This window comes from Triticum urartu, chromosome 4A (genome assembly GCF_056163025.1).
Source record: "Triticum urartu cultivar PI428250 chromosome 4A, HENAU_Tu73, whole genome shotgun sequence".
In the NCBI taxonomy this organism is placed as follows: Eukaryota; Viridiplantae; Streptophyta; class Magnoliopsida; order Poales; family Poaceae; genus Triticum; species Triticum urartu.
In genome coordinates, this window is record NC_141876.1 from 591149699 (window position 1) to 591221787 (window position 72089).

At 44.0% G+C, this 72089-nt stretch overlaps 3 protein-coding genes across 3 annotated transcripts; 2 read left to right on the top strand and 1 right to left on the bottom strand.

Annotated features, from left to right (window-relative positions):
- The first annotated feature begins 20236 nt into the window (after window positions 1-20236).
- Window positions 20237-27525, top strand: LOC125553042 (Galactose oxidase/kelch repeat superfamily protein). Its single transcript, XM_048716791.2, has 16 exons — window positions 20237-20427; window positions 20522-20619; window positions 20748-20886; window positions 20973-21001; window positions 21129-21225; window positions 21309-21364; window positions 21484-21591; window positions 22272-22328; window positions 23076-23167; window positions 23788-23872; window positions 24413-24565; window positions 25811-25905; window positions 26031-26213; window positions 26298-26401; window positions 26945-27014; window positions 27120-27525. The coding sequence occupies exons 1-16, from the start codon at window positions 20342-20344 to the stop codon at window positions 27177-27179; spliced, it is 1512 nt and encodes a 503-aa protein (XP_048572748.1). The 5' UTR covers window positions 20237-20341; the 3' UTR covers window positions 27180-27525.
- A 1762-nt stretch (window positions 27526-29287) lies between these two features.
- On the top strand, window positions 29288-32254 carry LOC125553041 (ferredoxin-3, chloroplastic). Its single transcript, XM_048716790.2, has 2 exons — window positions 29288-29448; window positions 31525-32254. Exon 2 carries the CDS (start codon window positions 31533-31535, stop codon window positions 31992-31994), a length of 462 nt encoding a protein of 153 aa, XP_048572747.2. The 5' UTR covers window positions 29288-29448; window positions 31525-31532; the 3' UTR covers window positions 31995-32254.
- Window positions 32255-33796: 1542 nt separating this feature from the next.
- Window positions 33797-37454, bottom strand: LOC125553040 (actin-3). The gene is made up of 5 exons (XM_048716788.2): window positions 37226-37454; window positions 35632-35695; window positions 35155-35548; window positions 34446-35059; window positions 33797-34230 (listed from the first exon to the last, which is right to left on the bottom strand). Exons 2-5 carry the CDS (start codon window positions 35689-35691, stop codon window positions 34165-34167), a joined length of 1134 nt encoding a protein of 377 aa, XP_048572745.1. The 5' UTR covers window positions 35692-35695; window positions 37226-37454; the 3' UTR covers window positions 33797-34164.
- Window positions 37455-72089: the final 34635 nt, after the last annotated feature.

A 72089-nucleotide genomic window follows, 5' to 3' on the forward strand; every position in this document is an offset into this window, starting at 1 on the left:
TTTCATCGAATCCGATCCGACTAAAGTAGGAGAGACAGACACCCGCTAGCCACCTTATGCAACTAGTGCATGTCAGTCGGTGGAACCTGTCTCACGTAAGAGTATGCGTAAGGTCGGTCCGGGCCGCTTCATCCCACGATGCCGCCGAATCAAGATAAGACTAGTAACGGCAAGCATATTGAACAAAATCAACGCCCACAACTACTTTGTGTTCTACTCGTGCAAGAGAACTACGCATAGACCTAGCTCATGATGCCACTGTCGGGGAACGTTGCAGAAAACAAAAATTTTCCTACGGTTTCACCAAGATCCATCTAGGAGTTCATCTAGCAACGAGTGATTAGATGCATCTACGTACCTTGTAGATCGCGAGCGGAAGCGTTCAAAGAACGGGGATGATGTAGTCGAACACGACGTGATTCAAATCACCGATGATCTTAGCACCGAACGGACGGTGCCTCCGCGTTCAACACACGTACAGAACGGATGACGTCTCCTCCTTTCTTGATCCAGCAAGGGGGGAAGAGAGGTTGATGAAGATCCAGCAACACGACGGCGTGGTGATGGATGCAGGGCGTCACAGTAGCAGGGCTTCGCCTATACTGCGAGAGAGAGACGTAACGGGGAGAGAGGAAGCACCAAAGGCTGAGGTATGAAATCCCTCCTCTCCCCCACTATATATAGGAGGGCCAAGGGGGGGTGGTGCGCAGCCTAGGAGATCCAATCTCCTAGGTGCGGCTGCCAAGGGGAGGTTTCCCTCCCCCCAAGGCACCTCGAGGTGCCTTCCACCACTTGGACTCCTCCGTGGTGAAACCCTAGGCGCATGGGCCTATAGGGGGTGGCGCCCCAGCCCACTATGGGCTGGGTTCCCTCCTATTTCAGCCCATGGGGCCCTCCGGGATAGGTGGCCCCACCCGGTGGGCCCCCGGGACTCCTCCGGTGGTCCCGGTACAATACCGATAACCCCGAAACTTGTCCCGATGGCCGAAACAGCACTTCCTATATATAATTCTTTACCTCCGGACCATTCCGGAACTCCTCGTGACGTCCGGGATCTCATCCGGGACTCCGAACAACATTCGGGTTACTGCATACACATATCTTCATAACCCTAGCGTCACCGAACCTTAAGTGTGTAGACCCTACGGGTTAGGGAGACAAGCAGACATGACTGAGATGACTCTCCAGTCAATAACCAACAGCGGGATCTGGATACCCATGATGGCTCCCACATGCTCCACGATGATCTCATCGGATGAACCACGATGTCGAGGATTAATCAACCCCGTATACAATTCCCTTTGTCAATCGGTATGTTACTTGCCCGAGACTCGATCGTCGGTATTCCAATACCTTGTTCAGTCTCGTTACCGGCAAGTCACTTTACTCGTACCGTAATGCATGATCCCGTGATCAACCACTTGGTCACCTTGAGCTCATAATGATGATGCATTACCGAGTGGGCCCAGTGATACCTCTCCGTTATCCAGAGTGACAAATCCCAGTCTCGATCCGTGTCAACCCAACAGACACTTTCGGAGATACCTGTAATGCACCTTTATAGTCACCCAGTTACGTTGTGACGTTTGATACACCCAAAGCACTCCTACGGTATCCGGGAGTTACACGATCTCATGGTCAAAGGAAAAGATACTTGACATTGGAAAAGCTCTAGCAAACGAACTACACGATCTTTGTACTATGCTTAGGATTGGGTCTTGTCCATCACATCATTCTCCTAATGATGTGGTCCCGTTATCAATGACATCCAATGTCCATAGCCAGGAAATCATGACTATCTGTTGATCAACGAGCTAGTCAACTAGAGGCTTACTAGGGACATATTATGGTCTATGTATTCACACGTGTATTATGATTTCCGGATAATACAGTTATAGCATGAATAAAGACAATTATCATGAACAAAGAAATATAATAATAATGCTTTTATTATTGCCTCTAGGGCATATTTCCAACAGAATGAACCTTGTCCTTGTCGCCAATGCGTGGGAACAGAGTGTTGCGGAAGATGCGATGCATGATATCCAGAAAGGAGTTCAACACCCAAGACGACTTCCCATTGGGGAGTACCTTCTCAACAAGAAAGGGCTGAAGCAGGTTCTTGTTGGCAGACTCAGAGTTGGCATGGGGACGGACACCAACTGGGGTGTGGAGCCCGTCATCAGGAATGTGCAGCAGATCCATGAACTCTTTCCATGTAGCAGACAACTGACGGCCATTGGTCATCCAAGTCATCCTCCGCTCCACCCCGGGATGAAAGTACACTGAGGCAAAGAACTGACAGATAAGCTCAGGGTCATAGTCAAGGTGAAAGGAGATCACCGGCTCAATAGCAAACTGCTCCACCAAGTCCAGAGCCTCTCCAAAATAGTCACGAAACTTGTCTTTCTGCAGGTGATGCATGTCTATCCACTTGACATCCACGTAGGTATTCTGCTTGTTCTTGATCACATCCAGATAGATAAGAGCATGTTGCTTGGTCCAGAACAACTCGGTGCCTCTGAGAACAGCCCGAGGACTCACATAGGGATTGATCTTCCGGCGCTCGACATACTCAGTGGTTGAAATCTCGTCCATGCCCTTAGCCGGTTCCTTGAGCTTGCTGGCAGTGGTCTTGACATTGCGCTTGGGGGCATTGGAGCCCTCTGGGGCTTCATCTTGAGGGTTGCGCAGACGCTTGGAGCCAGTGTCACGAGTGGGATTGGAACGGCGAGAGCCACCACCTGAGACACAGAACGCAAAAACACCCACAAAAGCCAAGAGAGATTAATGCAAAGACCACAACAAAACAAGTGAAACAGGTAGAAAGCACACATGATACATGCCTAGAGAGAGATTTGATCCCTACGGTAGTACTGCCAAGAGCTGCGGAGCTAAGAGAGTAGTACGACTCTTAGACGCGGTAGTACCGTGCAAGGTCACGGTAGTACCGCGTGTAGTAGCGGTAGTATGAGCTTAGCACCACGGCCGGCATGGTAGTACCGCGCCTGCGGAACGGTAGTACCGCACCTGACGGGCGGTAGTACCGCGCAAGCGGTAGTACCGCACATCGGGCACGGTAGTACCGCACCGTGTCAGATCTGAAACGGTTCAAATCTAAGAAAGCCCGCGAAATCACGGCGGTACTACGGTTGGACAAAGCTACCACAAGATAGCATATCAAGTATGTTTCCTACGCATCACGACTCTCCTACATCCTACTCTTGCAAAGATTTGGCCTAAAATCTCAAGAACAACAAGTTTCTCCCCAAAAGCCTAGAAGCAAGAGAACAGCCAAGAAAAAGAGGGATTTGGGGAAAAACCTTGGTCCATGGCAAGAGGAAGTGGTGGGGAACGATCCCACCGGTCGGAATCCGAGGAGAGTGGCCGGAGACGGAGATCCGGCGAGGGCCTCCGGCGCCGTTCTTGAGAGGGAGAGACATGGAGAGAGAGAGACAATGAATGGGTATGGGGAGTTGGAAATCCCCTGCCCGAGTCATAACCTCCCCACGCGCCCTTGACGGCGCGGTAGTACCGTGCCCAGACACGGTAGTACCGCAAGGTGCGGTAGTACCGTGCCTCCCAAGCGGTAGTACCGCGCCCAGACGCGGTAGTACCGTGGGCTCAAGAGAATGCACGTTTCGAGCACGAAAAAGACAGGATCTTTGCACAAACTACTCCGAGCCAACACAACACCACAAGACCACGCAACACACAAAACCAGAAGGGCAAACGACAAACGAACCAAACACGAGACACCACCTCTCCAAAAGAGAGGACGGTGGCCGTAGCCACCTATGTTTGAGTCAATTGGTATGGCACCGTGAAGAATTATCCTTGGGTCCATGACCAAAACTCGTCTTTGAAGCACAAGCACCATCAAACATGGCTAATGTGAAAGACTCGATTGATTTATGCATAATGGGGGAGGGAGAGTTCATTGAGAGAACATCACTCCCCCTATGTTCATGCCTACATCTAAACAAGACAACAAGTTGCGTGCAGTAGGGTGTGCAAGGGTTCAAGCAACATTGCTCGAATCAATGATATTTAGCTCATGCCTTAACTCGCGAAATCTTGCTTCATCCAAGGGCTTCGTGAAGATATCTGCAAGGTTATCATGAGTGTTGACGTAGTTGATCTCGATCTCTCCTCGCCTAATGTGATCCCGGATGAAGTGATACCGGATCTCAATATGCTTCGTCTTGAAGTGTTGCACCGGGTTGAGAGAGATCTTGATGGTGAAGGAAATATGCCCTAGAGGCAATAATAAAGTTATTATTTATTTCCTTACATCATGATAAATGTTTATTATTCATGCTAGAATTGTATTAACCGGAAACATAATACATGTGTGAATACATAGACAAACTTAGTGTCACTAGTATGCCTCTACTTGACTAGCTCGTTAATCAAAGATGGTTATGTTTCCTAACCATGAACAAAGAGTTGTTATTTGATTAACGGGATCACATCATTAGGTGAATGATCTGATTGACATGACCCATTCCATTAGCTTAGCACCCGATCGTTTAGTATGTTGCTATTTCTTTCTTCATGACTTATACATGTTCCTATGACTATGAGATTATGCAACTCCCGTTTGCCGGAGGAACACTTTGTGTGCTACCAAACGTCACAACGTAAATGGGTGATTATAAAGGAGCTCTACAGGTGTCTCCAAAGGTAGATGTTGGGTTGGCGTATTTCGAGATTAGGATTTGTCACTCCGATTGTCGGAGAGGTATCTCTGGGCCCTCTCGGTAATGCACATCACATAAGCCTTGCAAGAATTGTAACTAATGAGTTAGTTGCGAGATGATGTATTACAAAACGAGTAAAGAGACTTGCCGGTAATGATATTGAACTAGGAATTGGATACCGACGATCGAATCTCGGGCAAGTAACATACCGATGACAAAGGGAACAACATATGTTGTTATGCAGTCTGACCGATAAAGATCTTCGTAGAATATGTAGGAGCCAATATGGGCATCCAGGTCCCGCTATTGGTTATTGACCGGAGATATGTCTCAGTCATGTCTACATTGTTCTCGAACTGTAGGGTCCGCACGCTTAACGTTACGATGACAGTTATTATGAGTTTATACATTTTGATGTACCGAAGTTAGTTCGGAGTCCCGGATGTGATCACGGACATGACGAGGAGTCTCGAAATGGTCGAGACATAAAGATTGATATATTGGACGACTATATTCGGACACCGGAAGGGTTCCGGAGAAGTTTCGGATAAAACCGGAGCACCGGGGGGTTACCGGAACCCCCCGGGGGGTTAATGGGCCTTATGGGCCTAATGTGGAGAAGAGGAAGGGGCTGCCAGGGCAGGCCGCGCGCCCCCTCTCCCCCTAGTCCGAATTGGACAAGGAGGGAGGGGCGGCGCCCCCCCTTTCCTATTCTCCCTCCACCTCTCCTAGTTGGACAAGGAACGGGAGGGGAGTCCTACTCCCGGTAGGAGTAGGACTCCTCCTGCGCGCTTCCATAGGGCCGGCCGCACCCCCCCTTGGATCCTTTATATACGGGGGCAGGGGGGCACCTCTAGACACACAAGTTGATCCACGTGATCGTTCCTTAGCCGTGTGCAGTGCCCCCGCCACCATATTCCACCTCGGTCATATCGTTGTAGTATTTAGGCGAAGCCCTGCGTCGGTAGAACATCATCATCGTCACCACGCTGTTGTGCTGACGGAACTCATCCCCGAAGCTTTGCTGGATCGGAGCCCGGGGAGCGTCATCGAGCTGTACGTGTGCTAAGAACTCGGAGGTGGCGGAGTAACGGTGCTTGGATCGGTCGGATCGGGAAGACGTATGACTACTTCCTCTACGTTGCGTCAATGCTTCCGCTGTTGATCTACAAGGGTACGTAGATCACACTCTCCCCTCTCGTTGCTATGCATCACCATGATCTTGCGTGTGCGTAGGAATTTTTTTGAAATTACTACGAAACCCAACAGTGGTATCAGAGCCTAGGTTTTATGGTTTGATGTTATATGCACGAGTAGAACACAAGTGAGTTCTGGGCGATATAAGTCATACTGCTTACCAGCATGTCATACTTTGGTTCGGCGGTATTGTTGGATGAAGCGACCCGGACCGACATTACGCGTACGCTTACGCGAGACTGGTTCTACCGCCGTGCTTTGCACACAGGTGGCTGGCGGGTGTCAGTTTCTCCAACTTTAGTTGAACCGAGTGTGGCTACGCCCGGTCCTTGCGAAGGTTAAAATAGCACCAACTTGACAAACTATCGTTGTGGTTTTGATGCGTAGGTAAGATTGGTTCTTGCTTAAGCCCGTAGCAGCCATGTAAAACTTGCAACAACAAAGTAGAGGACGTCTAACTTGTTTTTGCAGGGCATGTTGTGATGTGATATGGTCAAGACATGATGCTAAATATTATTGTATGAGATGATCATGTTTTGTAACTGAGTTATCGGCAACTGGCAGGAGCCATATGGTTGTCGCTTTATTGTATGCAATGCAATCGCGATGTAATGCTTTACTTTATCACTAAGCGGTAGCGATAGTCGTGGAAGCATACGATTGGCGAGACGACAACGATGCTACGATGGAGATCAAGGTGTCGGGCCGGTGACGATGGTGATCATGACGGTGCTTCGGAGATGGAGATCACAGGCACAAGATGATGATGGCCATATCATATCACTTATATTGATTGCATGTGATGTTTATCTTTTATGCATCTTATCTTGCTTTGATTAACGGTAGCATTATAAGATGATCTCTCACTAATTATCAAGAAGTGTTCTCCCTGAGTATGCACCGTTGCGAAAGTTCTTCGTGCTGAGACACCACGTGATGATCGGGTGTGATAGGCTCTACGTTCAAATACAACGGGTGCAAAACAGTTGCACACGCGGAATACTCAGGTTATACTTGACGAGCCAAGCATATACAGATATGGCCTCGGAACACGGAGACCGAAAGGTCGAGCGTGAATCATATAGTAGATATGATCAACATAGTGATGTTCACCAATGAAACTACTCCATCTCACGTGATGATCGGACATGGTTTAGTTGATTTAGATCACGTGATCACTTAGAGGATTAGAGGGATGTCTATCTAAGTGGGAGTTCTTAAGTAATTTGATTAATTGAACTTAAATTTATCATGAACTTAGTACCTGAGAGTATCTTGCTTGTTTATGTTTGGTTGTAGATAGATGGCTCGTGCTGTTGTTCCGTTGAATTTTAATGCGTTCCTTGAGAAAGCAAAGTTGAAAGATGATGGTAGCAATTACACGGACTGGGTCCGTAACTTGAGGATTATGCTCATTGCTGCACGAAGAATTACGTCCTGGAAGCACCGCTGGGTGCCAGGCCTGCTGCTGGAGCAACACCAGATGTTATGAACGTATGGCAGAGCAAAGCTGATGGCTACTCGATAGTTCAGTGTGCCATGCTTTACGGCTTAGAATCGGGACTTCAACGACGTTTTGAACGTCATGGAGCATATGAGATGTTCCAGGAGTTGAAGTTAATATTTCAAGCAAATGCCCGGATTGAGAGATATGAAGTCTCCAATAAGTTCTATAGCTGCAAGATGGAGGAGAACAGTTCTGTCAGTGAGCATATACTCAAAATGTCTGGGTATAATAATCACTTGATTCAATTGGGAGTTAATCTTCCAGATGATTGCGTCATTGACAGAATTCTCCAATCACTGCCACCAAGCTACAAGAGCTTCTTGATGAACTATAATATGCAAGGGATGAACAAGACTATTCCCGAGCTCTTCGCAATGCTGAAAGCTGCGGAGGTAGAAATCAAAAGGAGCATCAAGTGTTGATGGTCAACAAGACCACTAGTTTCAAGAAAAAGGGCAAAGGGAAGAAGAAGGGGAACTTCAAGAAGAACAGCAAGCAAGTTGCTGCTCAAGAGAAGAAACCCAAGTCTGCACCTAAGCCTGAAACTGAGTGCTTCTACTGCAAGCAGACTGGTCACTGGAAGCGGAACTACCCCAAGTATTTGGCGGATAAGAAGGATGGCAAGGTGAACAAAGGTATATGTGATATACATGTTATTGATGTGTACCTTACTAATGCTCGCAGTAGCACCTGGGTATTTGATACTGGTTCTATTGCTAATATTTGCAACTCGAAACAGGGACTACGGATTAAGCGAAGATTGGCTAAGGACGAGGTGACGATGCGCGTGGGAAACGGTTCCAAAGTCGATGTGATCGCAGTCGGCACGCTACCTCTACATCTACCTTCGGGATTAGTATTAGACCTAAATAATTGTTATTTGGTGCCAGCGTTGAGCATGGACATTATATCTGGATCTTGTTTAATGCGAGACGGTTATTCATTTAAATCAGAGAATAACGGTTGTTCTATTTATATGAGTAATATCTTTTATGGTCATGCACCCTTGAAGAGTGGTCTATTCTTGTTAAATCTCGATAGTAGTGATACACATATTCATAATGTAGAAGCCAAAATATGCAGAGTTGATAATGATAGTGCAACTTATTTGTGGCACTGCCGTTTAGGTCATATCGGTGTAAAGCGCATGAAGAAACTCCATACTGATGGACTTTTGGAACCACTTGATTATGAATCACTTGGTACTTGCGAACCGTGCCTCATGGGCAAGATGACTAAAACACCGTTCTCCGGTACTATGGAGAGAGCAATAGATTTATTGGAAATCATACATACAGATGTATGTGGTCCGATGAATGTTGAGGCTCGTGACGGATATCGTTATTTTCTCACCTTCACAGATGACTTAAGCAGATATGGGTATATCTACTTAATGAAACATAAGTCTGAAACATTTGAAAAGTTCAAAGAATTTCAGAGTGAAGTTGAAAATCATCGTAACAAGAAAATAAAGTTTCTACGATCTGATCGTGGAGGAGAATATTTGAGTTATGAGTTTGGTATACATTTGAAAAATTGTGGAATAGTTTCGCAACTCACGCCACCCGGAACACCACAGCGTAATGGTGTGTCCGAACGTCGTAATCGTACTTTACTAGATATGGTGCGATCTATGATGTCTCTTACTGATTTACCGCTATCGTTTTGGGGATACGCTCTAGAGACGGCCGCATTCACGTTAAATAGGGCACCATCAAAATCCGTTGAGACGACGCCTTATGCACTGTGGTTTGGCAAGAAACCAAAGTTGTCGTTTCTGAAAGTTTGGGGCTGCGATGCTTATGTGAAAAAGCTTCAACCTGATAAGCTCGAACCCAAATCGGAGAAATGTGTCTTCATAGGATATCCAAAGGAAACTATTGGATACACCTTCTATCACAGATCCAAAGGCAAGACTTTTGTTGCTAAATTCGGAAACTTTCTGGAGAAGGAGTTTCTCTCGAAAGAAGTGAGTGGGAGGAAAGTAGAACTTGACGAGGTAACTGTACCTGCTCCCTTATTGGAAAGTAGTACATCATAGAAAACTGTTTCAGTGACACCTACACCAGTTAGTGAGGAAGCTAATGATGATGATCATGAAACTTCAGATCAAGATACTACTGAACCTCGTAGATCAACCAGAGTAAGATCCGCGCCAGAGTGGTACGGTAATCCTGTTCTGGAAGTCATGCTACTAGATCATGATGAACCTACGAACTATGAAGAAGCGATGGTGAGCCCAGATTCCGCAAAATGGCTTGAAGCCATGAAATCTGAGATGGGATCCATGTATGAGAACAAAGTATGGACTTTGGTTGACTTGCCCGATGATCGGCAAGCAATTGAGAATAAATGGATCTTCAAGAAGAAGACTGACACTGATGGTAATATTACTGTCTACAAAGCTCGACTTGTCGCAAAAGGTTTTCGACAAGTTCAAGGGGTTGACTACGATGAGACCTTCTCACCCGTAGAGATGCTTAAGTCTGGCCGAATCATGTTAGCAATTGCCGCATTTTATGATTATGAAATTTGGCAGATGGATGTCAAAACTGCATTCCTAAATGGATTTCTGGAAGAAGAGTTGTATATGATGCAACCGGAAGGTTTTGTCGATCCAAAGGGAGCTAACAAAGTGTGCAAGCTCCAACGATCCATTTATGGACTGGTGCAAGCCTCTCGGAGTTGGAATAAACGTTTTGATAGTGTGATCAAAGCATTTGGTTTTATACAGACTTTCGGAGAAGCCTGTATTTACAAGAAAGTGAGTGGGAGCTCTGTAGCATTTCTGATATTATATGTGGATGACATATTACTGATTGGAAATGATATAGAATTTCTGGATAGCATAAAGGGATACTTGAATAAGAGTTTTTCAATGAAAGACCTCGGTGAAGCTGCTTACATATTAGGCATAAAGATCTATAGAGATAGATCAAGACGCCTAATTGGACTTTCACAAAGCACATACCTTGACAAAATTTTGAAAAAGTTCAAAATGGATCAAGCAAAGAAAGGGTTCTTGCCTGTGTTACAAGGTGTGAAGTTGAGTCAGACTCAATGCCCGACCACTGCAGAAGATAGAGAGAAAATGAAAGATGTTCCCTATGCTTCAGCCATAGGCTCTATCATGTATGCAATGCTGTGTACCATACCTGATGTGTGCCTTGCTATAAGTTTAGCAGGGAGGTACCAAAGTAATCCAGGAGTTGATCACTGGACAGCGGTCAAGAACATCCTGAAATACCTGAAAAGGACTAAGGATATGTTTCTCGTATATGGAGGTGACAAAGAGCTCATCATAAAAGGTTACGTTGATGCAAGCTTTGACACTGATCCGAACGATTCTAAATCGCAGACCGGATACGTGTTTACATTAAACGGTGGAGCTGTCAGCTGGTGCAGTTCTAAACAAAGCGTCGTAGCGGGATCTACATGTGAAGCAGAGTACATAGCTGCTTCGGAAGCAGCAAATGAAGGAGTCTGGATGAAGGAGTTCATATCCGATCTAGGTGGCATACCTAGTGCATCGGGTCCAATGAAAATCTTTTGTGACAATACTGGTGCAATTGCCTTGGCAAAGGAATCCAGATTTCACAAGAGAACCAAGCACATCAAGAGACGCTTCAATTCCATCCGGGATCTAGTCCAGGTGGGAGACATAGAGATTTGCAAGATACATACGGATCTGAATGTAGCAGACCCGTTGACTAAGCCTCTTCCACGAGCAAAACATGATCAGCACCAAGGCTCCATGGGTGTTAGAATCATTACTATGTAATCTAGATTATTGACTCTAGTGCAAGTGGGAGACTGAAGGAAATATGCCCTAGAGGCAATAATAAAGTTATTATTTATTTCCTTACATCATGATAAATGTTTATTATTCATGCTAGAATTGTATTAACCGGAAACATAATACATGCGTGAATACATAGACAAACTTAGTGCCACTAGTATGCCTCTACTTGACTAGCTCGTTAATCAAAGATGGTTATGTTTCCTAACCATGAACAAAGAGTTGTTATTTGATTAACGGGATCACATCATTAGGTGAATGATCTGATTGACATGACCCATTCCATTAGCTTAGCACCCGATCGTTTAGTATGTTGCTATTGCTTTCTTCATGACTTATACATGTTCCTATGACTATGAGATTATGCAACTCCTGTTTACTGGAGGAACACTTTGTGTGCTACCAAACGTCACAACGTAAATGGGTGATTATAAAGGAGCTCTACAGGTGTCTCCAAAGGTAGATGTTGGGTTGGCGTATTTCGAGATTAGGATTTGTCACTCCGATTGTCGGAGAGGTATCTCTGGGCCCTCTCGGTAATGCACATCACATAAGCCTTGCAAGCATTGTAACTAATGAGTTAGTTGCAAGATGATGTATTACAAAACGAGTAAAGAGACTTGCCGGTAATGAGATTGAACTAGGTATTGGATACCGACGATCGAATCTCGGGCAAGTAACATACCGATGACAAAGGGAACAACGTATGTTGTTATGCGGTCTGACCGATAAAGATCTTCGTAGAATATGTAGGAGCCAATATGGGCATCCAGGTCCCGCTATTGGTTATTGACCGGAGATATGTCTCAGTCATGTCTACATTGTTCTCGAACCGTAGGGTCCGCACGCTTAACGTTACGATGACAGTTATTATGAGTTTATATATTTTGATGTACCGAAGTTAGTTCGGAGTCCTGGATGTGATCACGGACATGACGAGGAGTCTCGAAATGGTCGAGACATAAAGATTGATATATTGGACGACTATATTCGGACACCGGAAGGGTTCCGGAGAAGTTTCGGATAAAACCGGAGCACCGGGGGGTTAATGGGCCTTATGGGCCTAATGTGGAGAAGAGGAAGGGGCTGCCAGGGCAGGCCGCACGCCCCCTCTCCCCCTAGTCCGAATTGGACAAGGAGGGAGGGGCGGTGCCCCCCCTTTCCTATTCTCCCTCCACCTCTCCTAGTTGGACAAGGAACGGGAGGGGAGTCCTACTCCTACCGGAGTAGGACTCCTCCTGCGCGCCTCCATAGGGCCGGCCGCACCCCCCCCCTTGGATCCTTTATATACGGGGGCAGGGGGCACCTCTAGACACACAAGTTGATCCACGTGATCGTTCCTTAGCCGTGTGCGGTGCCCCCTGCCACCATATTCCACCTCGGTCATATCGTTGTAGTATTTAGGCGAAGCCCTGCGTCGGTAGAACATCATCATCGTCACCACGCTGTTGTGCTGACGGAACTCATCCCCGAAGCTTTGCTGGATCGGAGCCCGGGGAGCGTCATCGAGCTGTACGTGTGCTAAGAACTCGGAGGTGCCGGAGTAACGGTGCTTGGATCGGTCGGATCGGGAAGACGTATGACTACTTCCTCTACGTTGCGTCAATGCTTCCGCTGTTGATCTACAAGGGTACGTAGATCACACTCTCCCCTCTCGTTGCTATGCATCACCATGATCTTGCGTGTGCGTAGGAAATTTTTTGAAATTACTACGAAACCCAACAGATGGCACTTTCATTGTCACACCAAAGAGGCACTTTGTCACAAGTGACACCATAATCCTTTAAAGTTTGCCTCATCCATAAGAGTTGTGCACAACAACTACCGGCCGCAACATACTCCGCTTTGGTGGACGAGAGAGACACACAACTTTGCTTTTTGGAAGACCAACTTACCAAAGAGCAACTAAGGAATTGGCACCCTCCAGAAGTGGACTTCCTATCCACTTTGTCTCCCGCCCAATCGGAATCCGAGTACCCTACAAGCTTGAAGTTTGATACTCTTGGGTACCATAAGCCAAAGTTTGGGGTATGAGCCAAATATCAAAAGATTCGTTTGACCGCCACATAGTGACTTTCCTTAGGTGCGGCTTGAAACCGTGCACAAATTCCCACACTAAACATGATGTCCGGTCTAGATGCACAAAGGTAAAGAAAGGATCCAATCATGGAACGATATACCTTTTGATCCACCACTTTACCATTGGGATCTAAGTCAAGTTGTCACTTGGTGGGCATTGGAGTGGAAGCCGGCTTGACGTCACTTAGCTTGAATCTCTTGAGCATGTCTTGAGTGTATTTGGATTGATTGATGAAGGTTCCTTCTCTTCTTTGCTTCACTTCGAACCCGAGAAAGAACTTCAACTCCCCCATGGAAGACATCTCGAACTTTGAGGTCATGAGAGCGGCAAATTCCTCATTGAAAGCTTTGTTAGGAGAACCAAAGATAATATCATCAACATATAATTGGCACACAAACAACTCCCCTTTGACCTTCTTAGTAAAAAGAGTGGGGTCGATTATCCCAACTTCAAACCCACGGTCTTGTAACAACTCGGTAAGGTGGTCATACCACGCACGTGGGGCTTGTTTAAGGCCATAGAGTGCCTTATCGAGTTGATACACATGATCGGGAAAGTAGGGATCCTCGAACCCGGGGGGTTGCTTGACGTACACCAATTCATTAATGGGACCATTAAGAAAAGCACTCTTCACATCCATTTGCGAATGGATTCAAGACGAGCGACGGGAGCAAAGGTTTCACTATAGTCGATACCCTCGACTTGGGAGTAGCCTTGTGCTACCAAACGAGCCTTGTTGCGAATGATAATCCCATGGGAATCTTGCTTGTTCTTGAATATCCACTTGGTTCCAATGACATTGTGGCACCAATCTCCACACTTTGTTGCGCTCGAAGTTGTTGAGTTCTTCATGCATGGCATTGAGCCAATCCGGATCTTCTAGCGCCTCATAGACCTTGAGAGGTTCCACACAAGAGACAAACGCGTGATGCTCACAATAATTTGCTAATTGTCTACGAGTGCTTACCCCCTTTCTTAAGCTTCCAAGCACAATCGTCATGAGATGATCCTTGGTGGAGAGCTTGGAAGCAACCTTGGCGGCACGACGCTCTAATTCCTCCTCGGTGGTGAGTTGAGGAGCGGTTAATTGATCATCTTGAGCGTCGTCATGAACTTTTTCTTGGTCTTGAACTTGCTCGGGGGAGAGAACTTGACCTTGGGCATCACTCGGTGTGTCAACACCGTCTTGAGTATGATCTTGCCCTTGGTCTTGTTCATGAGGTTGAGGGCCTTCACTTTGTTCTTCGGAAGCGTGTGGGCCTTGGGTTGGTGATGGCTCCACTAGAGTGGAGCATTGTCCTTCTCCTTCGGCCACAAGGGGTTCCTCAATGGGTAGGATGAAACCAACACCCATTCTTCTTATGACTTGAGGAGGAATTTCATAACCTACATCACAAGTGCCACTTTGCTCCACTTGGGAGCCGTTATTCTCATCAAAATCCACGTTACACGTCTCCTCAATAAGTCCCGTGGATTTATTGAGGACACGGTAAGCATGAGAGTTTGTAGCATAACCAACGAATATGCCCTCATAAGCTCTAGCCTCAAATTTAGACAACCGAACGCCTTTCTTGAGAATGAAACACTTACACCCAAACACCCGGAAGTACTTGAGATTGGGCTTGTTACCGGTGAGTATCTCATATGGAGTCTTGTTCAAGCCCTTGCGGAGGTAGAGCCGATTGGATGCATGACACGCGGTGTTGATGGCTTTGGACCAAAAGTTGTACGGAGACTTGAACTCCGCCATCATGGTCCTTGCCGCATCCATCAACGTCCGGTTCTTCCTCTCCGCAACACCGTTTTGTTGAGGGGTGTATGGTGCGGAATATTGATGCTTGATTCCCTCATCACTAAGAAATTCATCCAAGGTGTAGTTCTTGAACTCGGTGCCGTTGTCACTTCTTATTGTCAAGATCTTTGCATTATGTTGACGTTGTGCTTCATTTGCAAAGTCAATGACGGTTTGTTGGGTCTCGCTCTTCCTCTTGAAGAAATACACCCACGTGTACCTTGAGTAGTCATCCACGATCACCAAGCAATACTTTCTACCTCCAAGATTATTGAAGGATGGGGGCCCAAAAAGATCCATGTGAAGGAGCTCCAAGGGCCTCTTTGAATAAATGATAGTCGTGGGAGGGTGAGCCTTCTCATGTAGCTTTCCTTCGATACAGGCACTGCAAGCACGGTCTTTAACAAAACTAACATTCGTTAGTCCACGGACATGGTCCCCCTTTAGGAGACTTTGCAAAGATCTCATATTGACATGGGCTAAACGGCGATGCCAAAGCCATCCCACATCAACTTTAGCCATTAGGCATGTCGCGGTCTTAGTGGGTCGCTCCGAAAAGTTAATCACATATAGACCGTTCTCGACATGCCCAACAAAAGCTACTTTAAGAGTCTTGCTCCACAAGAGGGCCACGGTATCAATGTCAAAGAAAGTGGCAAAGCCCATGATTGCAAGTTGATGAACGGAAAGTAAATTGTATGCAAGGGACTCAACAAGCATGACCTTCTCGATCGTGAGATCATGAGAGATTACCACCTTGCCAAGTCCCAATACCTTAGAGGATGAGGCGTCACCCCACTCGACATTGGTGGGCATAGATGGAACTTTGTGCACGTCCACCACCAAGTCCTTGCTTCCGGTCATATGATTTGTAGCTCCGCTATCGAGCAACCATGATCCACCACCGGAAGCAAACACCTACAAGAGATCAATGCTTGGTTTTAGGTACCCATTTTGTAATGGGTCCTTTGATGTTAGTAACAAGGGTCTTAGGAACCCAAATAGACCATTCAATGTGCTCATGAAGAGAACCAACAAATTTGGCATAAACATGCCCATCACTAGCTCGGCATAACACATAAGAAGGATTAAAATCGCCGGCTTTGTTGGAAGAGGTGACATTGCCCTTCTTGACTTTGTTCTTCTTCTTCTCCTCGGGGACACTCTCTCCTGCCCTCACAAAGGTTTGCATGAGGGGAGGAGGTCGTTTGGTCTTGTCATTCTTCTTCTTGTTCTCGGAGTCGGGGACGTACCCAACCCCTTCCTTCGCCACACCTCCCTTTTGGTTGATCAAGATATCGTTGAGGTTCTTCTTGCCTTGTATGCACGTCGCAAGACCTCTCTCAAGTTGCTCCTTCAACTTAGCATTTTCTTCAACAAGATGCATATGCTCACAACACGGGTTAGTAGCATTTGCATTATCAATCAAAACCATATGAGGAAAAGTTGCTTTCTCCATAGTTAGCTTCACTTGGAGTTGATCATGAGACTCCTTGAAACTAGCATGAATACCCTTCAAGGCCTTGTGGGCCTTGTCAAGTATATCAAACTCCTCTTTGAGTCTAGCAAGATCAACCCCAAGTTTGGCCTTCTTGGAATTTAGCACACGAGAAACAACGGGGGCATGATCATAATCTTTCTCTAACTTAGCATGATCAACGTTGTGTGACTCCTCAAGAGCCAAACGAAGACCACACTCTTCCTCAAGAGCATTGGAAAGATCTGAAATCTCATCGGCATAGTCATGACTATGCCCTTCCATCTTCGAGATGGTGTCTTCGTGAGCCTCGATCATGTCATTGGCCTCACCAAGTTGTTCCAAGAGAGCAACAAAGTGCTTCTTGGATTTTCCCTTGAGTTTGCCCATAAAGGCCTCAAACTCGTTAGCCTCCACATTAGCTCCCTCAACTTCATTAATGCAATCCGATGGGGAAGGATGATTAATGATGGTAGTTTTGATGTTGGAGGTTACCTTGTTGGTGGCTTTAGCCATGAGGCACTTGGCGTTGATGCTCTCGTTGGGTGAGTCGAAGAGAGACACTCGTGACGTTGTTGCAATGGCAACGGAGGCCATGGCAACCGACTCATCATCTTCATCATCATCATCATCCTCATTGTACTCTTCTTGCACAACCAAGGCCTTGGGAGGAGTCTTCTTGGTGAAGTTGTTCTTGTTGGGGAATGACTTGGCCTTATCCTTTCGAATGAGTTTGCCACCATTGTCTTCCCTCTTCTCATACGGGCATTCCGCAATGAAATGACTCACGTTGCCGCAATTGTAGCAAGTCCTTACACGTTGCTTGCCCCTTGTGCCACTCGAGTTGTTTTTGCTAAAGTTGGGCCTCGAGTTTTTCTTGCTCCCAAATTGCCTTGAGGCAAGTGCCATGTGTTCATGATATGCATACTTTGTATCTTCGGGGTTGCTCTCCTCTTCTTCCTCTTCTTCTTCTTCCACGGTGAGCTTGGCCTTCAATGCAAGGTTAGGCTTCTTTGCCTGTTGAGAACGGAGCACCGCATTGTCGGCGGTCTTGTCCAAAATGTTCATGGCCACAAACTCATCCAACACCTCGCTTGAGGTCAAAGTGTGGAAGTCCAGTCTTTGGCAGATGACGGAGGACATGGCCTTGTGGTAGGGCATCATTGCCTTGAGGAATTTGCGCTTGATCCAATTGTCATCCGTGTCCTTGCTCCCGTGATCTCGTAGTGAGACCGCGAGTTTGGTGACTCTCCGATAAAGCTCACGAGGTTCTTCATCTTCCTTCATTGCAAACTCATCGGCCTCATCTTGTACCACTTCATAGTTGGAGCGTTGAATGCTTGCGTTTCCCCGGTAGAGAGACACCACATAATGCCATGCATCTTTGGCCAAGGAGAAGGGACGAAGATGAGGTAGGTCTTCGGGTGGAATTGCATCTTGAATGATGAAGAGAGCATTCTCATTGAATTGATTGTCCGCGGCTTCTCGAGGAGTGAAGTTGCTTGGATCATGTGGGTAGAAGCCTTCTTCAATGATTCTCCAAAGGTTAGTGTTCACATGATTTAAATGACGTTTAAAGCGATAAACCCAAGAATCAAAATCCTCATTTTTCACAATCTTAGGAGGAGGACCGGCATGATTCAAATGAGTAGAAGGAACCGGTCCACCATAAATAAGTGGTGGTTCCACATGGGCAAAGATGCCGGTGCCATTCTTGCCACTAGAAGAAGGAGCCTTTTCACTACTAGCTTCCCCCTTGTCGGGGATAGCATCCGACACCTTGTTGGCGGGATCCCCCACTTTCAACGGTGCGGTGGAGAGTTTAAGCCCCTCAAGAAATTTAGTGAACATGCTTTCAACTTCGGTCGTCATGGAGGTTTTCAATGTCTCCAAAGCTACATTGAACTCCTCACGAGAGACCGAAGTTCCCCCATCGCCCGTAGACGAGATAGGATTCACACCGGAGTGTTCCTCCGCTCCGTCTACGGTATCAACCATACTCTTCGGACGATAAAGTCCTTAATAAAGAGACGAGGCTCTGATACCAATTGAAAGGATCGATATGGTTGACTAGAGGGGGGGGTGAATAGGCAACTAACAATTTTTAGCGTTTCTTTAGCAATTTAAACTTTGCATCAAAATAGGTTGTCTAGATATGCAACTAGATGAGCAACCTATATGATGCAACACTAATAGGAACACAAGCAAGCAAGATATAAGAAACAAATAAGCTACACAAGTAAAGGCACGAGATAACCAAACATGGAGACGGTGGAGACGAGGATGTGTTGGCGAAGTTCCTTCCCTTTGAGAGGAAGTACGTCTCCGTTGGAGCGGTGTGGAGGCACAATGCACCCCAAGAAGCCACTAAGGGCACCGTAATCTCCTCACGCCCTCACACAATGCGATATGCCGTGATCCCACTATTGGTGCCCTTGGAGGCGGCGACCGAACCTTTACAAATGAGGTTGGGGCAATCTCCACAACTTAATTGGAGGCTCCCAATGACACCATGAAGTTTCACCACAATGGACTATGGCTTCGCGATGACCTCAACCGTCTAGGATGCTCAAACACCCAAGAGTAACAAGATCCGCAAGGGATTAGTAGGGGGAATCAAATATCTCTCGGTGGAAGTGTAGATCGGGGCCTTCTCAACCACTCCCAAGCAAACCAACAAGTTTGGTTGGCTAGGGAGTGAGATCGGACGAAAATGGAGCTTGGAGCAATAATGGAGCATTAATGGTGGAAGAGGTAAGTCATCGGGGAAGAAGGAGACCCTTTATATAGTGTGGAGAAAAGATCCAACCGTTACCCACCTACCAGCCCGCGGCCAGCGGTACTACCGCGCATGACCAGCGGTACTACCGCAAGGCCGCGTGGTAGTACTGCTTGCAACCAAGCGGTACTACCGCGCCCACAGCGCGGTACTACCGTGAGGCAAAAGTCCGATAGGACGAATGGGAACTTCCGTGCATACTTCCGCAAAAGAACGAAAGTAGCAAAAACTCGACACAGTAGTACTGCCGAGGGGCGGTACTACTGCCTGGCCGCCTAGCGCGGTACTACCGCACGGCGAAAGCGGTAGTACCGCGGAGGTGCGGATGTAATTTTTTACATCCGCTCCTACTACCGCACCCGGGCGGCACTAGCGGGTGGGCAGCGGTAGTACGGCTCCAGGGGAGCGGTACTACCGCGCGCCTGCGCGGTACTACCGCAACCACATAAGCAGCCAGTCATCTGAGACAGAAAAACGGACGAAGCTCCAAGGAAGAAAGGAGGGGATACAAGAAGACGTGTACGTGATGATTCCACCCAAACCTTTCCAACACGGACCCCTCTTAATAGTACGGCTTTACTACGACTCTAATCCACCAAAAGGAAACGTAGAAAAGACGCCGTCTTCGTCAGTCTTCGAGGGACACCCAATCGTCTTGTGCCTAGCAGAGAAGAGTCTGGAAAGCTCATGGCATACGATTAGTCCGCAAATGCGTTGTCATCAATCACCAAAACACTTAGGGATAAATATGACCTTACAATCAGTCTCCATCTTTTCCCGGTCTCTCAAAATCGGCCACTCAACTGTAAATGTAGATTTTGGTTCGGTTTGAAAGTTTGATTTGAATATAGCCGGCCACGTCAGCAGCGGGGTCCTTCCTAGGTGGCGGTGTGAAAAGTCAGCTGACACAGGCCGGGCACAGTGGCCCACCGTCAGAAGGGGAACGAAGGGCTCCGTTCCGGCGACGCGACGGCCGCGACCGCGTCACCGGGAGTGGAGGAGAAGGGATGATGCAGCAGCTGCAGCCGACGCGGATGCACTGGGCGAGGGCCGTCCCCTCCGACTTCGGCGGCCAAGCCCCCGCCCCTCGCAGGTAACCGATCCCCTCCCCGCCGTCCATCGCCGCCGATCTCTCCCTCCCCCGATCCTTCCCGGCCTGAAAACTGAGCCGGCGCGTATCCCCGCAGCGGGCACACGGCGGTCGCCATCGGCGGATCCAAGGTCGTCGTCTTCGGCGGGTTCGCGGACAAGCGCTTCCTCGCCGACATCGCCGTCTACGACGTCGGTAAATCCCGCCCCCACCACTCGCTTCGCCTGCGCCGCCCGCGGCAGCTCAGCTCCACCCGAATGGGAGTCGGCTCTCCGCTCTGCCACTGTCTAATTAAACTCGCGTGGCCGATCCCCTTGTCGCAGAGAACAGGCTATGGTACACGCCGGAGTGCAGCGGCAGCGGCCCGGACGGGCAGCCAGGCCCCAGCCCGAGGGCCTTCCACGTCGCCGTGGTCATCGACTGTAACATGTTTATCTTCGGCGGCCGCTCTGGGGGCAAGAGGTTCGCCATTGCGCACAGCGCTCTGTCTATTAGAGTTTGCAGCATGTCATTGTTCCTTGTTTACAGTTTCGGTGTCTGCCTCGCAGGTTAGGTGACTTCTGGATGCTCGACACCGGTAAAGCCCTCCGTTCCATCGACCCTTTCTAGAATCCCCTGTTATGCTCGTTTTGTTTCGAATTGTACCAGGGATTCAGCGATCGCTAAGCCCTCTTAATATGCCTCGGTACTTCTTTTATGTTCAGACATTTGGCAGTGGTCGGAGATGACTGGCTTTGGCGATTTGCCGTCTCCCCGGGAGTTTGCTGCCGCATCAGCCATAGGAAACAGAAAAATTGTCATGTAAGCGATTTGTTCCCTACAAGTTCCGCCTGACAATATGTGTCTCATCACCTGTGATTAAGATGATGTTCATCCTTGTTCAGGTATGGTGGTTGGGATGGCAAAAAGTGGCTGTCTGATGTATATGTCATGGACACAAGTGAGCTCACAGCTCCCTTTATTCAAGCTGTGATGATCATTTAATGTATTTTGTTGAATAAGTTGATCATTCATTATTTTACTTTTGTTATAATCTTTTATGTATTTTCTGTTGGATAGTGTCACTTGAGTGGACAGAACTAGCAGTTACTGGATCAGCGCCACCTCCAAGATGCGGACATTCTGCCACTATGATTGAGAAGAGACTGCTTATATTTGGAGGCAGAGGTAATTGCCATTCCTTAATTTCGTTCATCTTGGGCTCTCTCAAAGCTCATGTTAGCTTAGATGACTAGCAAAGTCTCATTTCATATGTTGCAACAAGCTAGTAGTACTTCTCAAGTTCTCATGCCTTCCTGGTCCAACCTTGAAAAGCTGGCTGGCACTAGAAAGTATAATTCTGATTTATTTATAAATAGCCACCAAACATAAAAGATGATTGAAACTAAAGTGCTTTGTTGCACTTGAATACCTTCAACATTGAATGTTTCAAGAGCAGTGCCAGTATCAACCCCTTTTTCTAAGGAAAACTGGGAGGCCCCGACAAACATAACAAATAGGAAGCCAAATTGGAGTTCATGGGGACTCAAATCAGGTGGTGGGATTGTACATCCACTCCCACCCAAGTGAGCTAGGTTCTTTTCCTCAGCACCAACCCTTTATTGTCATTTAGTTAGTCTATGTGTATTACGGATTATTTATATTTTCCCTGAATAATTGTTAATTTCTGAAGAGCTATTATATAACTGTTCCGTGCAATCCGATTTGCTTGTAGGCTTCCTGTTGGGTATCAGACTATTCCTGAGTATAATTTTTAGTGCACTGACGATTTAGATGATTAGTGAGTTGCATAATTTTTTGGTCTAAAAAATCCTACCCCTGACTACTGTATATCTTCCTTCGAACAGGTGGAACTGGGCCGATAATGGGTGATCTCTGGGCTTTAAAGGGTATTACTGAAGAAGGTATCTCTTGCTATTTGTTGTTTAAAGGCTTTAAAGATCTTAATTGATGAGTACATGAACAAAACTCGTAATGCACTTAGAACTTCTTGTCTAGACAGTTTATGTAACGGAACTATTGCATGTATGACATTTCCTGGTCCGATCCGGGTAGGATGCAAGATCCAGTGGTGTGCTGCACTTTGGTTCCACCCCATGGTTGGTTTGATCTGGTGGGTCGGACAAGGATCGGACGGAACATGTCATATCTAGAGCAGGACTCTTTTTGCAAATATGTGTCATGATCGGTGGAGCTTACATACCTGTGTTTATAATATTGACATATTATTCCCTCCGTAAAAAAATGTAAGAGCGTTTAGATCACTAGTATATTTCTTTACAGAGGGAGTACATATTAAGGACACTATCCAGTGTATTGTATTCACATCTTCTTTGTCGTGTATGTCCACTCCTGCTTTTTTGAAGGAAATGGAGTTTGAGATGGCCCACCGGTATTATTTTGCTATCCTATTCCACTGAGGGATGTGGGGGATCACCCTTTTTTGTTGATATACTTCGCATGCTTATTTATACATAGTTTGTTCTCATTTAGTCCTTTTGCAGTGGTTACCGCACAGTTGTTTGAGTTTTAGTATGAAGTTGTGTTTCTTAGTTGATTTAAGTAATGGTTCACTGCAAATCGAAGCTAGACAATTACTGCAATATTTGTAAATTTGCTATTACTGAACCTGGTATTGTTGATTTTGGGAGATAATGAGACACCAGGATGGACGCAATTAAAGCTGCCAGGACAATCTCCCTCTGCACGATGTGGTCATTCAGTGACTTCTGGTGGACCTTATGTATGCAATCTGAAACCTTGATGTTTTTCTCTCCAACTGCCTAAGTATTAACAGCTGATATCTCTGTTGTGTGTATCACATATTTGGAAGGTTGATTTCACTTGATTATTCTGTTAGAATCAATATTAATCGTGGTACCTATTAATCATCGGGTTGTTTGCTATCATGTCAAGCTTCTATTCAGCGAAGCTTAATGTCCGATGAACGTGCATATAATGGCCCTCGGGTTTACTTTTGTCGGATAAACAATTAAATAAACTTTGTTTTATCTTCTGTGGAAAATTATTTGTTAATATTTAGTATCCACTTAGATATGAGTTTGTGGAATGCATTAGCTTTGATTTAAACTTCGCTCTGATCTGGTGAAACAAGGCTTAGCTACCAAAACCTTGCTCCCTTGTTTTTAGTTACATAATAGGAAGTTTATTTAGTGATCCAGAAATAATAATAAAATCATTCTTCTCTTGGAACCTGAAACAAAAAGTTTGTTACATTTTACAGCTAGAATTAATGTATCAGAAAAGAATTTCCTCTTGGGGGCTTATCTTTGGTTTTCTCGTCCAGTTTCGGTTATGCAATAACATTACTAACAACATATAGATCTTGGATCTTGCTGTCAGCTCTTGCTATTTGGTGGACATGGAACTGGGGGTTGGCTAAGTAGATATGATGTGTACTACAACGAATGTGTTATTTTAGACAGGGGTAAGCTCAAACGATATTTTTTTCCCTGCACATCCACTTTGGGGACATTGAGCATGAGTTTGCATCTTGTTATCAACTGAACACACCAAATCTTGTTATCGTATTATTGACACAGATGGTTTTCTGAAACAAAATACCGCGTCCTGGTAATTAAATTTAAAATGTGATTCCATAATTAACCAGCTTAGCCCCAAATTATCTAGCTTGTTTAGTACTATGAATTTGCTGAAACACTACAGATAGCTAGGATAAATGCCATGTGTCCACTCATTCTGCACACGTGCATCATATGTCTATGCTGTCCTGGGTGGCACATGCAGCATGTGTCCACTCCAGATCTGCATGTATTTGTGCAGACAGGTGTAGGTAATGATATATGTAAAATCTATAACATCCAAAATGTCATCTCGGACGGATTGGCCTGTTTCTTGCTTTGATTTGTCTTCCTTTAATTACTGTTCTTTTGTTGGAGCAATCAGCATCGCGTATGAATTTTCGGCATTGTATCTATTTTTGCTGACTAATACTTTGGTATCCCAGTCTCTGTTCAATGGAAGCGCTTGCCAACAAGTAATGAGCCACCCCCTCCTCGGGCATATCATTCTATGACTTGCATAGGGCCTCGGTTTCTTTTATTTGGTGGCTTTGATGGAAAGAATACCTTTGGCGATTTGTGGTGGCTTGTTCCTGAAGGTATATTAGTATCACATCAAAGGATTTTTTTTTCTTGGAGATTTGTGGTGGCTTTGTTGGAGATTTGAAGTTTTAATTTGTATTGTGCAAACAGCAAACCGTAAAAGCTTTTAGAAGCAATATTATGTGTTATCATATGTTGGCCTGTGGTTTGAACTATAATCTAGTTATTACACTCGCCATATTTTCTACTCCATCAGTATCATATAGGTGTTGTTTTAGCTGTATGCACAGATAACTAAGAATAAATCAATTTATTGTCTTTAAGCAGATTGCAGAAGTTTATCAGTTAGCATATTGGTAGAGTACTTCAAGAAGTGACATATGTTTCCCCTACTAACGGCGTACATATCCATCTCTGTAGCATCGTATAAATAAGTAATCAATAGGGGCATTTGGTGGATAATGTTACCTACAAAGAACCGTAATGTTTATACTTGCTAAGATAATGCCCTGACTATGTACTAGTTACCGATTAACACAGCAATATGTTTAAATTAAGCTGGCTATGGCACAATGTGTTAAATCTACACGACCAGTGAATTGTATTAACCCTTAGGGATGGAAGATGCACATAACTTGGGTTGGTACTTGTATAAGCAGCCAATGTGCTGCACACTTCACACAGGCAAACCAAATTGTTTTAGTTAATGGAAGAGATTTCTCCCTCGGCATCTGCATCCGATGATGCACACGATGAACCAATGAAGATATTGGTCCTCGAAACTTCAAGAAATGATACATTTAAACATGGAGCGAACTTGGAATAAGATGCTTGGAGGGTTTTGTGGGGATATGGTCGTGTCCCGCCAATCATGGTTAGATACTTGAGTTCTTACATGTGTCAGCACTAATTTATAAGAAAACAATTAAATATGTAGAGCTGTTAGTGTTGAGTCATATTCTGCCAGTCAATACCCAATTGACCCTTAGCGTCCACACATTCTCCAGTAATGACTGGTGAATGGTGAGAAGAATTTTGTCGGTTTACAAAACTGCCAAGGAAAAGGAATTCATCTGACTCAGTTCAGTTACTGATATTATTTGCTACTTGTAACTAGAGGTGTTGGAAATTGCTAGAGCTTATGGTTATTGTTCATGTTTGCATCTGTTTCCTTTTCTGATTGTAGCCAGACACTAGCTAGATATTCTCCTTTGCTGTAAACTCTTCTGATCTACACTTAGTAATGTTTAATGGAGAAAGATAATCTCTGCTTCTATAAACTCTGCCCGATTGACGTTCAGATGATCCTATTGCCAAGCGGGACTTGGTTCCTGATGTTGGTTCAGACAGCAACCATAGCACTGTGACTGGTGATGCCCAACAGTCTGCAGTGAAGGTATGTTTTCATACACCTGAAGTTCAGAAGATCTTTGTGGGGAGTAAAATGAGAACCAATGTCGATTTTTTTTATGACATTAGAATTTAGAACCTTGCAATCACTAAAGAATATGATTGTTGCAGGAATCAGAATCACAATCTGATGAATCTCCAATGTTGGAGTTGGCCAAACGATTGGGGATTCCACTTTCTATAGAACCTTCAGCAAGTTTTGTTGACGAAATCAATGATAGAGAACTAGTGGAATTATCATCTAGGCTCATTGGTGAATCACTTCCTACCACCGACCAGCTTGCATGTATTCAGGTGCTGATATCTTTCCTTTTCTGCGATTCTTTGAAATTGTGTTGGCTTCCAAGGAAATGGGACATTATTGTATATGATGTACAGGCACTTCGTGATCATTGGAGAAGTTCTCCATCCAGCTCAATACAGCTCCAGGAGCTAGGCCCTCTGCTGAGGGACTATCAACGTATCATTATCCGTCGCTTTGTGTATGGTTTCATTCCTCTATTCACCCTCTGCATTATTATTTACACATTTTAAGTATTCAGTTTTCCATAAATCAAGAAACAATGCGGTGGAACAATGACACGACTTTGCAGATAGTTCCATCTCTGGCCTATTATTATTCTCTTCTTGTCATGATAATAATTTCAACTGCTAGATATTAATCCATTCATCCATTTTGTTGTCTTTTGCACACACAATGATCTGGAATTGTGCAAAACAAAATGTTGCCAGTTCATCACGTGGATTATGTGTTTTATCATGTAACTAGAGGCATGTTTTCATGTCATTTATACTTAATTCAAAAGGAAAAACGAAAAACAATCGAAAGTGGAATATGCCTTTTTTTCAGTCAGACTAGTGGACTTGCTGGCTAAAAATTGAGTAAGGCTGTATGGGTAACCCAACCATGGTCAGAGCTTGTTATGTCTGAAGAAACTATAGCACAGGAACTAACAATTATTAAAGTCCTGCCATGAGTATTTCACATTGACTATATCTTCATTTCCATTGCTAAATGGATGCAGGGAAAACCCATCCCCGACATTCCTTGAAAGGGAAGATCACCGACTCTTCCATTTGAAAAATGCCTCGCAGGTATATGAGCTCCACAGGCGACCATCTACTCCTCATTGTCCGATGCACGCTCATTTACCAGTTTCCCCTACTTACCCAGTGCTTTGTATTTCTTATATACTTCAGTTGCGCATGGATGACATCCCCATCTTACTGGGCGAGTATAGAACTCTGCTTTCCACCTGAGAGAGGTCCACACAACTATTTTGCTTGGTAAGTGCATCTGGGCTAAAACCATTGTGCTACGACCATCGGTTCTCTGCTTCTGTGGTTTCCGATGCCCAGGGCAAGAAGGACGACAGCCCAGCCACCTAGGCCCTAGGGCAAGCAAACAGACCATTGGTGAGCAAAATTGATGAGGAAGTGTTTGTATTTGCGAAATGCATAGAAAAACAAAATGCCATGATCTATAATGTTTGTATTTTGATGTACAAGCTAGAATCTTCTTTTATTTTCTTGGATGTACAAATGTAATTTTAAAATTTTCGAAAGAAAGAGCTCCATGGAGCTACGGAGCAAATTAATTCTCATCCGCCATCATTTTAACATATGCGATCACATGCTTGTCACGTTGTTGGACAGAGATACAACATATACTTATTATAGACTTCACATCGACAAAAAGAGAATGGTGTATTTTCTAGATTCGCACTGCCGTTGACTTGCTCCGTTCGGAATTACTTGTCTCGGAAATGGATGTATCTAGAATTAAAATACGTCTAGATTCATCCATTTCTGCGACGAGTAATTCCGAACGGAGGGAGTAGGTTCAAAAACTTGGATTCTTTTGAGGTTGCAAAAATGACCTCTGTTTAAAGTTCATTTGGTGACACCTGGGTCCAAAAGATTCACGATCTACCACAATGTCTGAAACTTAGGTCATATTAGGTTGATGACTAAATTTGCCACAACTAATCCTAGGCAAAATGGGTTTGCGCCCCAAAAGCACGGAGAACAAAGAACAAAACGACCGTCACAAGTGTGACAAAGATTTGAAAAAAATTTTAAGTCTTATGATAATCGACAGATTTGGGATTTGAGCATGAACAAGGGCATTCCGATTTATTCTCACCATAATATATGCATCCGTTTTTTAACATTGAAATTAATTGCAAAACACACATGTAACAAAAAAAGAGAAAGCATAAAAGGACGTAAACAATGAGACAAATCAATATTCTAGCGGTGCGTTTGGCAATCTTTAGGACGGTGAATGGGAGTTTATGGTAGGGAATTGTATTGAGATTAGACATGGAATGAGTCGTTTTATTTCCAGTCCCCTATTTTGGTGCATGATAGGATTATGTGTGAGAATTTGCATTCCCTTGTTTAGTTCATGGGAATTGACGAGAGACTAGACTAGGGAAGTGAATAAGTTATGATGAAGGATGAAGATTGACTCACTAAAACAATTTCCTTTCACCCCCTCTGTCTCCAAAAGGAGGGCCTACAAATGTTGTCTCAAGTTAAATGCACAACAATTATAGCATCAAATTAGTATCATCATTAAATACAAAAGAAACTATTCTCATGCTATTTTGCAACGTCGTTATTGATGGTTTTGTTATAAACCCGGTCAAACATTGCATCATTTGACTTGAGACAAGCCCTTTTTTTTTGAGTCGTTGGAGTACAAAATGGAAATGTTTGGAGTTGACTCTCAACACCTTGACAATAAAAAAAAGCAAACAACCTTCCTCTGCCCCGAATCGGTTGTTTTAGCTCTGTCTAGATACGTCCGGTAATACATACAACCAAGAAAGCGTGCCAAGCTCTAGTCAGAATGACGAACCAAACAAACGTCTAGTAAATTGTTGCGGGACGACTAAGGATAGATGTGGCAACCTCGGTGTTCTCTCCCCGATTCATAGGATTTTCTGAGACTGCACGGCGTGCATTGAGAAACATAATTTTTTATTTTTGCGCACGGGGAAACGCATGGCATGGCATGACTCTTGAGAAGAGATGATATGAATACGCTTATGAAATGCAATCGTGCGGAGAAAACAAAGCACGTGGAGTGGAACGACTAAAATCCTTGAATCCAACCTACCCCGTTGCTGGGGTTGCCGGAGTGGACCGAACTCCCATCCCATCCCATCCGGGGGCCTCCAGAACCTTCCTGAGGTTGGAGGAGGGAATGGGTGAATGAATGTGGGCCGAAACTGGAGAACCACCCACGGACCCGGACCCAGACCCAGACCCAGCACCGCACCCCCGGGTTCGTTCGTTCGCAGCCGCCGCGGGGGGCAAACCCGTCATTTCAGCCGCCGGTTTTTTTCCCCAATGGACCGCTGGCAAGGGCAGGGCACTCGCCACCATTCCGCCTATTAAAAGGTGGCCGCCGCCGCCGCCCACCCCCACCACACACAGAGAGAACACACGCAAGGAGCACGAGGAGGAGGCAAGGGAAGCCGCCGCCGCCCCGTCCCTCCTCGCCGGCCCGCCGCGACAGGTAGCAAGCAGCGGCCCCGATCTGTTCCCTTCCTTGTCTGCTTTTCACTTGTCTTGTTTCGTTCCTTCTGGCGGCGGCGGCGGCGGCGGCCTGCGAACCCTACCCGCCACTTCTCCGGGATGGAACGGCCGGCCCGCCCGGCTCGCCGCCGATCTGCTTTGCTTTGATGCTCGGCCTGGTTATCCCCCGGAATCTCCAACCCCACCCGCGCGCCCGCCTCGTTAGGTCCGCCCCTTCCGTGGCGCATGCTCAGCCGGACCGGACGGACAGGGGATCTCGTCGTTTCCTCCCTCCCTCCCTCCCTCCCTCCCTCCGGGAAACAAAGCGGGGGTTGCGGTAAAAATTACAACGTCTGCTCTTGGGGATTCTGGGTTTAGGCATGCATGTATGTACTCCCTCTGTAAACTAATATAAGAGTGTTTAGATCACTATTTTAGTGATCTAAACGCTCTTATATTAGTTTACAGAGGGAGTATGTACTACGACCTCCGTCCGGAATTACTCGTCTCTGGATATGGGTGTATCTATCTAGAACTAAAATACATCTAGATACATCCATTTCTGCTACAAGTAATTCCGAACACGGAGGGACTAGTATGTTGCTAGGTGAACAAGCGCCAACATTTCACTTGACCCTTGTCCCGATTCGACGAATTGTTTGCTCAAGGCTTCTTGATTTTGATGATGATCATCAAGGACCTGGTGAGCATCGCAAGGGACGCTGGTTTTCTCTTTATTTACCTGTATGTGTGTGTCCCGGAGCTTCGAGTGAATGGCAGGGATGCGACGCTTGCCTTTCTCATATCGCTCCGGAGAGTGACTCCGGCCTTATACTGGAGGGGGGCTGTTGGCTTGTCCTCAGTTTCCCCCCTCCCTGGTGAAGATACCGTCGGCTTATATCAGCGTCCCGATGCGTGTTTGGCATTAAAAACCACTGTTTGTCACGCAAATAATATGTCCCGGTGCTAGTGTTGGACAGCATGTTGGATGATGAGGTCAAGCGCAATAGGCGCACAATAAGCATGACTTCTTATGTTTGTTTTTCCTATTATTGTTACAGAGTTTGGCTATTTCTTTTTATTAGAACATGAAATTGGTTGCTCTATTAGGCAACTCATGGTTTGTGTGCTGTGTCCTGGAGCTTCGAGTGAAGAGCAGGGTTGCAATGCCTGCCTTTCTCATAATGCTCTGAAAGTAATTATGGCCTTCTCATGAAGGGAGTGGATGGCCTGTCCCCATTTCTCTTTGTTGGTAAATATACCGTTGGCGTATATCAGCACGGCATTTTCATAAAAAATTAAGAAGGTTGATTTAGGTCTAGGCGGGTATCTTTTTTCGCAATAGAGCCTTTCTGTTTCCCGTGTCCCTAGTCTGGGTGTCAATCGTTTATCATGAAATTAGTTGTTATCTTGAGCAAGCAACAAAAGGGTGTTGATGTCGTGTATTGTGTCCTGGAGCTTCGAGTGAAGGGCAGGAGTGCAATGCCTGCCTTTCTCATACTGCTCCAAGAGTAATTATGGCCTTCTCACGAAGGGAGTGGATGGCCTGTCCCCATTTTGCTTTCTTGGTAAAGATACTGTTGGCTTATATCAGCAGAACATTTTCATACAAAATTAAGAAGCTTGATCTAGGTTCAGACGGGTATCTGCGCAATAGAGCCTTTCTGTTTCCTGTGTCTCTAGTCTGGGTGTTCAAGTAACAAAGGGGCGTTGATGTTGTGTATTGTGTCCTGGAGCTTCGAGTGAAGGGCAGGAGTGCAATGCCTGCCTTTCTCATACTGCCCCAGAGAGTAACCGTGGCCCTCTCATGGAGAGAATGATGGTTTATCCCCATTTTTCTTCCTTGGTAAAGATACCATCGCCGTATATCACGAGCTCTTTGTGTTTGACCTTAAGCTGTTCTTGTGGAAAACAATGGGTGCTTTTGCAGTGCTAGTGGCAGGATAGCATCCGACCCAATGCATAACTTCTTGTGTGCTGAATAATTGGTTGCATTAGATAGTGAGAATTTCAGTTCTATATTTTGTTACCTTTTCTTAAGTTGGGTTCAAATCACTGACTTGCTTCTTTGGGTCAGGTTTCAAGATGTCAACCTGCACGTTTGTGACCTCCTGCGTGCTCTTGGGCAATGCTCGAACAACCGATGCCCCCCAGAAAGCGGTCAAGAGCCGCTTGAGCTTCCTTGGCCGAGGCGCCGTGCAGGTGCCGAGCCTGAGGTCCTCCTCTTCCAAGAAGCTGGACGTCTCCGCGGCGGCCACGTACAAGGTGAAGCTGGTGACCCCGGAGGGGGACGAGCACGAGTTTGAGGCGCCGGACGACACCTACATCCTGGACTCGGCGGAGACGGCGGGGGTGGAGCTGCCCTACTCGTGCCGGGCGGGGGCATGCTCGACCTGCGCGGGCAAGATTGAGGCGGGCGCGGTGGACCAGTCGGACGGGTCGTTCCTGGACGACGCGCAGCAGGAGGAGGGCTACGTGCTGACGTGCGTCGCCTACCCCAAGTCGGACTGCGTCATCCACACCCACAAGGAGGGGGACCTGTATTAGGGGGCGTGCCGTGCTCCGCCCACATCTCTGGTGCCAGTTGGTTGTGTGTTGGGTAGAAGAAGGTGTGTCTGTCTGTAAAACCTTGATGGTTGTTTATCCCCTGCCTGGCTGCTGCCTGTGTGCGTGCGTGCTTTGGTCGTTGGTCGGAGGTGGTTAAGATTGTTGGGTGAAGCCACTACACCCATGGATGGAGAAGGCGAATAAAATGAGGGAACAGCTCGCTGTGACTGTGACGGCATTATAAAGCGGTTTCATGGTTTTTTGCGTGTGTCTTTGTGCCGTTTTTGCTGGTTCGTCGGGTTTCTTCCTATCTTTTGAAACCAATTCCAACTGGTATGGAGCTGCTGCTGCCCAGTAGTGTTAGTTAATTTGAATGCAGCATCTTGAGACACTTGTGATAAGACGATTTGCTGTGTGTGTGTGTGCGCGCGCGCCAAGAATGGCATCTCAGCATGTCAAAGTGGCTGGGGATGCTGATGATCCCTTCCTGTGGTGCTCCTTTTGTTTTTGTTTCTTGGACAGCGTTTCATTGCTAGTCCAAGTTTCTTATTTTGTTTCTGGCTTTGGTCCTATGTGTCTCCACAACCATTGACGCATTCAGTTTGGTTTGGTGGCCGGCCGAGGAGCGAGAGAGAGCCTCCGCTTGATTCCTTTTCCTTTTTTCTTTGTCCCTTGGCTCTGAGCTGGAGGGCTTGATTCCTTTTCCTTTTCTTTTTGTCCCTTGCCTCTGAGCTAGAGGTTGGCCTGTTCTTCGTTGGAGGCCTATCCTAAACTTCAGAATCTTTCTCTTCTTGGGTGTTCATTCTGGTTTTCCCTAATTAGACCGGTTCAATCTCTCCGAGGTGCTCATAGGGGTTTCTCGGAGGTGCTCATAAGGGTGAGCGTATGCTTATGTACGTGAGCGACTTCGAATGAATTGAATTGTTGATTGTGCTGTAAAGGCCCTTATGCCCACGCCCTAATCGACCCCCCGAAGGAGTATGCGCTTCTAAAGGATCTCTAATACCGTGCCCAATTCCAAAGTTAGTTTGATACATGTGACCGGCAATGAGAAATGCAATAGCTAAATGATGGCGAGCCATGTCGGTCAGCCACAAACTTTCCCCCAAGAAGAGTTAGAATGGCAGTTCCCGCTCCTTGAGCGGTATCAAATATATATGATTACTCGAATCAGGGTTTTAGGCATAAATATTACTCGAATCAGCTTCGACTGAACATCTAAGAAATTATTCCATCGAACGTACTACCTTCTGGATGCGGGAATAGCAACATGATCTAAATGTCCAGTCGAAGCCAAAGAACTTACCCTGAAAAGTCCCGACAAATGATGATTGAGACGAGGTTTCACGTTTTTGAACCACGAAAGGTTTGGTTTTCATTTGGGTTGTAGATGTAACTAACCCACTATTAAGGCTAATAGAAAAAGAGCTCCTCGGTTAAAATAAAATAAAATAAACCGGCGTTGTTAGGATTTTAGGTTTGATTTTTTTTATAAACTAGATCATCTCTCTTCTTCTTGGTGAACTGCCCCTGCCCACGACGAGGTTCTTGAAAAAAATCATTGGCGGCGACAAACACAGACTCAAAAGCATCAAAGCAGATGGATGGGGAGATTCCACAAAAGCCTCCGGGGGCTCAGTGGCACAGATCTCGCATAAACATCATACATACTGCCAGCAGCGCTTGCAATGGAAGGAGGCACGAATACTTTCTAGGAAACTTTCCTTTTCTTTTTGTATATATATAAATAAAAAACAGCAAGCCGAAATAGACCGGTGACCAGCCTTGCTGACCAAAGCAACTAAAGGTAATAACAATAATAATAATTCCACACCAATATACTTGATGGAAGAAAATAATTATACATACACAGCCAGCGTTCTGCACTCTGCAGCCACACAACAGCCCAAGCCCACACCCGAAACCGGTGCGTCGGTCCTCCTCCGCGCGCACCGGCTAAATATCAACCAACATAGTAGTATATCACTAAGAACAAGCGGCATCTTCTGTATTAAGCGATACAGGACCTACTTTTCCTTCATCCGGCAATGCCAAATCATCCGTAAAAACGGCCGCAGAAAGCTCGGGGAATACTTCAATGGAGGGGAGTCGGATACAAGCTCAATCATAGGAAAAGTGCAGAGACACGGAGTAAGACACGGCCCAAGGCTTAGAAGCACTTGCGGTGGACGATGGAGGGGCCAGATTCGTCGTACTCTCCCTTGGATATCCACATCTGCAAAAGGGAAAGGGATCAGGGCTACTTTCTTCAAAAGCTGGAAACTCAAGTAATACTTTGCTTTGTAGGAAAAGATTAATTTGCTTTCTGGTTGGTTTATGTAACAAGATGTTATTAAAAAGGAATAAGAAAAAGACATGTATCTTTTCCCGCAAAATAATAAGATGGTAAACGCCATAATGACGAAACAAAATGGTCGCGTAAGTAAGTACCTGCTGGAATGTGCTGAGGGAGGCGAGGATGGAGCCACCGATCCAGACACTATACTTCCTCTCGGGAGGCGCCACGACCTTGATCTTCATGCTGCTCGGCGCGAGGGCGGTGATCTCCTTGCTCATCCTGTCAGCGATGCCGGGGAACATGGTCGTCCCTCCACTGAGCACAATGTTGCCGTAGAGGTCCTTCCTGATATCCACGTCGCACTTCATGATGGAGTTGTAGGTGGTCTCGTGGATCCCAGGAGCCTCCATGCCGATCAGCGACGGCTGGAACAGCACCTCCGGGCACCTGAACCTCTCAGCGCCGATCGTGATGACCTGCCCGTCAGGCAGTTCGTAGCTCTTCTCGACGGACGAGCTGCTCTTGGCGGTCTCCAGCTCCTGCTCGTAGTCAAGGGCGACATAGGCGAGCTTCTCCTTTATATCTCTTACGATTTCCCGCTCAGCAGTTGTGGTGAAGGAATAGCCCCTCTCCGTGAGGATCTTCATCAGGGAGTCGGTCAGATCACGGCCCGCAAGATCCAGCCGGAGAATAGCATGAGGAAGTGCATATCCCTCATAGATCGGCACAGTATGGCTCACACCATCACCAGAATCAAGCACAATACCTGCACATCGCACGTTCAGGTCATACAATGACTGACGAAGGGATACAATTAAGTATACATAAACCCATCTTGAGTAGGGAAAAACAGACACGTACCTGTAGTACGACCACTGGCATATAGAGAAAGAACAGCTTGAATAGCCACATACATCGCTGGGGCATTGAATGTCTCGAACATGATTTGGGTCATCTTCTCTCTGTTTGCCTTTGGGTTCAGAGGAGCTTCTGTCAGCAAAACTGGATGTTCTTCAGGGGCAACACGCAGCTCATTGTAGAAGGTGTGATGCCAGATTTTCTCCATGTCATCCCAGTTGCTCACAATGCCATGCTCAATAGGGTATTTCAAGGTCAGGATACCCCTTTTTGACTGCGCTTCATCACCCACATAGGCATCTTTTTGGCCCATTCCAACCATGACACCTGTGTGCCGAGGGCGGCCAACTATACTAGGGAAAACTGCTCTTGGGGCATCATCACCAGCAAAACCAGCCTACAGGAATGAGGTGTTTATTTTCCAAACAACAAATTTTCTGTGCTTAAAATTTGAATGAAACAAAGGGGTGAGCATCGAACCTTGACCATTCCAGTGCCATTGTCACACACAAGTGGCTGGATGTCCTCGCCGTCAGCCATTGGTCTGCACAAGACAATTGAAAACCTTCCCAATCATTTACTTGTTACATCAGATGTTCACTGCTAGGTATCTTGCTAATAAGAATTACGTCGATGAGCACAAAAACACAGAACTAACTGAATCATTTTAAGAAGCTGTCAATTTATCTCTACCTGACATGCTCATCAACCTTATTCATCAAATATGTAACTAAAGCAATATTTCTGGTAATAAACTAATAACACAGTAAGGAGAAACTAAACAGCTGTATTTAGCAAAGTGTAGCTCTTGCTTTAAGGCTCTAAGCATAGCAAATATTTTCATCACTAATGAGGCTAGTGGATAAAAGTAGGCTGGCAAAACTAATCAAAATTGTGAATAAGAAAGCACAGACCACTTCAATCACATTAATGGACCATTTATGCTTAATAGAAATAATAAAGAGAGCAATAAGCTGTCATAAGCTGTCCTTGCAGGCAGGCATGCTCTACCCATGTGCAACTATGCCTACCAAAGTTGAAAAAAACTATAGCTGTACTGGATCACAATTATTGCTGTTGCTGGACATCCAGCCTAGTACTAGTTATAAATCAACATTTTTAGTCATCCAGCCTAGAACTAGCTATAAATCAACATTTTTAGTCATCAAACACGATTTACGGAGCTGCAAGGTCCATGTGCCAGCAGCAGTGGTGGAATTCAAACTGGTTTTTGCACTATTAAGAACCACGCACTGAGGTACGGTGCCGAGCTATTCAATTAACGCCATTATGATATGATGTGATTAAGAAATATCAGACAGATATACTGATTAGGCTAAAAATTGGTGTGTTCCGTAATACATGAACCATTTTAAGACCGCAAGATGAGAGTATACACAATCAAGCATCATACATATAGTAGCAATCTTAAAAGTTGTACTAGAATGATGACGTGCACATCTAGAATTTAGACCGTACATTTCATAATGATGTCCCTGGGATACCACGGCATCTGAAATCAGCTCCCCAAGTTATTTGGTTTATGAAGTATTCAGGCAGGGTGAGATTTATTTTAGATTTGGACAGATCCAAGCCCAGCCATCTCATCTTACACAGAAGACAGTTGATGCCAAACCCATTTAAATGATTGAACTCTACACTTGGTTTCCCCTTGGATCAAGAAAGTAGCAAGTCGCCACCCCGATTTAGACGATACTACTCCGGTGGCCTGGCAGATCCCATCGGGCCAAAGCAAAAGCTAGAACACTTGGACACTCTGTGCTTGCACCACGCCGCATCAAGCTTAACACCCAACGCAACAGCCGCTGGCTGGCTGGACCAGCAGCAACCGAAGGAGGAGCAGCCATTTCGCAGTGACTAACCAAATCAGAATCACCAGCCGCCGACGGGGCCGGAGGACCGTCGGATCGGCAGAACCCACCCGCGCGCACGGGCAGATCCACGCCGCCAGATAAACGGCACAGCAGGCTCTGCGGCCAGATCCGCGCCGCGCACGGAGCAGCTAGCAAAGGGGTTCGGGGACGCGTGGCAGGGAGGGAGGGAGGGATCGAACCTTGGGGAGCGGGGCGGCGGCGGGGACCGGAGGAGGAAGCGGAGAGGAGCTCGCTGGCGGAGACGGAGGCGTGGAAAGTGGTGGCGTCCTGCGCTGCGTGCGTTGGCGTTGGGTTTGGGTGCGTCGTGTTAAATACAGGGGAGGGGGAGGATCTGTGCTGTGCTGTGCTGTGGTTTGGTGTTCGCCGTTACGGAATTTCGAATTGAGGGGAAGATCTGGAGGACACGAGGGGCTATAATGGTGGGATCTCCAACGGATCTGCCCGCTGCCCCGGACCGCGCACAAGATCTGCACCTGCCAACGCACGTTCTCTCTTCCCCCCCATCTCATCTACCTGTCCTAAATCACAGCTTTCTCTCTACGTGGGCAACTCATCAAAACGCTCCTAAACGTGCGAACCAATCTATGGTGATTAGGAGGATAGTGGTATCCTCAAATTCTAGACTTGACATTGATGCTCGTAGTATTCCTGAATTTATTTTAGGTTTTCGGTGGTGTTCGTTCGGTGGGAGGAGACGTTCCCACCGATTGCGAGGCGCATGTGGTGACTTCGTAAAATCTCAAGATGCTATGCCGGCTCAGTCTCTCGGAGGTGCTCATAGGGATAAGGTATGCGTGCGCGCATTCATAGGGATGAGCGTATGCTTGTACATGTGAGCGGCTTTTGATTGTACCATGTTAAAAAAAGTTCATAAATGTCAAAAAAGCGCAGACCTGGGTACTTTTTGTCATCCAACACCATTTCGCCGTCCAGTGTCGCGACAGGGCTGATCGAGATGGTCGCCATCACGCTGGAGCCGAAGGACCTGTTGATGGCACGCAACACCTGCTGCCATGAACAGAAAATAGGAAGGACACTTTGGAAGTGGACGGTCACTCGGTACCTCCTCCGCCAAAAGCGTGTGCCCCGGCGGGTGTCGTTTGTTCAATCGTCGATGCAGTTGTATCTGCTATACTACTACGCCGCCCAACAGCTTGGTTTGCAGCAGGAGTCCGCGCCCACCATCATTGCCAGCCATCAAGTGCCGTTCAGTCTTGACCTCAACGGGGACTACACCTTCATGGAGCCTCAGTCACAGTCAACGGGTGCTAGTCTATTTGCGGATGCCGGCTATGCCTCCCTCGCCCTTAGGTGCACGGTCTTTGTTTGCCGGAATGTCTCAACCGGGCGCCATGACGGATGAGAAGGAGGCAATGATGAACACGATCCACGATAGTGGCGGACACGAAGATGGGAAGGTGGAGGACTCCCAGCCAGAGCCGGACACCTAGCACACACACACCCAAATATTGCACACCCAGTTGTTGGACATCGACCAGTCGGATGGTGTCCGGACGACTTTTGGGTGCCGGGTGCAGACCCAAAGAAGAAGACGGGAGAAAATAACATGAAGAAGGATTAATTGTTGGTTGATGTGCGGTTGGTCACTAGCATTGATCTTATTCATTGCACAGAGCAAATTATCCGAACCTTTTGGGCAATTGTGCATGTTTGTTTCCATGAGCGAAAACGGGTGGTGGCCAAGATGGCAGAGAGGTTTGAGGACATCATGTCGAACGAGGAGGCATGCGTCAAGTGCAATGACGTGAAGGAGGAAAAGACGATAGAGAGGTTTGACGAGTTCATGGCGGCGCAAGGTAAGAAGATCAAATTTCAAAAGAAGAAAGTTGATGCCGAGATGTTGACAATGAAGATGTTGGACTTGGATACCGATGCGGTGAAGATTGTGCAAGCGTATCGTGCTAGCAGGTTAGCACTACGTAGACGCTTCGGAGGAATTGGCCAACGCTTGAATACTTTGGCACGAAAAACCAGACTGGAAGGCAAAAAAAGTCTTTTGCACAACAGGGCTGTCATCTTTTGGCATTGGTTGGATGTAAAAACTTGTTGAACATCCGGTGCTTTTTGGTTGTGATTGTATATGTTTGTACTGTTTGTGCATATGCTAAATTGCTATTGATCTACATATGCATATCAAATGGAGGAGGCTAGGCCCAAGGCGAACATTTAGTGCACCGGGTGGGATGTCCAGCTTCCCTACCGCTATCCATTGACACGTCCGGGCGTGTCCCGCGGACGTTCCGTGTTGAAGTTGTTCTAAGATCATAAACCATTTTTCTATCACAAAATATAACAAGCGAACCTTTGTTGTGCAACTCTCTCGTGTGACGCATTGTACTCATAAATCATTTTTCTGTCGTAATATATAATTAATGAGTGAACATTTGCTCTGCAATTCTCTTGCGCGATGACACGTTGTACTAGTTAGGATGTTATGAGTGTTGTCGACTTCAACCTCAAGTACCAATGGACTATGAGGCCAAACCGCCGCAGAGTGGAGGAAAGAGGCCTCGTATTGGAGTGGCTAGGGTAGAGCTGTTGGCAACATAGCAATGGCGAAAGAGAGATCTCACCGGAGTTTTGGGAGATGTTCGACGCCCTTGGATATGACTAAGAAGAGGTGGCAACAATGTGCGGGATGATGATGAGGATGCGGTGATGCGGATAAGGTCAATGTCGGATCGAGGAGGGTGACTTGAGGTCGCCTATGACATGGCTAATAGATAGAAGAAATTGATAGGTTCGCCTGCTCACCAAGGTCGCCTATGATTTTAAGAAAATAACGACGACCAGCGATCCTATATTTTCCTATGTGTTATGATATATATATATATATATATATATATATATATATATATATATATATCAGATTAGCATATGAGGATATTTTTTCTTCTATAATTTACTTACTCCGCCCTGCTAACCTCGTCGCCTCTATGTCAACGGGTTCCTAGGCCTCGACGAACCCCCCGCGCTATGTGCACGTCGATGCCAACCTCAACCATGGTGCACGGTGTTGTGTGATAACCCACAAGTATATGGAATCACAACAATTTTCAAGGGTAGAATATTCAACCCAAATTTGTAGATTCGACACAAGGGAAGCCAAAGAATATTTGCAATTATTAGCAGCTGAGTTGTCAATTCAGCCACACCTGAAGATTAAATATCTGCAGCAAAGTGATCAGTAGCACAGTAATATGATAGTTTTGATAGTAGTGGTAATAGCAATAGTAACGGTAACACTGATAGCAATGATTTCGTAGCAGTTGTAACAGTAACAATAGCAGTAGTAACTTAGCAAGAACAACATGTAAGAAATTTGTAGGCATTGGATCTGTAGATTCGTTGGATGATATTCATCATATAACAGCCATAATCTAGGGCGATACAAAACTAGCTCCAGTTCATAAATATAATGTAGGCATGTATTCCGTAAATAGTCATACGTGCTTATGGAAAGAACTTGCATGACATCTTTTGTCCTACCCTCCCGTGGCAGCGGGGTCCATAAAGAAACTAAGGGATATTAAGGCCTCCTTTTAATAGAGAACCGGAACAAAGCATTAACACATAGTGAATACATGAACTCCTCAAACACGGTCATCACTGGAAAGTATCCCGACTATTATCACTCTAGGGTTTATAGATCATAACACGTAATAGGTGAATATGACTTGTAAGATCGGATCTAGAACATAGATATAATGGTGAAAACATAAACGGTTCAGATCTGAGTTCATGGCACTTGGGCCCAAAGTGACAAGCATTAAGCATGACAAACTCATAACAACATCAATCTCAAAACATAATGGATATTAGGGATCAAGCCCTAACAAAACTAACTCGATTACATGATGAATCTCATCCAACTCCTCACCGACTAGCGAGCCTACGGAGGAATTACTCACTCCCGGTGAGGAGCATCATGGAATTGGTGATGAAGGAGGGTTGGTGATGACGAAGATCGAAGATCCCCCTCTCCGGAGCCCCAAACGGACTCCAGATTTGGCCTCCTGATGAAGAATAGGAGGTGGCGGCGGCTCCGTATCGCGAAACAAGATAATTCTTCCTCTCTGATTTCTTTCTCCAAATTTAGGTATTAAGTAGTCGGAGTCAAGGTCTGCGGGGCCAACAGGTGGGCACAACCCACCTGGGCGCACCTGGAGGGGGAGGGGGGCGCCCTAGTGGGTTGTGATCACCCAGGGGGCCCCTCCGATGGTTCTTGGCTCCAGTATTTTTCTTTTATTCTGAAATAAAACTCCAAAAAGTTCCGTTCCATTCCTAGAACTTTTATTTCTGCACAAAAACAACACTATGGTAGTTCTGCTGAAAACAGCGTCAGTCCGGGTTAGCTTCATTCAAATCATGCAAATTAAAGTCCAAAACAAGAGGAAAAGTGTTAGGAAAAGTAGATACGATGGAGACGTATCAACTCCCCAAGCTTAAACCTTTGCTTTCTCTCAAGAAATTCAGTTGACAACCTGAAAGTGAAAAAGAAAAACTTCTATGAACTCTTTTGCTCTTGTTTATTTAAATAAGCTTAAATAGCACCCAGGTTTTCAGCAAAGATTATGACCAACGATATCAACAATAACTCTTAAACACTATATTAACTCATGTTAATGGCATAATCAACTAGCGAGCAATAATAAGATATCTCAAATGGCAACACTTTGTCAAAAATAACCATGATATAATATGACAACAGTGGTATCTTGCTAGCACTTTCTGAGACCACAAAACATAAAAGCAGAGCACCTCCAAAGTTTAAGCAGCAACTAAATATTATAATTCATGGTAGAAAAGATCCAGTCATGATGCATCCAACATTAACTATCACTACAAAAAAACCACGTCTGTGATGATACGTATTTGTCACAGTAGGTCACGTTTTCTGTCATGCATGTACATCCATGATGATTTTATGATAGAATCAAGATAGTCATACATGTGCTGTCATAGAAGTGTTCCATGACAATACAAAATTATCATCACAGAAGTGTCCACTTCCATGACGATAAATCACGTGTCATGGAAGTGCTTTCATCAAGGGTAACGGACACGTGGCTTCCACCATAATGGGTTGCCGTTAAGCTATCGGGTTCCAGTTTGGATCCGATAACCCGTTACAGCCCAGACCAGTGGGGGTTTTCCACGTGTAAAATTCTCAATGGCTAGAGGAACCACGTGTTAGCTTCGCGTTGGGACAGATGTCATCCACTCATTAAAGCGGAGGCGCCTATGATACGTCGACACATGGCAAGGCCCAATAGTGGCCCATTCAGATGAAAAGGCGAGCCCGTTTGACTTGGTCAAAAGGTAGCCGGCCGACCCACTGAAAGCCTGTTAACGGTCTGTTCGCATATAGCCCATTTACAGCCCGCTAACTCACGGCCCGTTATGACCTATCCGAATTAGGCCTAGTAGCGTCATCTGGGCCGTCCACTATGATTCCATCCCGTTGTAACTTCCGGCCCATGTATGGCCCATGAAGTCTTTCGGCCCATATGAGGCCCTTTGTAACTCTTGGCCCATTAACGACCCATGATGAAACTGGCCCGTAATGAATAGTGTATCACTTTATACCCATTAACGACCCGTTATTCCATTGGGCCATTTCTAGCCCGTGTTATCTTTCGGTCTTCTTAGGGCCCATTTGTTCTTGGGATGATTTGCAACATTCTATTATTTACGGTTCGTTACTGGCCTGTTCTGGTTGTGGGCCAAATTCAGCCCGTGGTTAAAGTCGGCCCGTTTATGGCCCGTTAAACCATTGGGCCGCTTTCATAGCGTCATCAAATATGGCCCACTAACGACCCTTTATGCCTTTCGATAGAATCAAGCCCATTATACTCATTGGCCTATTAACGGCCAGTTTCGGCCCTTGAATAGACGATTCCCACTGTAGCTCGTTTACAACCCACAATGCGGTTCGTTATTGGCCCATGTTTTGGCCAATCGATCATATGGCCCATAGAAGGCCCATTGATTCTACGTCCCGTAGAAGGCCCATGGTCACTACAGTAGATATGTAGCCCATGGTTATTGTGGCCTAGTTTTAAAAAATAGATTATTGTGGCCACTAGCAAACCGTGGAAAAAGAACTGCACTGACTACAAGCAAACAAATAAACAAGACAAAAAGGAAATAAATAAGCAAGCAACTTACGCTAGGCTATTACGACCATTACACATATTACATCCACTGGGCATCAAAGTTCGCCACCAGTGCAAATATGGGGAACAAAGCAGCATATTACATACACTGGTTGTCAAAGTTGGCGACCAGTGCAAATAAACGCCACAGCAAAACAAGTCCAGCACTGAAACCACTTCACAAGAGCTCAAGAAACAATATCCTGGGTATCCACTATGTTGGCAAGACGCTTAGCAAGCTTATTAGATTTCTCTTGTTTAGCGCTTAAATCCTCCAGCACTTGCTATTGCATCAAAAAGTATGCATCTGAATTTTGCAGGGACTTCCCCAGTCCTCCGGCTTCCTGTCGCAGCACATCTGATCGATGTCTTTCAACTTGAAGTTGAGACTCAAGAAGCCGAACTGATTTAGGCAGCAAGTTTGAAGAGCTGGTGCCAACAGTAGTGGCCAGTATCTCAAACACTACATCAAGATAGGACTTTGGGGTTGTCTCACTGTCTTCAAGATAGTTTTTATCAGCTTTCTTGGAGACCAACAAGGATGTCTCACTATCTTGAACCTTATCTGCATTACTTCCTTTACCATTGCATAACGGGGTACTCTTCTCCAATATTTTGTCCGCATTCTAAAAGAGAAACAAGCAGGCACATCGCATGTTTACCATGTTGTATATGAAGCTCACTTTGGTAAACCAGTTCAGTACTAAGGTGGACCGGATAACAACATGAAACAAACATATGTAGTATGGTCACTATATTGTCTATATCATTCTAGTTTATGTTGCCAAATCAAGATAGAGACAGTTCAAATTATATTTGTTTAAGAAAAAGCAGCATAGACAGAATATAAGTGTGGGAAACTACACAACACTAACAACACTTGTAATGTGCATGGCATGAGAACATAACTATTTATTCAATTGAAACTGAAATCAACATAGAGCAAGTTATAATAGCAAACACATTAAAGAAACAGGTTTAAAACATACATGTTGCGCCAAAGTTTCAATTACATCCTTCAAATTGGAAATTAGTTGGTATGAGTAAATACAATGATGCAAGAGCAAAGGAGTATGAACCATAGCTACGAAACATGACATGAGAACAAATCTTCTTCTGCTCTAAGCATTGAATTGGGGTTCACAGTGGTGGTCCTTGTGCTTTGGGCACTGTAGTTGTCTTACTAGCTGCTTGTGTTTGGGTGCTCTGTGGTGGAGACGGTGTTGTGTCAACTAGAACTGGGTTACTATCTGCTAGGGTTGGGGTTAGAAGGGGTGTAGCTGGTTCTCCGTCCAACTAGGTACGGGTACAATCTGCGTAAGTCTGGGTTATGTGTGGTGGGGCTGGTTCTTGGGCAAGTACAACTGTGGTTCTATCTACATCGACGGGTAGCATGATCTTTTCTGAAGACCGTGTTTTTACTCCCATAGATACTGCCATCACCTCCTCCAATTCAAATGGTTGATAAACAAGAAAAAAGCAATTGAATGTGTTGGGGAACGTAGTATTTCAAAATTTTTCCTACGATCACGCAAGATCTATCTAGGAGATGCATAGCAACGAGGGGGGAGAGTGCGTCTACGTACCCTTGTAGACCGAAAGCAGAAGCGTTTAGTAACGCGGTTGATGTAGTCGAACGTCTTCGCGATCCAACCGATCCAAGTACCGAACGTACGGCACCTCCGCGTTCAGCACATGTTCAGCTCGATGACGTCCCTTGGGCTCTTGATCTAGTTGAGGCTGAAGGAGAGTTCTGTCAGCACAACGGCGTGGCGACGGTGATGATGAAGTTACCGGCGCAGGGCTTCGCCTAAGCACTACGACGATATGTCCGAGGTGTGTAACTGTGGAGGGGGGCACCGCACACGGCTAAGACAAATCTTGGAGTGCCTTTGGGGTGCTCCTTGCCAACATATATAAAGGAGGGAGGAGGAGGAGGTCGGCCTAGGAGGGGCGCGCCTATAGGGGGAGTCTAACTAGGATTCTCAATCCTAGTTGGAGTCCCCTTCCTTTTCCAAGAGGGGAGAGAGGGAAGGAGTAGGAGAGGGAGAAGGAAAGATAGGGGGCGCTGCCCCCTCCCTAGTCCAATTCGGACTTGCAATAGGGGGGGGGTGGCCAACCCTTGAGGGCCTTCTCTCCTTTCCTGCATGGCCCATTAAGGTCCACTACTTCCCCCGGTGAATTCCCGTAATTCTTCGGTACTCCGAAAAATACCCGAATCACTCGGAACCTTTCCGATGTCTGAATATAGCCTTCCAATATATCGATCTTTACGTATCGACCATTTCGAGACTCCTCGTCATGTCCGTGATCTCATCCGGGACTCCAAACAACCTTCGGTACATAAAATCACATAACTCATAATATAAATCGTCATCGAACGTTAAGCGTGCGGACCCTATGGGTTCGAGAACTATGTAGACATGACCGAGACACATCTCCGGTCAATAACCAATAGCGGAACCTAGATGCTCATATTGGCTCCTACATATTCTACGAAGATCTTTATCGGTCAAACCGCATAACAACATACGTTGTTCCCTTTGTCATCGGTATGTTACTTGCCCGAGATTCGATCGTCGGTATCATCATACCTAGTTCAATCTCGTTACCGGCAAGTCTCTTTACTCGTTCCGTAATGCAACATCCCGCAAATAACTCATTAGCACTAGTAGAAAAAGGGTTAAATGTTCAGCTCATTAGTGCCGGTTTGAATTTGAGCCGGCACTAATGTGTCCATTAGTGCTGGTTCCAACGGCTAGCCGGGCCGCTCTCATTAGTACCGGTTCTTGCCAAAATTTTAGCACCTGTTCGTGCCACAACTGGTACTAATGAGAGTGGTGGAAGGATGTTGTCAGTCTGGGGCCCCACAAGCACCTATAGTACCGGTTCATGCCACGAACCGGTACTAAAGGTCACCCTATATAAACCCTTCGTCCACCCGAGCTCGCTTCTTCCCCCTTCCCCCTCTCCTCTGTTCTTCCCTTCCTCTCGAGCTCATCACAAATTTTGCCCAAATTTTGTCAAGATTTGAAGGCCCCCATCCATTCAAATGATCACAAAGGTTAGCAACTTTGTCCTTTCATCTCTCATTGCTAGATTAGCTCTTGCAATGGTTTATATAGTGATTAATTTGTGGGTTTTAGTAATTTGGGAGGAATTATATGTGGTAGTATTTGATTTATATGCAATTTGAGGTCAAAATAACACTTAGTTTGCATATGTAGGTGTGGTTTACTTAGTGCCTTCTAAATCTCCGTCGTAACCACCGTCGATCGCCAGCACCGTTTCGTCGCCGGCACCACCTTGTGTGAGCCTCTTGTTCATGAATTTTTTATATAAAAAAAATGATGTTTGTGTGATTTGGATATATCGTTACTCATATAATCATCTTACCAGTATGTTGTTTGTTATATATAGTGCCATGGTTTTGATATCCGTCCCCGTCGGCCCTCGTCCTTGTTATGATTCGGATGTGGTATATTCTCTTTTAAAACTATTTGTTTCATTTCGTGTTTATGACAAATTATGCCCATCAAGTTGACATAGATATTTTTATGTAGGAGGTATGTGAACCGGAAATTCCAACCGACCCTATTGTCGAGGGTTAAATTTAGTTGAAAGAGAAAACGAGTATTTGAAAGAAAAATTGAAAAGAATTGAGGGGGAGAAGATGGAATTGGAGTTGCATGTTGCCGATGTCATCGATGATCACAAGATCAAGATGGAGAAAATGCGCTTGAAGATTAGAAAGATTAGAAAATATGCCATTCATAGTGAGGCTTGGTATCATTATGCTGTTGGATCAATTGTTACCTTAGTTGCGATCTTGATCGCATTTGTTGTTGCATTTAAATGCTTTAGCTAGAGAGTTATTTGTTTGTTGCATTTAAGTGTTGTATGAACTTGTATTAATTTGTTCTTTTCGATGTTGTGTAATTAAGATGAGCCGACAATGGATGTACGATGACCGCTGCTCTCCCGAGTTCATTAATGGCGTGCAAACTTTTCTGCTTGCGCCCGAGGCAAACAAGCGGGCGGATGGTTTTATGCCTTGTCCATGTGCAGGCTGTAAGAATGATCACAATTACTCTAAGTCAAGACCATTCACGTCCACCTGTTTGAGTCCGGTTTCATGCCCCACTATAATGTTTGGACCAAACACGGAGAAAGAGGGGTTATGATGGAAGACAATGAAGAAGAAGAGGACAACGACAACTATCCTGGCCATGGGTTCCCTGAATACGATGATACAACAATGGGGGAAGAAGCTGAGCCGGCAATGCGGGAAGAAGCTGAAGAAGAGGCATCAGATGAGCCCACTGATGATCTAGGTCGGGCCATTGCCGATGCAAAGAGAAACTGCGCAAGTGATTTGGAGAAGAAGAAGTTGCAGCGCATGTTAGAGGATCACAAGAAATTGTTGTACCCGAATTGCGAAGCTGACAAGAAAAAGTTGGGCACCACACTGGAATTGCTATAATGGGAGGCAGAGAATGGTGTATCTGATAAGGGATTTGGAAAGTTGCTGGTAATGATAAAGAATATGCTTCCAAAGGACAACGAATTGCCCGAGAGTACGTACGAAGCAAAGAAGGCTGTCTGCCCTCTAGGATTAGAGGTGCAGAAGATACACGCATGCCCTAATGACTGCATCCTCTATCGCCGTGAGTACGGGGATTTGAACACTTGCCCGATATGCGGCGCATTGCGCTATAAGATCAGCCGCGATGACCCTGGTGATGTCGAGGGCGAGCGCCCCAGGAAGAAGATTCCTGCCTAGGTGATGTGGTATGCTCCTATAATACCACGGTTGAAACATTTGTTCCAAAACAAAGAGCATGCCAAGGCGATGCGATGGCACAGAGAAGACCGTAAGAAAGATGGAAAGTTGAGAGTACCCGCTGACGGGTCACAGTGGAGAAAAATCGAGAGAAAGTATAGGAAGGAGTTTGCAGGTGACGCAAGGAACGTATGGTTTGGTCTAAGCGCAGATGGCATTAATCCTTTTGGGGAGCAAAGCAGCAACCATAGCACCTGGCATGTGACTCTATGTTTGTATAACCTTCCTCCTTGGTTGTGCATGAAGCGGAAGTTCATTATGATGCCAGTGCTCATCCAAGGCCCTAAGCAACCCGGCAACGACATTGATGTGTACCTAAGGCCATTAGTTGAAGAACTCTTACAGCCATGGAATGGAACAGGTGTACGTGCATGGGATGAGCACATGGGGGAGGAATTTGACCTAAAGGCGCTGCTGTTCGTGACCATCAATGATTGGCCTGCTCTCAGTAACCTTTCAGGACAGACAAACAAGGGATACCGCGCATGCACGCACTGCTTGGATGATACCGACAGTATATATTTGGGTAATTGTAGGAAGAATATGTACCTGGGACATCGTCGATTTCTTCTGAGCAGGCATCCCGTAAGAAAGAAAGGCAAGCATTTCAAAGGTGAGGCGGATCACCGGACGAAGCCTCGCCACCGTACTGGTGCTGATGTACATGATATGGTCAAGGATTTGAAGGTAGTCTTTGGAAAGGGTCCTGTCGGACAACCTGTTCCGAATGACCCTGACAGACGCGTACCCATGTGGAAGAAGAAATCTATATTTTGGGACCTTCCCTATTGGAAAGACCTAGAGGTCCGCTCCGCAATCGACGTGATGCACGTGACAAAGAATCTTTGCGTGACCCTACTTGGCTTCTTGGGTGTGTATGGGAAGACAAAAGATACACCTGAGGCACGGGAGGACCAGTGATACGTCTCCAATGTATCTATTATTTTTTATTGTTCCATGCTATTATATTATCTGTTTTGGATGTTAATGGGCTTTATTTTATACTTTTATATTATTTTTGGGACTAACCTATTAACCGGAGGCCCAACCCAAATTGTTGTTTTTTTGCCTATTTCAGTGTTTCATAGAAAATGAATATCAAACGGAGTCCAAACGGAATGAAACCTTCGGGAACGTGATTTTTGGAACAAACGTGAACCAGGGGACTTGGAGTGGACGTCAAGCAATCAACGAGGCAGCCACGAGGCAGGGGGGCGCGCCTACCCCCCTGGGCGCGCCCTCCACCCTCGTGGGCCCCTCATTGCTCCACCGACCTACTTCTTCCTCCTATATATATTGACATACCCCGAAAACATTCAGGAGGACCACGAAACCCTATTTCCACCGCCGCAACCTTCAGTACCCAAGAGATCCCATCTTGGGGCCTTTTCCGGAGCTCCGCCGGAGGGGGCATTGATCACGGAGGGCCTCTACATCAACTCCATGGCCCCTTCGATGAAGTGTGAGTAGTTTACCTCAGACCTTCGGGTCCATAGTTATTAGCTAGATGGCTTATTCTCTCTCTTTGGATCTCAATACAAAGTTCTCCTCGATTCTGTTGTAGATCTATTCAATGTAACTCTTCTTTTTGTGGTGTGTTTGTCGAGATCCGATGAATTGTGGGTTTATGATCCAGATTATCTATGAACAATATTTGAATCTTCTTTGAATTCTTTTATGTATGATCGGTTTATCTTTGCAAGTCTCTTAGAATTACCAGTTTGGTTTGGCCTACTAGATTGATCTTTCTTGCAATGGGAGAAGTGCTTAGATTTGGGTTCAATCTTATGGTGCTCGATCCCAGTGACAAAAAGGGAAATGACACGTATTGTATTGTTGCCATCAAGGATAAAAAGATGGGGTTTATATCATATTGCATGAGTTTATCCCTCTACATCATGTTATCTTGCTTAAGGCGTTACTTTGTTCTTATGAACTTAATACTCTAGATGCATGCTGGATAGCAGTCACGTGTGGAGTAATAGTAGTAGATGCAGGCAGGAGTCGGTCTACTTGCCGCGGACGTGATGCCTATATACATGATCATGCCTAGATATTCTCATAATTATTCGCTTTTCTATCAATTGCTCGATAGTAATTTGTTCACCCACCGCAATACTTATGCTATCTTGAGAGAAGCCACTAGTGGAACCTATGGCCCCCGGGTCTATCTTCCATCATACTAATCTACCGTTATTTCCATTACCGTTTATTTTGCAATCTTTACTTTCAATCTATATCATAAAATACCAAAAATATTTATCTTATTATTATCATCTCTATCAGATTTCACTCTTGCAAGTGGCCGTGAAGGGATTGACAACCCCTTTATCGCGTTGGTTGCGAGGTTCTTATTTGTTTGTGTAGGTACGAGGTGACTCGCGCGTGGTCTCCTACTGGATTGATACCTTGGTTGTCAAAAACTAAGGGAAATACTTACGCTGCTTTACTGCATCACCCTTTCCTCTTCAAGGGAAAACCAACGCAGTGCTCAAGAGGTAGCAAGAAGGATTTCTGGCGCCGTTGCCGGGGAGATCTACGCCAAGTCAAGACATACCAAGTACCCATCACAACTCTTATCCTTTGCATTACATTATTTGCCATTTTCCTCTCCTTTTCCTCTTCCCCACTTCACCCTTGCCATTTTATTTGCCCTCTTTTTCCATTCCCCTTCTCTTTTTCAATTTGCCTCTTTTGCTTCTTCGCTTGTTTGCTTGTGTGTGGGATGGCTTGCTTGTCATGATGGCTCAAGATAATACTAAATTGTGTGACTTTGCCAATACCAACAATAATGATTTTTATTAGCACTCTGATTGCTCCTCTTACCGATGCTGAATCTTGTGAAATTAATACTACTTTGCTGAATCTTGTCATGAAAGATCCGTTTTCTGGCCTTCCTAGTGAAGATGCCGCTACCCATCTAAACAACTTTGTTGATTTGTGTGATATGCAAAAGAAGAAAGATGTGGACAACGATATTGTTAAACTTAAGCTATTTTCGTTTTCACTTAGAGATCGTGCTAAAGCTTGGTTTTCGTCTTTGCCTAAAAATAGTATTGATTCATGGAATAAGTGCAAAGATGCTTTTATCTCTAAGTATTTTCCTCCCGCTAAGATCATCTCTCTTAGAAACGATATTATGAATTTTAAACAACTTGATCATGATCATGTTGCACAATCTTGGGAGAGGATGAAATTAATGATACGTAATTGCCCTACACATGGTTTGAATTTATGGATGATTATACAAAAAAATTACGCCGGATTGAATTTTGCTTCTAGAAATCTTTTAGATTCAGCCGCCGGAGGCACTTTTATGGAAATCACTTTAGGAGAAGCTACCAAACTCCTAGATAATATTATGGTTAATTATTCTCAATGGCACACTAAAAGATCTACTAGTAAAAAGGTGCATGCAATTGAAGAGATTAATGTTTTGAGTGGAAAGATGGATGAACTTATGATTTTTTTTTGCTAATAAGAGTGCTCCTACTGATCCTAATGATATGCCTTTGTCTACTTTGATTGAGAATAATAATGAATCTATGGATGTGAATTTTGTTGGTAGGAACAATTTTGGTAATAATGCGTATAGAGGTAATTTTAATTCTAGGCTTTTTCTAGTAATTCCTCTAATAATTATGGTAATTCCTACAACAATTCTTATGGAAATTATAATAAGATGCCCTCTGATTTTGAATCTAGTATTAAAGAATTTATTACTTCGCAAAAGAGTTTCAATGCTTTGATTGAAGAAAAATTACTCAAGATTGATGAGTTGTCTAGGAACGTGGATAGAATTTCTCTTGATATTGATTCTTTGAAACTTAGATCTATTCCACCTAAGCATGATATCAATGAGTCTCTCAAAGCCATGAGAATTTCCATTGATGAGTGCAAAGAAAGAACCGCTAGGATGCTGATGTCTACTACACAACCTTCTTCTTGTAGACGTTGTTGGGCCTCCAAGTGCAGAGGTTTGTAGGACAGTAGAAAATTTCCCTCAAGTGGATGACCTAAGGTTTATCAATCCGTAGGAGGCGTAGGATGAAGATGGTCTCTCTCAAGCAACCCTGCAACCAAATAACAAATAGTCTCTTGTGTCCCCAACACACCCAATACAATGGTAAATTGTATAGGTGCACTAGTTCGGCGAAGAGAGTGTGATACAAGTGGTATATGGATAGTAGATAAAGGTATTTGTAATCTGAAATTATAAAAACAGCAAGGTAACTAATGATAAAAGTGAGCATAAACGGTATTGCAATGCATTGAAACAAGGCCTAGGGTTCATACTTTCACTAGTGCAAGTTCCCTCAACAATACTAACATAATTGGATCACATAACTATCCCTCAACATGCAACAAAGAGTCACTCCAAAGTCACTAGTAGCGGAGAACAAACGAAGAGATTATGATAGGGTATGAAACCACCTCAAAGTTATTCTTTCCAGTCAATCCATTGGGCTATTCCTATAAGTGTCACAAACAACCCTAGAGTTCGTACTAGAATAACACCTTAAGACACAAATCAACCAAAACCCTAATGTCACCTAGACACTCCAATGTCACCTCAAGTATCCGTGGGTATGGTTATACGATGTGCATCACACAATCTCAGATTCATCTATTCAACCAACACATAGAACCTCAAAGAGTGCCCCAAAGTTTCTACCGGAGAATCACGATGAAAACGTGTGCCAACCCCTATGCATAGGTTCATGGGCGGAACCCGCAAGTTGATCACCAAAACATACATCAAGTGAATCACGTGATATCCCATTGTCACCGCAGATACGCACGGCAAGACATACACCAAGTGTTCTCAAATCTTTAAAGACTCAATCCGATAAGATCAAAGGGGAAACTCAATTCATTACAAGAGAGTAGAGGGGGAGGAGAAACATAAGATCCAACTATAATAGCAAAGCTCGCGATACATCAAGATCGTGCCAAATCAAGAACACGAGAGAGAGACAGATAAAACACATAGCTACTGGTACATACCCTCAGCCCCGAGGGAGAACTACTCCCTCCTTCTCATGGAGAGCACCGGGATGATGAAGATGGCCACCGAAGAGGGATTCCCCCTCCGGCAGGGTGCCGGAACGGGTCTAGATTGGCTTTCGGTGGCTACGGAGGCTTCTGGCGGCGGAACTCCCGATCTATTGTGCCCTCGAATGTTTTTAGGGTATATGGAGATATATAGGCGGAAGAAGTACGTCAGGGGGGCCACGAGGGGCCCACGAGGGTGGAGGGCGCGCCCAGAGGGGGTGGGCGCGCCCCCCTGCCTCGTGGCCTCCTCGTAGGTCCCTTGACGTGCACTCCAACTCTTCTGGGCTTCTTCTGATCCAAAAATAAGTTCCGTGAAGTTTCAGGTCAATTGGACTCCGTTTGATTTTCCTTTTCTGCGATACTCTAAAACAAGGTAAAAACAGAAACTGGCACTGGGCTCTAGGTTAATAGGTTAGTCCCAAAAGTCATATAAAATGGCATATAAATGCATATAAAACATCGAAGGTTGATAATATAATAGCATGGAACAATCAAAAATTATAGATATGTTGGAGACGTATCAGCATCCCCAAGCTTTATTCCTGCTCGTCCTCTTGTAGGTAAATGATAAAAACAGAATTTTTGATGTGGAATGCTACCTAACATATTCATCATGTATTTCTATTTATTGTAGCAAGAATATTCAGATCCATAAGACTCAAGACAAAAGTTTAATATTGACATAAAAATAATAATACTTCAGGCATACTAACTAAGCAATCATGTATTCTCAAAATAACATGGCCAAAGAAAGCTATCCCTACAAAATCATATAGTCTGGCTATGCTCCATCTTCACCACACAAAATATTTAAATCATGCACAACCCCTATGACAAGCCAAGTAATTGTTTCATACTTTTGATGTTTTCAAACTTTTTCAATCTTCACGCAATACATGAGCGTGAGCCATGGATATAGCACTATAGGTGGAATAGAATGGTGGTTGTGGAGAAGACAAAAAGGAGAAGATAGTCTCATATAAACTAGGCATATCAATGGGCTATGGAGATGCCCATCAATAGATATCAATGTGAGTGAGTAGGGATTGCCATGCAATGGATGCACTAGAGCTATAAGTGTATGAAAGCTCAAAAAGAAACTAAGTGGGTGTGCATCCAACTTGCTTGCTCCCGAAGACCTAGGGCATTTTGAGGAAGCCCATCATTGGAATATACAAGCCAAGTTCTATAATGAAATATTCCCACTAGTATATGAAAGTGACAACATAGGAGACTCTCTATCATGAAGATTATGGTGCTACTTTGAAGCACAAGTGTGGTAAAAGGATAGTAGCATTGTCCCTTCTCTCTTTTTCTCTCTCTTTTTATTTTTATTTTTTATTTGGGCCTTTCTCCCTTTTTTATGGCCTCTTTTTTATTTTTTTATTTGGGCTTCTTTGTCCTCTTTTATTTTATATTTTCGTCCAGAGTCTCATCCCGACTTGTGGGGGAATCATAGTCTCCATCATCCTTTCCTCACTGGGACAATGCTCTAATCATGATGATCATCACACTTTTATTTACTTACAACTCGATACTTAGAACAAAATATGACTCTATATGAATGCCTCCGGCGGTGTACCAGGATGTGCAATGAATCAAGAGTGACATGTATGAAAGAATTATGAATGGTGGCTTTGCCACAAATACGATGTCAACTACATGATCATGCTAAGCAATATGACAATGATGGAGTGTGTCATAATAACGGAATGGTGGAAAGTTGCATAGCAATATATCTCGGAATGGCTATGGAAATGCCATAATAGGTAGGTATGGTGGCTGTTTTGAGGAAGGTATATGGTGGGTTTTAAGGTACTGGCGAAATTTGCGCGGTACTAGAGAGGCTAGCAATGGTGGAAGGGTGAGAGCGCGTATAATCCATGGACTCAACATTAGTCATAAAGAAATCACATACTTATTGCAAAAATCTATTAGTTATCGAAACAAAGTACTACATGCATGCTCCTAGGGGGATGGATTGGTAGGAAAAGATCATCGCTCATCCCCGACCGCCACTCATAAGGAAGACAATCAATAAATAAATCATGCTCCGACTTCGTCACATAACGGTTCACCATACGTGCATGCTACGGGAATCACAAACTTCAACACAAGTATTTCTCAAATTCACAACTACTCAACTGGCATGACTCTAATATCACCATCTCCATATCTCAAAACAATCATCGAGTATCAAACTTCTCATAATATTCAATGCACTCTATATGAAAGTTTTTATTATACCCCTCTTGGATGCCCATCATATTAGGACTAGTTCCATAACCAAAGCAAATTACCATGTTGTTCTAAAAGACTCTCAAAATAATATAAGTGAAGCATGAGAGATCATTATTTCTATAAAATAAAACCACCACCGTGCTCTAAAAAGATATAAGTGAAGCACTAGAGCAAATGACAAACTACTCCGAAAGATATAAGTGAAGATCAATGAGTAGTCGAATAATTATGCAACTATGTGAAGACTCTCTAACATTTAAGGATTCAGATCTTGATACTTTATTCAAACAGCAAGCAAAACAAAATAAATTGACGCTCCAAGCAAAACACATATCATGTGGTGAATAAAAATATAGCTCCAAGTAAAGTTACCGATGAACGAAGACGAAAGAGGGGATGCCTTCCGGGGCATCCCCAAGCTTAGGCTCTTGGCTATCCTTGAATATTACCTTGGCGTGCCTTGGACATCCACAAGCTTAGGCTCTTACCACTCCTTATTCCATAGTCCATCGAATCCTTACCCAAAACTTGAAAACTTCACAACACAAAACTTAACAGAAAACTCGTAAGCTCTGTTAGTATAAGAAAATAAATCACCAGTTCAAGGTACTGTAATGAACCCATTCTTTATTTATATTGGTGTTAAACCTACTGTATTAAAACTTCTCTATGGTTTATAAACTATTTGACTAGCCATAGATTCATCAAAATAAGTAAACAATACATGAAAACGGAATCTGTCAAAAACAGAACAGTCTGTAGTAATCTGGATCAAACACATACTTCTGGAACTCATAAAATTCTCAAATAAATTTCTGGACCTTAGGAATTTATCTATTAATCATCTGCAAAAAGAATTAACTAAATATCACTTTCCAAATAAAAATGGCAGCAATTCTTGTGAGCGCTAAAGTTTCTGTTTTTTACAGCATGATCAACAAGACTTTCCCCAAGTCTTCCCAAAGGTTCTACTTGGCACAAGCACTAATTAAAAGCATAAAACCACATCTAAACAGAGGCTAGATTAATTATTTATTACTAAACAGGATCAAAAAGCAAGGAGCAAAAATAAAATTGGGTTGCCTCCCAACAAGCGCTATCGTTTAACGTCCCTAGCTAGGCATGATGATTTCAATGATGCTCACATAAAAGATAAGAATTGAAACATAAAGAGAGCATCATGAAGAATATGACTAGCACATTTAAGTCTAACCCACTTCCTATGCATAGGGATTTTTTGAGCAAACAACTTGTGGGAACCTGAATCAACTTGCATAGGAAGGTAAAACAAGCATAACTTCAAAACTTTAAGCACATAGAGAGGATACTTGATATTATTGCAATTCCTACAAGCATATATTCCTCCCTCATAATAATTTTCTGTAGCATCATGAATGAATTAAACAATATAACCAGAACCTAAAGCGTTCTTTTCATGATCTACAAGCATAGAATTTTTATTACTCTCCACATAAGCAAAATTCTTCTCATTCGGGATAGTGGGAGTATCATAAGAGACTTGAATACTATAAATTGTTTCACCATTAAAAGAGTAATGTTCAGAAAAGGGGTAATCATAATCATGACAAGTTTTATAAATATAATCACTACTTTTTATAGCATAAGTATCATCACAATAATCATCATAAGTAGGAGGCATGCTATCATCATTATAAATTTGCATATCAAAACTTAGGAGACTAAAAATACCATCTTCATTAAATGTAGCATCCCCAAGCTTGGGACAAACATAAATTGCAGCAAATATATTCTCAAAAATATCATATTCATCAAACATAGCATCCCCAAGCTTGGGCCTTTTCATATCATAAGCATAATCACTCTCATCATTAATAGTATGGATATCACCAAAAGTATAGCAATTATCATATTCTTCCAAGCAAGTGCCAAAAAGATTTTCAAGATTATAAGAAGTATCATTATCTTACACAATTATATTTTCATGAGGCACAATAATAATAGGAGCAACACTATTTGGGAGAGATATCTTTTTACCTCTCTTCCTTTTTCTTTTCTTCTTCTTCACCACATCATGTGTGGGTTCAATCCTCTTTTTGGAGCTCCTTATTAATGAGATTGGTTGAATAGGAGGCTCATCCTCATTACCTGATTCATCATAAGAAATAATAGGAGGATATTAGGAAGTCTCTTCCCTTTCATTAGTATTATCTTCATCTTCTATTTGTTTTCTTTTCTTTATGTAATTGGCAATATAATGATTTTCAATACAATTCACCACACAATACATATAAATTTCCTCTAGATCAAAATGAAGAACTCTATCAAGGGCAAATTTTGGAATATCCTTAGTTATACGTTTCATTTGTTCATAACCCAAGAGCAAACCAAGTTCATTATGATGTGCAAGGGAAATCAAGTCATCACAAATTTTGGACACGATACGACCATGAAACAATTTGCATTGGGTACTAAAATGATCATGTTCATTGCAAAGCTCACAAGTATGGGCAAGATAATTTAAATTTTCAGCACATTCATCTAGCCTTTCTTGCAACAATTTAGTTTCTAAGTACTTATGCCTCTTGCAATATCTATCTTCCCTATTTGGTGTGTACTTACAAACCCAATGTACTCCACAAAAATTGACGTGTTTATAGGAGACATTTTCATCATAACTAGTGAAATCATCATTAGTATCATGGATATTCAAAGAATTCGTACTAATAACATTGCAATCATGCTCATCATTCACATATTTTATGCCAAGCATTCTATGTAATTCTTCTTCTAGCATTTGAGCTCAATTTTCCTTTCCATCATACCTACGAAAGATATTAAAAAGGTGAAGCGTATGAGACAAACTGAATTCCATTTTTTATAGTTTTCTTTTATAAACTAAACTAGTGCTAAAACAAGAAACAAAAAGATTTGATTGCAAGATCTAAAGATATACCTTCAAGCACTCACCTCCCCGGCAACGACGCCAGAAAAGAGTTTTATGTCTACTACACAACCTTCTTCTTGTAGACATTGTTGGGCCTCCAAGGTCAGAGGTTTGTAGGACAGTAGAAAATTTCCCTCAAGTGGATGACCTAAGGTTTATCAATCCGTAGGAGGTGTAGCATGAATATGGTCCCTCTCAAGTAACCCTGCAACCAAATAACAAATAGTCTCTTGTGTCCCCAACACACCCAATACAATGGTAAATTGTATAGGTGCACTAGTTCGGCGAAGAGAGGGTGATACAAGTGGTATATGGATAGTAGATAAAGGTATTTGTAATCTGAAATTATAAAAACAGCAAGGTAACTAATGATAAAAGTGAGCGTAAACAGTATTGCAATGCGTTGAAACAAGGCCTAGGGTTCATACTTTCACTAGTGCAAGTTCCCTCAACAATACTAACATAATTGGATCACATAACTATCCCTCAACATGCAACAAAGAGTCACTCCAAAGTCACTAATAGCGGAGAACAAATGAAGAGATTATGGTAGGGTACGAAACCACCTCAAAGTTATTCTTTCCAATCAATCCGTTGGGATATTCCTATAAGTGTCACAAACAACCCTAGAGTTCATACTAGAATAACACCTTAAGACACATATCAACCAAAACCCTAATGTCACCTAGATACTCCAATATCACCTCAAGTATCCGTGGGTATGATTATACGATGTGCATCACACAATCTCAGATTCATCTATTCAACCAACACATAGAACCTCAAAGAGTGCCCCAAAGTTTCTACCGGAGAATCACGATGAAAACATGTGCCAACCCCTATGCATAGGTTCATGGGCGGAACCCGCAAGTTGATCACCAAAACATACATCAAGTGAATCACGTGATATCCCATTGTCACCGCAGATACGCACGGCAAGACATACATCAAGTGTTCTCAAATCTTTAAAGACTCAATCCGATAAGATAACTTCAAAGGGGAAACTCAATTCATTACAAGAGAGTAGAGGGGGAGGAGAAACATAAGATCCAACTATAATAGCAAAGCTCGCGATACATCAAGATCGTGCCAAATCAAGAACACGAGAGAGAGATCAAGCACATAGCTATTGGTACATACCCTCAGCCCCGAGGGAGAACTACTCCCTCCTCGTCATGGAGAGCACCGGGATGATGAAGATGGCCACCGGAGAGGTATTCCCCCTCCGGTAGGGTGCCAGAACGGGTCTAGATTGGCTTTCGGTGGCTACGGAGGCTTCTGGCGGCGGAACTCCTGATCTATTGTGCTCTCGGATGTTTTAGGGTATATGGAGATATATAGGCGGAAGAAGTATGTCAGGGGGGCCACGAGGGGCCCACGAGAGTGGAGGGCGCGCCCAGAGGGGGTGGGCGCGCCCCCTGCCTCGTGGCCTCCTCGTAGGTCCCCTAACATGCACTCCAAGTCTTCTGGGCTTCTTCTGATCCAAAAATAAGTTCCGTGAAGTTTCAGGTCAATTGGACTCCGTTTGATTTTCCTTTTCTGCGATACTCTAAAACAAGGTAAAAACAGAAATTGGCACTGGGCTCTAGGTTAATAGGTTAGTCCCAAAAGTCATATAAAATAGCATATAAATGCATATAAAACATCCAAGGTTGATAATATAATAGCATGGAACAATCAAAAATTATAGATACGTTGGAGACGTATCAGATGCATGCTAAGAAAGATTGCTTTGTGAAAGCGTGTTCTTCTAGTTTTCATGACAATAAAGATGAAGATCTAAAAGTAATTGATGTGTCCCCTATTTAATCTTTGTTTTGCAATATGAATATTGATAATGATGGGACTGGAGATGAGTCAACTTTAGTTAGAAGGCGTCCCAAAAATTCGGAGTTTTTAGATCTTGATGCAAAAATTGGTAAAAGTGGAATTGAAGAGGTCAAAACTTTAGATAGCAATGAACCCACTATCTTGGATTTCAAGGAATTTAATTATGATAATTTCTCTTTGATAGATTGTATTTCCTTGTTGCAATCCGTGCTAAATTCTCCTCATGCTTATAGTCAAAATAAAGCTTTTACTAAACATATCGTTGATGCTTTGATGTAATCTTATGAAGAAAAACTTGAGTTGGAAGTTTCTATCCATAGAAAACTTTATGATGAATGGGAACCGACAGTTAAAATTAAAATTAAAGATCATGAATGCTATGCTTTGTGTGATTTGGGTGCTAGTGTTTCCATGATTCCAAAAACTATGTGTGATTTGCTAGGTTTCCATGAATTTGATGATTGTTCTCTAAACTTGCACCTTGCGGATTCCACCATTAAGAAACCTATGGGAAGAATTAATGATGTTCTTATTGTTGCAAATAGGAATTATGTGCCCGTAGATTTCATTGTTTTTGATATAGATTGCAATACTTCATGTCCTATTATTCTTGGTAGACCTTTCCTTAGAACGATTGGTGCAATTATTGATATGAAGGAAGGGAATATTAGATTCCAATTTCCGATAAGGAAGGGCATGGAACACTTTCCTAGAATGAAAATTAAATTACCTTATGAATCTATTATGAGAGCCACTTATGGATTGCATACCAAAGATGACAATACCTAGATCTATCCTTGCTTTTATGCCTAGCTAGGGGCGTTAAACGATAGCGCTTGTTGGGAGGCAACCCAATTTTATTTTTATTCCTTGATTTTTACTCCTGTTTAGTAATAAATAATTTATCTAGCCTCTGTTTTGGTTGTGTTTTTGTGTTTAATTAGTGTTTGTGCCAAGTAGAACCGTTGGGAAGACTTGGGGAAAGTCTTTTTGATCTTGCTGTAAAAAGCAGAAACTTTAGCGCTCGCGAGAATTGCTGCCATTTTTATTGGAGAGTGATATTTAGTTAATTATTTTTGAAGATGCTTAATAGATAAATTTGTCACATCCAGCAATTTAGTTTAGAATTTTTTGGGTTCCAGAAGTATTCGAAACCTACAGATTACTACAGACTATTCTGTTTTTGACAGATTCTATTTTTCGTGTGTTGTTTGCTTATTTTGATGAATCTATGGCTAGTAATAGAGTTTATAAACCATAGAGAAGTTGGAATACAGTAGGTTTAACACCAATATAAATAAATAATGAGTTCATTATAGTACCTTGAAGTGGTGGTTTGTTCTCTTTTACTAATGGAGCTCACGAAGATTTTCTTTTAAGTTTTGTGTTGTGAAGTTTTCAAGTTTTGGGTAAGGATTTGATGGATTATGGAACAAGGAGTGGAAATATCCTAAGCTTGGGGATGCCCCGGAAGGCATCCCCTCTTTTGTGTTCGTTCATCAGTAACTTGACTTGGAGCTATTTTTATTCGCCACATGATATGTGTTTTGCTTGGAGCGTCTTGTTTGATTTGAGTCTTTGCTTTTTAGTTTACCACAATCATCCTTGCTGTACACACCTTTTGAGAGACACACACATTAATTGGAATTTATTAGAATAATCTATGTGCTTCACTTATATCTTTTGAGCTATATAGTTTTTGCTCTAGTGCTTCACTTATATCTTTTAGAGCACGGTGGTGGTTTTATTTTATAGAAATAATTGATCTCTCATGCTTCACTTATATTATTTTGAGAGTACTTTAGAAAAACATGGCAATTTGCTTTTAGGCATAATAAGAAGCTTTCATATAAGTGCATTGAATACTAAGAAAAGTTTGATACTTGATGATTGTTTTGAGATATGGAGATAGTGATATCAAAGTTGTGCTAGTTGAGTAGTTGTGAATTTGAGAAATACTTGTGTTGAAGTTTGCAAGTCCCGTAGCATTCACGTATGGTAAACATTGTGGAACAAATTTGAAACATGAGGTGTTATTTGATTGTCTTCCTTATGAGTGGCGGTCAGGGACGAGCGATGGTCTTTTCCTACCAATCTACCCCCTAGGAGCATGCGCGTAATACTTGGTTTTTGATGACTTGTAGATTTTTGCAATAAGTACGTGAGTTCTTTATGACTAATGTTGAGTCCATGGTTTATACGCACTCTCACCCTTCCATCATTTCTAGCCTCTTCGGTACTATGCATTGCCCTTTCTCACCTTGAGAGTTGGTGCAAACTTCGCCGGTGCATCCAAACCCCGTGATACGATACGCTCTATCACACATATACCTCCTTATATCTTCCTCAAAACAGCCACCGTACCTACCTATTATGGCATTTCCATAGCCATTCCGAGATATATTGCCATGCAACTTTCCACCGTTCCGTTTATTATGGCACGCATCATCATTTCGTATTTGTGGCAAAGCCACCGTTCATAATTCTTTCATACATGTCACTCACGAGTCATTACACATCCCGGTACACCGCCGGAGGCATTCATATAGAGTCATGTCTTGTTCTAATATCGAGTTGTAAATAAATAGAAGTGTGATGATCATCATTAATAGAGCATTATCCCACAAAAAAAAGAAGGCCCCAAAAAAAAGAAAAAAATAAAAAATAAAAAGGGGCAATGCTACTATCTTTTTTTCCACACTTGTGCTTCAAAGTAGCACCATGATCTTTATGATAGAGAGTCTCTTGTTTTGTCATTTTCATATACTAGTGGGATTTTTTCATTATAGAACCTGGCTTGTATATTCCAACAATGGGCCTCCTCAAGTGCCCTAGGTCTTCGTGAGCAAGCAAGTTGGATGCACACCTACTTAGTTTCTTTTGTTGAGCTTTCATACATTTATAGCTCTAGTGCATCCGTTGCATGGCAATCCCTACTCCTTGCATTGACATCAATTGATGGGCATCTCCCTAGTCCATTGATTAGCCGCGTCGATGTGAGACTTTCTCCTTTTTTTGTCTTCTCCACATAACCCCCTTTCATTATATTCTATTCCACCCATAGTGCTATATCCATGGCTCATGCTCATGTATTGCTTGAAGGTTGAAAAAAGTTTGAGATTACTGAAGTATGAAACAATTTCTTGGCTTGTCATTGGGGTTGTGCATGATGAGAGCATTCTTGTGTGACGAAAATGGAGCATGACCAAACTATATGATTTTGTAGAGATGAACTTTCTTTGGCCATGTTATTTTGAGAAGACAAGATTGCTTAGTTAGTATGCTTGAAGTATTATTATTTTTATGTAAATATTATACTTTTATCTTGAATCTTTCGGATGTGAACATTCATGCCACAATAAAGAAAATTACATTGAGAAATATGTTAGGAAGCATTCCACATCAAAAATTCTGTTTTTATCATTTACCTACTCGAGGACGAGCAGGAATTAAGCTTGGGGATGCTAATACGTCTCCAACATATCTATAATTTTTGATTGTTCCATGCTATTATATTATCTGTTTGGATGTTAATGGGCTTTATTTTACACTTCTATATTATTTTTGGGACTAACCTATTAACTGGAGGCCCAGCCCAAATTGCTGTTTTTTGCCTATTTCAGTGTTTCGTAGAAAAGGAATATCAAACGGAGTCCAAACGGAATGAAACCTTCGGGAACGTGATTTTTGGAACAAACGTGGTCCAGGGGACTTGGAGTGGACGTCAAGCAATCAATGAGGCGGCCACGAGGCAGGGGGGCGCGCCTACCCCCCTGGGCACGCCCTCCACCCTCATGGGCCCCTCGTTGCTCCACCGACCTACTTCTTCCTCCTATATATATTGACATACCCCGAAAACATCCAGGAGCACCACGAAACCCTATTTCCACCGCCGCAACCTTCTGTACCCAAGAGATCCCATCTCGGGGCCTTTTCCAGAGCTCCGCCGGAGGTGGCATTGATCACGGAGGTGTTGGGAAACGTAGTAATTTCAAAATTTTCCTACGCACACGCAAGATCATGGTGATGCATAGCAACGAGAGGGGAGAGTGTTATCTACGTACCCTTGTAGACCGGAAGCGGAAGCGTTAGCACAACGCGGTTGATGTAGTCGTACGTCTTCACGGTCCGACCGATCAAGCACCGAAACTACGACACCTCCGAGTTCTAGCACACGTTCAGCTCGATGACGATCCCCGGACTCCGATCCAGCAAAGTGTCGGGGATGAGTTCCGTCAGCACGACAGCGTGGTGACTATCTTGATGTTCTACCATCGCAGGGCTTCGCCTAAGCACCTCTACAATATTATCGAGGATTATGGTGGAGGGGGGCACCGCACACGGCGAAGAGATCAATGATCAATTGTTGTGTCTATGGGGTGCCCCCTGCCCCCGTATATAAAGGAGTGGAGGAGGGGGCCGGCCAAGGAGGGTGGCGCGCCCTAGGGGGGAGTCCAACTCCCACAGGGAGTAGGACTCCCCTTTTTCCTATTAGGAGTAGGAGAGGGAAGGAAGAGGAAGGAGGGAGGAAGGAAAGGGGGGGCCGACCCCCCTCCCAATTCGGATTGGGCTTGGGGGGGGGTGCCCCCTCCCTTGCTCCTTTCCCCTCCTTTCCACTAAGGCCCAATAAGGCCCATATACCTCCCGGGGGGTTCCAATAACCTCCCGGTGATCCGGTATTGTCCCAATCTCACCCGGAACCTTTCCGGTGTCCAAATATAGTCGTCCAATATATCGATCTTTATGTCTCGACCATTTTGAGACTCCTCGTCAAGTCCGTGATCACATCCGGGACTCCGAAAAACCTTCGGTACATCAAAATATATAAACTCATAATGAAACTGTCACCGTAACATTAAGCGTGCGGACCCTACGGGTTCGAGAACAATGTAGACATGACCGAGACACGTCTCTGGTCAATAACCAATAGCGGAACCTGGATGCTCATATTGGCTCCTACATATTCTATGAAGATCTTTATCGGTCAGACCGCATAACAACATACGTTTGTTCCCTTTGTCATCGGTATGTTACTTGCCCGAGATTCGATCGTCGGTATCTCAATACCTAGTTCAATCTCGTTACCAGCAAGTCTCTTTACTCGTTCTGTAATACATCATCTTGCAACTAACTTATTAGTTGCATTGCTTGCATGGCTTAAGTGATGTGCATTACCGAGAGGGCCCAGAGATACCTCTCCGACAATCGGAGTGACAAATCCTAATCTCGAAATACGCCAACCCAACATGTACCTTTGGAGACACCTGTAGAGCACCTTTATAATCACCCAGTTACATTGTGACGTTTGGTAACACACAAAGTGTTCCTCCGGTAAACGGGAGTTGCATAATCTCATAGTCATAGGAACATGTATAAGTCATGAAGAAAGCAATAGCAACATACTAAATGATCAGGTGCTAAGCTAATGGAATGGGTCATGTCAATCACATCATTCTCCTAATGATGTGATCCCGTTAATCAAATGACAACTCATGTCTATGGTTAGGAAACATAACCATCTTCGATTAACGAGCTAGTCAAGTAGAGGCATACTAGTGACACTCTGTTTGTCTATGTATTCACACATGTATTATGTTTCAGGTTAATACAATTCTAGCATGAATAATAAACATTTATCATGATATAAGGAAATAAATAATAACTTTATTATTGCCTCTAGGGCATATTTCCTTCAGTCTCCCACTTGCACTAGAGTCAATAATCTAGTTCACATCTCCATGTGATTTAACACCAATAGTTCACATCACCATGTGATTAACACCTATAGTTCACATCGACATGTGACCAACACCCAAAGGGTTTACTAGAGTCAATAATCTAGTTCACATCGCTATGTGATTAACACCCAAAGAGTACTAAGGTGTGATCATGTTTTGCCTGTGAGAGAAGTTTAGTCAACGGGTCTGCCACATTCAGATCCGTAAGTATTTTGCAAATTTCTATGTCAACAATGCTCTGCACGGAGCTACTCTAGCTAATTGCTCCCACTTTAAATATGTATCCAGATTGAGATTTTGAGTCATCTGGATCAGTGTCAAAACTTGTATCGACGTAACCCTTTACGATGAACCTTTTGTCACCTCCATAATCGAGAAACATATCCTTATTCCACTAAGGATAATTTTGACCAATGTCCAGTGATCTACTCCTAGATCACTATTGTACTCCCTTGCCAAACTCAGGGCAGGGTATACAATAGGTCTGGTACACAGCATGGCATACTTTAAGAACCTATGGCTGAGGCATAGGGAATGACTTTCTCTCTATCTTCTGCCATGGTCTTTGAGTCTTACTCAATTTCACACCTTGTAACACAGGCAAGAACTCTTTCTTTGACTGTTCCATTTTGAACTACTTCAAAAATTTGTGAAGGTATGTACTCATTAAAAACTTATCAAGCATCTTGATCTATCTCTATAGATCTTGATGCTCAATATGTAAGCAGCTTCACCAAGGTCTTTCTTTGAAAAACTCCTTTCAAACACTCCTTTATGCTTTGCAGAATAATTCTACATTATTTCCGATCAACAATATGTCATACACATATACTTATCAGAAATGCTGTAGTGCTCCCACTCACTTTCTTGTAAATACAGGCTTCACCACAAGTCTGTATAAAACTATATGCTTTGATCAACTTATCAAAGCGTATATTCCAGCTCCGAGATGCTTGCACCAGTCCATAGATGGATTGCTAGAGCTTGCATATTTTGTTAGTACCTTTAGGATTGACAAAACCTTCTAGTTGCATCATATACAACTCTTATTTAATAAATCCATTAAAGAATGTAGTTTTGTTTATCCATTTGCCAGATTTCATAAAATGCGGCAATTGCTAACATGATTCGGACAGACTTAAGCATAGATACAAGTGAGAAACTCTCATCGTAGTCAACACCTTGAACTTGTCGAAAAACCTTTTGTGACAATTCTAGCTTTGTAGATAGTAAACTACTATCAGCGTCTATCTTCCTCTTGAAGATCCATTTAATCTCAATGGCTCACCGATCATTGGGAAAGTCAATCAAAGTCCATACTTTGTTCTCATACATGGATCTCATCTCAGATTTCATGGCCTCAAGCCATTTCGCGGAATCTGGGCTCATCATCGCTTCCTCATAGTTCGTAGGCTCGTCATGGTCAAGTAACATGACCTCCAGAACAGGATTACCGTACCACTCTGGTGCGGATCTCACTCTGGTTTACCTACGAGGTTCGGTAGTAACTTGATCTGAAGTTACATGATCATCATCATTAGCTTCCTCACTAATTGGTGTAGTAGTCACAGGAACAAATTTCTGTGATGAACTACTTTCCAATAAGGGAGCAGGTATAGTTACCTCATCAAGTTCTACTTTCCTCCCACTCACTTCTTTTGAGAGAAACTCCTTCTCTAGAAAGGACCCATTCAAAGCAACGAATATCTTGCCTTCGGATCTGTGATAGAAGGTGTACCCAACATTTTCTTTTGGGTATCCTATGAAGACGCACTTCTCCGATTTGGGTTTGAGCTTATCAGGTTGAAACTTTTTCACATAAGCATTGCAACCTCAAACTTTAAGAAACGAGAGCTTAGGTTTCTTGCCAAACCATAGTTCATACAGTGTCGTCTCAACGGATTTAGATGGTGCCCTATTTAACGTGAATGCAGCTGTCTCTAATGCATAACCCCAAAACGATAGTGGTAGATCGGTAAGAGACATCATAGATCGCACCATATCTAATAAAGTACGGTTATGACATTCGGACACACCATTACACTGTGGTGTTCCAGGTGGCGTGAGTAGTGAAACTATTTCACATTGTTTTTAACTGAAGGCCAAACTCGTAACTCAAATATTTTACTTCTGCGATCATATGGTAGAAACTTTTATTTTTGTTACGATGATTCTCCACTTCACTCTGAAATTCTTTGAACTTTTCAAATGTTTCAGACTTGTGTTTCATCAAGTAGATATACTCATATCTGCTCAAATAATCTGTGAAGATCAGAAAATAATGATACCTGCCACGAGCCTCAATATTCATCGGACCACATACATCAGTATGTATGATTTCCAACAAATCTGTTGCTCAATCCATTGTTCTGGAGAACGGAGTCTTAGTCATCTTGCCCATGAGGCATGGTTCGCAAGCATCAACTGATTCATAATCAAGTGATTCCAAAAGCCCATCAGCATGGATTTTCTTCATGCACTTTACACCAATATGACCTAAATGGCAGTGCCACAAATAAGTTGCACCATCATTATTAACTTTGCATCTTTTGGTTTCAATATTATGAATATGTGTATCACTACGATCGAGATCCAACAAACCATTTTCATTGGGTGTGTAACCATATAAGGTTTTATTCATGTAAACAGAACAACAATTTATTCTCTTACTTAAATGAATAACTATATTGCAATAAACATGATCAAATCATATTCATGCTCAACGCAAACACCAAATAACACTTATTTAGGTTCAACACTAATCCCAAAAGTATAGGGAGTGTGCGATGATGATCATATCAATCTTGGAACCACTTCCAACACACATCGTCACTTCACCCTTAACTAGTCTATGTTCATTTTGCAACTCTCGTTTCGAGTTACTACTCTTAGCAACTGAACCAGTATCAAATACCGAGGGGTTGCTATGAAAACTAGTAAAATACACATCAATAATCTGTATATCAAATATACCTTTGTTCACTTTGCCATCCTTCTTATCCGCCAAATACTTGGGGCAGTTCCGCTTCCAGTGACCAGTTCCTTTGTAGTAGAAGCACTTAGTCTCAGGCTTAGGACCAGACTTGGGCTTCTTCACTTGAGCAGCAACTTGCTTGCCGTTCTTCTTGAAGTTCCCTTTCTTTCCCTTTGCCCTTTTCTTGAAACTAGTGGTCTTGTTAATCGTCAACACTTGATACTCTTTCTTGATTTCTACCTTCATTGATTTCGTCATCATGAAAAGTTCGGGAACCGTTTTCGTCATCCCTTGCATAGTATAGTTCATCATGAAGTTCTACTAACTTGGTGATGGTGACTAGAGAATTCTGTCAATCACTATTTTATCTGGAAGATTAACTCCCACTTGATTCAAGCGATTGTAGTACCCAGACAATCTGAGCACATGCTCACTGCTTGAGCTATTCTCCTCCATCTTTTAGCTATAGAATTTGTTGGAGACTTCATATCTCTCAACTCGGGTATTTACTTGAAATATTAACTTCAACTCCTGGAACATCTCATATGGTCCATGATGTTCAAAACATCTTTGAAGTCCCGATTCTAAGCCATTTAAGCATGGTGCATTAAACTATCAAGTAGTCATCATATTGAGCTAGCCAAACGTTCACAACATCTGCATCTGCTCCTGCAATAGGTCAGTCACCTAGCGGTGCATCAAGGACATAATTCTTCTGTGCAACAATGAGGATAAACCTCAGATCACGGATCCAATCCGCATCATTGCTACTAACATTTTTCAACTTAGTTTTCTCTAGGAACATATAAAAATTAAACGGGGAGCAACATCGCGAGCTATTGATCTACAACATAGATATGCTAATACTACCAGGACTAAGTTCATGATAAATTAAAGTTCAATTAATCATATTACTTAAGAACTCCCACTTAGATAGACATCCCTCTAATCATCTAAGGATCACATGATCCAAATCAACTAAACCATAACCGATCATCACGTGAAATGGAGTAGCTTTCAATGGTGAACATCAATATGTTGATCATATCTACTATATGATTCACGCTCGACCTTTCGATCTCCAGTGTTCCGAGGCCATATCTGCATATGCTAGGCTCGTCAAGTTTAACCTGAGTATTCTGCATGTGCAAAACTGGCTTGCACCCATTGTAGATGGACGTAGAGCTTATCACACCCGATCATCACGTGGTGTCTGGGCACGATGAACTTTGGGAACGATGCATACTCAGGGAGAACACTTTTATCTTGAAATTTAGTGAGAGATCATCTTATAATGCTACCATCAATCAAAGCAAGATAAGATGCATAAAAGATAAACATCACATGCAATCAATATAAGTGATATGATATGGCCATCATCATCTTGTGCTTGTGATCTCCATCTCCGAAGCATCGTCATGATCACCATCGTCACCGGCGCGACACCTTGATCTCCATCGTAGCATCGTTGTCGTATCGCCAATCTTATGCTTCCACGACTATCGCTACCGCTTAGTGATAAAGTAAAGCATTACAACGCGATTGCATTGCATACAATAAAGCGACAACCATATGGCTCCTGCCAGTTGCCGATAACTCGGTTACAAAACATGATCATCTCATACAATAAAATTTAGCATCATGTCTTGACCATATCACATCACAACATGCCCTGCAAAAACAAGTTAGACGTCCTCTACTTTGTTGTTGCAAGTTTTACGTGGCTTCTATGGTCTTAGCAAGAACCGTTCTTACCTACGCATCAAAACCACAACGATAGTTTGTCAAGTTGGTGCTGTTTTAACCTTCTCAAGGACCAGGCGTAGCCACACTCGATTCAACTAAAGTTGGAGAAACTGACACCCGCCAGCCACCTGTGTGCAAAGCACATCGGTAGAACTAGTCTCGCGTAAGCGTACGCGTAATATCGATCCGGGCCGCTTCATCCAACAATACCGCCGAACCAAAGTATGACATGCTGGTAAGCAGTATGACTTATGATCAATGGTCAATTGTTGTGTCTATGGGGTGCCCCCTACCCCCATTTATAAAGGAGTGGAGGAGGGGGATGGCCAAGGAGGGTGGCGCACCCTAGGGGGGAGTCCAACTCCCACAGGGAGCAGGACTCCCCTTTTTCCTATTAGGAGTAGGAGAGGGAAGGAAGAGGAAGGAGGGAGGAAGGAAAGGGGGGGCCGCCCCCCTCCCAATTCGGATTGGGCTTGGGGGGGGGGGCGCCCCCTCCCTTGCTCCTTTCCCCTCCTTTCCACTAAGGCCCAATAAGGCCCATATACCTCCCGGGGGGTTCCGATAACCTCCCGGTGATCCGGTATTGTCCCAATCTCACCCGGAACCTTTCCGGTGTCCAAATATAGTCGTCCAATATATCGATCTTTATGTCTCGACCATTTCGAGACTCCTCGTCAAGTCCGTGATCACATCCGAGACTACGTACAACCTTCGGTACATCAAAATATATAAAATCATAATGGAACTGTCATCGTAACGTTAAGCGTGCGGACCCTACGAGTTCGAGAACAATGTAGACATGACCGAGACACGTCTCCGGTCAATAACCAATAGCGGAACCTAGATGCTTATATTGGCTCCTACATATTCTACGAAGATCTTTATCGGTCGGACCGCATAACAACATACGTTTGTTCCCTTTGTCATCGGTATGTTACTTGCCCGAGATTTGATCGTCGGTATCTCAATACATAGTTCAATCTCATTACCGGCAAGTCTTGTCGGAGTAAATAGCCATGGGTAGCCTAGCCGGCTTCCCCTGGCCCTTCTAAAAAAATTACGAGCCCGTCCGGCTCTCAAGAATCCAAGACATGGGGCCGCCTTCCCCTTGCTGGCTGTCACCTAGGCCGGCTTTCGGAAGGCGGCCCGACTTTAGCCCTCATGAAGAAAGTCATGGGAGGGCCAACTTCGAGAAGCCGGCCGCGAGAAGGCCGACTCCAAGAAGCCGGCTCCCATAAAGCGGTCGAGACCGTACCCTCAAAGTTTGCATCCACCTAGCGGCGATGTGACGGGGCGTGGCTACAGTGAAGCCTGCCACCCCCGAATCCCGAAGCACGCCTGGCATGGTGCGCCGTACGGAGTGGGCATGACCTGTCCGGCGCGGAACTATTGCCATGTTGACCCTGATGTCACCCACGACGGGCCGCCAGCGCGGCCCACGGGCGGTGGGCCCCTTCGGGCAGAGAGACGCCCAAAGGCGGCCAGGCCTCCCCCAGTCGGCCCGAGACGGG

Excerpts from the sequence above, each read along its gene's own strand:
- LOC125553042 (XM_048716791.2), top strand. The coding sequence starts at position 20,342 with ATGATGCAGCAGCTGCAGCCGACGCGGATGCACTGGGCGAGGGCCGTC. Across the intron at positions 21,002-21,128 it reads CTTCTGGATGCTCGACACCG|ACATTTGGCAGTGGTCGGAG; the intron begins GTAAAGCCCTCC and ends TTTTATGTTCAG. Across the intron at positions 25,906-26,030 it reads CCCAACAGTCTGCAGTGAAG|GAATCAGAATCACAATCTGA; the intron begins GTATGTTTTCAT and ends TGATTGTTGCAG.
- LOC125553041 (XM_048716790.2), top strand. The coding sequence starts at position 31,533 with ATGTCAACCTGCACGTTTGTGACCTCCTGCGTGCTCTTGGGCAATGCT.
- LOC125553040 (XM_048716788.2), bottom strand. The coding sequence starts at position 35,691 with ATGGCTGACGGCGAGGACATCCAGCCACTTGTGTGTGACAATGGCACT. Across the intron at positions 35,549-35,631 it reads ATGGCACTGGAATGGTCAAG|GCTGGTTTTGCTGGTGATGA; the intron begins GTTCGATGCTCA and ends TCATTCCTGTAG. Across the intron at positions 35,060-35,154 it reads TGCCAGTGGTCGTACTACAG|GTATTGTGCTTGATTCTGGT; the intron begins GTACGTGTCTGT and ends TGCGATGTGCAG.